Source organism: Schistocerca piceifrons, chromosome 8, assembly GCF_021461385.2.
Source record: "Schistocerca piceifrons isolate TAMUIC-IGC-003096 chromosome 8, iqSchPice1.1, whole genome shotgun sequence".
In the NCBI taxonomy this organism is placed as follows: Eukaryota; Metazoa; Arthropoda; class Insecta; order Orthoptera; family Acrididae; genus Schistocerca; species Schistocerca piceifrons.
In genome coordinates this window covers 502,613,762-502,685,850 of record NC_060145.1, presented here as the reverse complement: position 1 = coordinate 502,685,850, position 72,089 = coordinate 502,613,762, and positions in this window count along the sequence as shown.

Below are 72,089 nucleotides of genomic sequence, written 5' to 3'. Positions count from 1 at the left end.
GACTACACCTACTCCCACGGTGGTGAAGGGTCCTTCTACTGCTCCCTCTGTACCCTCTTTGATAATGTTGACTTGCTATACACTAGGAATGTCAGTCCCCAACTGCCAACCAGAAGAGCATTGGCCTCCTCCTCTTCCACACCACTTACCAGGAACGGGTCCCCCGCACACTGTAGTTCAGCAGAGTCCTGGGAATGCAATTGGAATGCCATCCAGTGGCCAAAGCCACCACAGGTTGTAGGTCATAGGATGTTACGTTCCTCCTCTGCCTCAGAATCTTGAGCAGACAAGCCCAAATCTAAATTATCTACACGGAAAATGTGTCATCCAAAAGAGATAGTGTCTGATGACTCCTACGCTGCCAAACTCCACGTGTTCTGCCTCTGTATCTGAGGTAGTCTTCCTGCTGGGCACTATGAACTAACAGCCAAATGCTCAATGACTTATAAGTGGATGCCCTATGTCGTGTATTTGCCATTTTCAACCGTATCTGGAGTGAGGACATCTTCCTATCACAGTGGTGAGAGAGTATGAGTGTCACTGTACTGAGACTGATAAACACCCCCTTGAAAAAGACAGCTATTGTGTAATTAGCCTCGCTTAATACCTATGCAAATTCCTGGAACATATGGTGAGCAGACAGCTGTGTTTGTACCTTGAGTCCTGGAGCCTTTTGGCTCTGTCCAAGGGTGGTTTTCACAAAGGTCATTCTACTGCTGAAACTTTGGACTGTCTGGAGTCTGCCACTCGGTTAGCTTCTTCTGGCGTTAACATCTTGCAGCTGTTGTCTGACTTGCGTAGGGCCTAACACACTACACAACATCACCACATACTGGATACGCTCCACGAGTGGAGTCTCTTGTGCCAATTCCCAATTTATGTCCAGAACTTCTTGTCTTGCCATACTTTCTAGGTTACAGTTGGTGATTCCCACAGTACTCCCCATATACAAGAAAAAGAGGTCCATAGGACTCTGTAATGAGTGTGCCCCATTTTGTAGCAACTATCAGTGGTCTACCTGGAGCTGTATGGTCTACATTGTAATCCTCCCTGTATGCTGACAACGCTGCATCTACTATGGCTCCTCAACTGTGGGTACCATAGGAAATGTGCAGTCCTGGACTCTCACCCATTGCTTCCAGTTTTACACTTGCAAGACATGTCATGCACTTCTATCACTATCACACTATCATATTGTCTATCCCTAACCATAACTCTACCTCAAGGATCAAACACTCAGTGTGGTGGTGACTTATCGCCTTTTACGACTGGTCTTAGATGATCAGCTGATGGGGCTATCCCATCTTTGCCAACTTAACCAAACTTTCTGGTCACACCAACAGGCTGTGTTCACACTGTGCACTGGGCCTGGTTGAAATGTACCATATGAGCCACACCTAGCTGGCTCAGGCAGCCATCCTGGGTGTTCACACTTTATGCTGGACCGTGAGAACAAAAAAGGAGAAAATCCACATCCTGAAAAAGGTCTTGGTGATGTATAAAACTATGGCACATCATTCAATGAACTTTTAATTACCATGAAGGATTTACTTTCTTGCAAAAAAGTGTACTTTTCATTTATTTTTTTTAAATTCTACAACTTTTATTGGCCACTTTCAAAAAAAAAAAAAAAAAGTTGCAATTAATCAGATTATTCTACACATGGTAGGGTAGCAGCTTCACTTCTTAATAAAACATTTACTTTTTCATAATTCATAACAGTCATTATGAAATGACATTGTCAACCACAAGCAGTTTATTTAGAAATAGTGTCATGAGGGTGTCTGATGATGGGTAGCTTACTCTTAGATACATTTTAGACCAAACAATATTGCAACATAAATATAGCCGGTAGTTCAAACAAATTTTCCAGATGGTACTGACACATATATGTCTCCATTTACAAACCGTGCAGGATATAATAAACGAATTGCTAGTGATAATTTCAGGCATAGTCAGCCCTTATGTTATTTTAATGAACCATGCTTAGAAAGATTCTAATGTCTACAAATATATCTCTCGACAACATGCAATTATAGTGGACAGTCATATGCTATGGTTTTACAATGAGCCACACCTTACATTATAAAAGACATACAATTATTTGTTGTCTTCATCTACAACTAGTAGAATATACATTTTGTATTTCGAAGTAGAAGAGAAGAACAAATTAATTTAAGATGAGACTGTGCTGTGGATGGACTGCAGTAAAAACTTGCAACATTCTGTTTCACTCCTTGCCAGTTAGAGATGAGAAACAGCAGATGCTGAGAAACTTAATTACATTTATAGATGTTTCTATGCCTAAGTTTGACTAATACACAAAATGTTCACTTTCCCAGAACTAGAAAAGTGTGAACTACATTTTTGACACATTCATATTGTTAACAATAATATGCTTTAGATCAACCCTATCTCCAAGCAAATGCCCTATCAAATCACTATGGATAGTGCCTTACAGATAGTACTTATTTTTGGAAATTAATGTGATGAAACCAATGCCATGGGGAACTGTATCTCAATGGGCATTTTTCTGGCTCATTTGATGACAAAATTAGAAAGTCCTATTTCCCTTTAAGCTGTTTCCATTCTGTTGTTTTCTAATTTAACTGTAAGAAAAGTGTGTGGATTCAGCCTAGCCTCAAACCCTGCAGGACAGATAAATAAATTACTATCGACTGGTGTGTCACTAGTCTGCTTCCAAGCAGATTTTATCAGTCAGTAATCCCATACGCCCCAATGGTGTGCATCCCACCATCATATCTCCTCATTCATACAGTTTTAAAGTAGACCCTATGGTTTTCCGCTGCCTGTTCCTAGACATTCTTCATGTATTTCCACACTCAGGTTTTGTATATATTAATGGCTTAATGGCAAACTGACAAACCAGTTTTGGCTGCACACATTCACAATACAGTGAACTACACTCCCTGACAGTTGGATGCAGTATATTCACTGCAGGGTTATTGGCCATTGCTCGATCTCTCGGCCACCTTCGTTCCCACAGTCACAAGCCGTTCTTAATTGGGAGTGGCTCCTCGACTAATCTACAGGCTGGTGACTAGTGCTATCTCTGACACCCATTAGATGTGACTATACAGAATGTCAGGCATGCTCAAGGGTCTCACGGTGGACCACATCCTACGTGGTTGCCCTAATTTGGCACCTTAAGATGAAGCATTACACTTGCTGAAACACTACCTACCTCTGGTGCTAGCAGATAACACCAAAGTGGCTGATTTGGTTTTGCTTTGTATCTGTGAAAGTGGTTTTTACTCCTCTCTGTGTCTTAGTGCACAATAGCCTTGTTGGTCTCTTGTGAATTTGGAGGTGTGTGTACTGCAGCCTGCTCCAACCCGAGGGTCCCACAGCTATCCTTTCTCAGTAGTCCACCCTGGCTCCTGCCCTTCCCACCCCTAAAATTCTTCTTATTCTGGGACATCTGTCAATGGTTGACTAGCTACACAGACAAGATAGATTCATCATCATTGTTCTCTTTCCTTGGATTTTGTTTTCTTGTGGCAATGGAGGATGTGGAAGCAGCTGTGAGATGCAGAGGATGTCCCCAGTCAGATACTGTGTCCCAGGGGTCTCCAGCAGCTTTCTGGGCAGATTAACTCTCCTACCTTCCTCTCTCTCACTTCTACTTGCTTCTATGTCTTTGCTTCCTTTGTTCTTGGGTACAGTCAAGTCTGTTGGGATTTTTCTTTTGTGTCCTTCCTCTCTGGGCTATTCCCAGTCTGATACACAAAAAAATGAGCGACCGACAACTGATGATCCCTTTAACCCCATCAATCAAAATCAATCCCTCCATCCATCCTCCTTCCTTTGAACAAAGCTGTACATACATTCAGTCAGACCTTGATGCAGTTTCAAAATTTACTTGGTTCTAAATAACTGCATTAGCTATGTAACGTCTGAAGTTAGTATTAATACTGTCTGCAAGATCATCAATATACAACACACTTCTCTGGGGTACACCCAAACTTACTTCTATATCTGTTGGTGACACTGCATCTGAGATAACATGCTGCATCCTCCCTACTAAGAAATTCTCAGTCCATATCAGTGTGACAATCCCTAAAACTGTGATTAAGATGAAAGCACATTCAAATTACTCACTAGGTACACATGGCACTTTAAGGCACAGGGATAAGAATCACAGTTGTGAAACATTCTCTACAGCATGTGCTGAGTGGTACTGTCACCTACATCTCCTCTTCACTCTTCTCCACTTCAATGAGCTTCCTACTATGTGAACTCCTGGCCCCCTCACATTTCCATATCTATTTGATGTTCGCCAAGTTCTTTTTTATTTCTTTATTACAATTATTGATTTCCATTTGACAATTGTATCCTGCCATTTCTGTGACAACTCTTGGTCCTACTCTATATATTCATGAGATGGTCTTCTGTGTTGGAATTCTTACAGGGAATGTTTTGCACAGTTTATACCAATGACACCTCATTAGTCAGACGTATTAGACTTCTCAGTTTATTATTAATTAATGCAGAAAGCTTCTCTCATACTACTGTCTTGTGGAATAGATACTACAAAGCCCCTATTGTTGCATTTCATCCATAACACTAAGTGACGTATTCCTGAAAGAAGCTTGCAGAAAGCTCCACTTACACTGCCCACTTTATTTACAGAGACTAGAAAGCCACGATCTTCGCATTCGAACCACGCAACTATGTGAAATATTGCTGAAGGAAGCTGCGAAAGTTTGTCTCATACCATTATCTCTGTTGGAATAGTTACTACAAAGCCGCTACCATTGCATTTGATCTACAACCACATTTGAAATATTTCTGAATCAAGCTTGCAGAGAGCTCCTCTCACACTGCTCTCTGTTGTCACAGTGACTAGAAAGCCAAAATCATCACATTCGATTCATTACCCTATGTGAAATGTTTCTGAAAGAAGCTGCAGAAACCTTCCCTCACACTGCTCTCTGTATTTACAACGACTAGAAATCCAAAATCATCACATTTGATACATTACTTTGTGTAAAATATTTCTGAAAGAAGCTGCAGAAAGTTTTTCTCATACTGCTCTTTGTATTTGCAGTGACTGGAAAGCCAAAATCGTTGCATTCAATCCATTAGCCAACGTGAAGTTTTTCTGAAAGAGGCTGCAGAAAGATTCTCCCACACTGCTCTCTGTTTTTATTGTGAAAATAAAGCCAGAACCTTTGCATTTGATCCATTACACTTTCCGAAATATTTCTGAAAGAAGCTGCAGAAAGCTTCATTCACACTGCTCTCTGTATTTACGGTGACTAGAAATCCAAAGTCATCACTCTCAGTCCATTACCCTATGTGAAATACCTCTAAAAGAAGCTGCAGAAAGTTTCTCTCACACTGCTTTCTGTACTAACAGTAGCTAGTTCCATAGTAATCGCATTTGATCCATTACTATATGTGAAAAACTTCTGAAAGAAGCTGCAGAAAAGTAGACTCACACTTCTCTCTGTATCTAAGGTGACAAGAAATCCAAAGTAATCGTGTTTTATCCATTATTATATGTGAAAATTTTCTGAAATAAGCTGCAATGAGATTCTCTCACACTGCTCTCTGTTGTTATTGTAACAATAAATACTAAATCATTGCATTTGATCCATTAGCCTTTGTGAAATATTTATAAAAGAAGCTGCAGATAGCTTCTCTCACACTGCTATCTGTATTTGCAGTGACTAGAAAGCCAAACTCATTGCATTCGATCCATTAGCCAATGTGAAATGTTTCTGAAAGAAGCAGCAGAGAGCTTTACTCAAAATGCTCTCTGTATTTACAGTGATTAGAAAGCGAAAATAATTGCATTCGATCCTTTAGCCGATGTGAAATGTTTCTAAAAGAAGCTGCAGAAAGCTTCACTCAAAATACTCGCTGTATTTACGGTGAGTAGAAATCCAAAGTCATCGTTTTCAATCCATTGCCCTACATGAAATACTTCTGACAGAAGCTGCAGAAAGTTTCTCTCACACTGCTCTCTGTATTAACAGTGACTAGAATTCCAAAGTAATCGCATTTTATCCATTACTATATGTGAAATACTTCTGAAAGAAGCTGGAGTAACATTCTTTCACACTGCTCTCTGTTGTTATTGTGACAATAAAGACAAAATCTTTGCATTCAATCCATTACCCCTTGAGAAATATTTCTGAAAGAAACTGCAGAAAGGTTCTCTCACACTGCTCTCTGTATTTACAGTGACAAGTAAACAAACTTCATTGCATTAGATGCATTTGCCAATGTGAAATGTTTATGTAAGACGCTGCAGAAAGCTTCACTCACACTGGTCTCTGAATTTAAGGTGATTAGAAATCCAAAGTCATCGCTTTTGTTTCATTACCCTATGTGAAATATCTCTGAAAGAAGCTGCAGAAGGCTTGTCTCGCACTGCTCTCTGTATTTACAGCGACTAGATATCCATAGTCAATGCTTTCACTCAATTACCCTATGTGAAATACTTCTGAAAGAACCTCCTGAAAACTTCTCTCACACTGCTCTCTATTCTTATTGTGACAACAAAGCCATGGTCAACCCATTCAATCCATAATCCCACGTGAAATACTGCGGAAAAGAGCTGCAAAAAGCTTCTCTCACACAGCTCACTTTTGTTATTGTGACAACAAAGCCAATATCATTGCATTCGATCTATTACCCATTGTAAAATATTTCTGAAAGAAGCTGCAGAAAGCTTGTCTCACACTGCTCTCTGTTGTTATTGTAACAATAAATACAAAATGATTGCATTCGATCCATTACCCTTTGTGAAATATTTCTGAAAGAATTTGCAGAAAGTTTCTCTCACACTCCTATCTGTATTTACAGTGACTAGTAAGCAAGTCATTGCATTCGATCCATTAGACAATGTGAAATGTATCTGTAAAAAGCTGCAAAAAGATTCTCTCCACTGCTCTGTGTATTAACAGCGACTAGAATTCCAAAGTAATCGCATTTTATCCATTACTATATGTGAAAAATTTCTGAAAGAATCTGCAATAAGATTCTCTCTCACTGCTCTCTGTTGTTATTGTGACAACAAAGACAAAATCTGTGGTGTCACCGCCAGACACCACACTTGCTAGGTGGTAGCCTTTAAATCGGCCGCGGTCCATTAGTATACGTCGGACCCGCGTGTCGCCACTGTCAGTGATTGCAGACCGAGCGCCACCACACGGCAGGTCTAGAGAGACGTCCTAGCACTCGCCCCAGTTGTACAGCCGACTTTGATAGCGATGCTACACTGACAAATACGCTCTCATTTGCCGAGACGATAGTTAGCATAGCCTTCAGCTACGTCATTTGCTACGACCTAGCAAGGCGCCATTAACACTTTATATTGAGATTGTTATTTATCTTGGGATGCTTGTACAGTCAGACCGATGTTCTACAATTATGGAATAAAGTTAAGTATTACAGCAACTGCGTCCGTTTTTCTAAGTTCTCATTTCCTTGTAATGTTCCAGACCTCACGCCAGCTTGCGTGAGTTTAACGCGTGCATTTCGGCCTCCTTTAGCAACACGGTGTTGGCTCTTGAGCCAACACATCACATGGCGACGAGCTAAATCGCGTTTGTACCAATTGATCTTGCCCAAATTACTTGTGTCATGGCTTCGCCACAATCTCCAGATGTACTGTCCGAATTTTATCGCTTGCAGAATCAGCAGACGCAGGCCTTATTGGATGCCCTTGGACAGCTCGTCCAGGGTCAACGTCCGATGCAAAATGATGCGGCAGCCGCCGCTCCACCGCTCTCGCAGCCACAACACGCAGTTGCACCACCTTTTCGTCCTTTTGATGCGGCACTGGAAAGCTGGACGGAGTGGTCACGCCAATTTGGATTCCATCTCGCCGCCTACAGAATTCAAGGTAACGAGCGGCAGCCTTTCTTATTAGCATGCGTCGGCGTATCCACGTACCGAGTGATAGTGAAATTGTTTCCCCGACGCGACGTAGCAACTCTGTCCTACGAAGAAATTTTGTCTGCATTAGATGCATATTTCAAAGAATCAGTCAATGTAGTTGCAAAAAGGTATACTTTCTTTCGTACAAAACGTACTGCAGGTCAGACTAATCAGCAGTGGGTTGCAACTTTGCAAGGCCTTACTAGGGACTGTGCTTTTGAGCGTGAATGTGGACTCCCTTATTCAGATACTATGGTGCGTGATGCAATTGCACAGATCGTTTCTGATGTTCGTATCATGGAACAGATTTTGAAACTAGTCAATCCCTCCCTTCGACAAGTGATGGACATATTGGATAGGCAGGACACACTTGACTTTGCTCAGGAATCATTTGACACTTCTCCAGCTGTGTGTCACATTAACCGGCCCGCCGGGCGAGCTGCACGGAACAGTAAACATCCCTCGCGCTCGTCCGCGCAGCTTCCGCCTAGCTCTCCGCTACGTTTGCCGTGCAAGCAAGCAAATGCAGAGCTAAAGACATAGTCAATCAGGTCCTATCAGTGAACCAGACTGTGCCTTCAGACAGTGTTTCTCGTCTATGTGACGAATTTTCAGACATTTTTGCACCGGGCCTAGGTTGCGCTAAGAACTATAAAGCACATTTGGAACTGAAAGTCAACGCGCAACCGAAATTTTTCAGAGCGCGCAATGTTCCCCACGCATTGCGTGATGAGGTCGCACTAACGTTACACGATTTGGAATCACAAGGTGTAATTGAACGTGTGCAGGCTTCTCTCTGGGCATCACCCTTAGTAATTTTGCCGAAACCTTCCGGAAAATTGAGACTTTGTGAAGACTTCAAGGCCACGGTGAATCCACAACTAGTGATTGCAACTATTCCTTTACCCTGCCCGGAAGATCTTTTTGACAAACTGTGCCCGGGTAAATATTTTTCGAAGTTGGACCTAGCAGATGCGTACTTGCAAATACCGATGGACGAAGAATCCCAGCGCGTTTTGGTGGTTAACACGCATCTTGGTTTGTACCGATTCAAAAGACTGCCATTCGGGTGTGCATCCGCCCCTGCATTGTTTCAGCAATATCTGCAAACTGTTTGTGCCTCGGCCCCTCCTGCAGCGAACTATCTGGACGATATTGTGATCTCTGGAAAGACAGAAGATGAACATTTAGCCAATCTCAGAACATTATTTCAGGTCTTGCGACAAAATGGTCTTCGCTTGCGGAAGGACAAATGTGTGTTTTTTGCTCGTGACTTACCCTATCTGAGACATGTAATCAATGCCCAAGGCATACATCCCAGTCCTGAGCACCTCCGTGCCATACAAGACTTGCCTTCGCCGCATAATTTGAAGCAGCTACAGAGTGTGCTGGGAAAAATCAATTATTATCATAAATATGTGCGCCACGCCTCTTCCATTTCAGCTCCACTTCATCGCTTACGCCGTAAAGGTGTTCCGTTCGTCTGGACGACGGAATGCGAACGCGCCTTTCGCCAGTTGAAATCGACGTTGCTTTCCACTACTTGCCTTACGCCATTCGTTCCCCAGAAACCGCTTTTGTTGATGGTAGATGCATCGGATTTGGGGATCGGTGCTGTGCTTGCGCACAAAGATGGATCGCACGATCGCCCTATTGCCTTTACGTCTAAATTGCTCTCGTCTGCGCAAAGAAATTATTCACAGATCGAGAAAGAAGCTTTGGCTCTCGTCTTTGGTGTTACTAAGTTCCATGATTTCTTGTATGATCGTCAGTTTACCATCATCACGGACCACAAACCCTTGACCTCGCTTTTTAATCCGAACAAGCCTGTACCTCCACGTACAGCGCAGAAATTCATTCGCTGGTCTGTTTTCCTCTCGCAGTACCGCTACGAGATCTTGTATCGGTCCACTACTAAGCACGGAAACGCCGATGCGTTGTCCCGTTTGCCTGTTGCTGAGGATAGAGCATTCGATTCTTCCGAACTTGCTTGCATGTTCATTGATGTGGAAACCGATGACGTGGTCGAATCGTTTCCGATTGATTTTCGACGTGTAGCTACAGCCACAGCTGCTGACCCTGTCCTTGCTACCGTTTTGCGTTTTGTTACTACTCAATGGCCCTTGTCAAAATGACGGATCGAAGATCCGTTGGTTCGCCGATTTTTTGGTCACAAGGAGAGACTTTTTGTACGACGTGGTGTTTTGCTGTTGCGTTCTGATAATGATCAGTCCCGGGTCGTGGTCCCACGTTCGTTACAGTCCTCTGTCTCACGGCTTCTCCACCAAGGACATTGGGGTATAGTGCGAACGAAACAACTTGCTCCTCAGCACTGTACTTGGTTCGGAATCGATGCTGCGATTACGAATATGTGCTCTTCTTGCATGGCGTGTGCCAAACAACAATCCGCACCACCGCGGAAATTCTTTGCATGGCCGAAAGCCACTTCCCCTTGGCAACGCTTGCACATCGATTTTGATGGTCCATTCTGGAATGCTCGATGGTTGGTTGTGGTAGATTCATTCACTAATTTTCCTTTTGTTGTCCGGATGTCTTCCACGACGTCATCTGCCACCATCCAAGCGTTATCCGCTATCTTTTTCATTGAAGGTCTTCCACAGACTATTGTTTCCGACAATGGCCCACAATTCATGTCCGCAGAATTTCAGTCATTCTGCCAGGCCAATGGTATTCAACATCTGACATCCGCGCCGTTTTCGCCTCAGTCAAACGGTGCCGCTGAACGATTGATCCAGACTTTCAAGTCACAGATGTTGAAGTTGAAAGAGTCGCATTCTCGGGAGGACGCGTTATTGCTCTTCTTGTCTTCGTATCGCTCTCAGCCCCGAGATGGTCGCTCGCCGGCTGATTTGCTTCACGGTCGTCCTCATCGAACCTTGATGTCTTTGCTACATCCGCCGCATCAGGTTACTGTGCAGCGGCAGCCACCTGCTTTAGCTCCAGGCGACGTTGTATATTATCGCAACTATCGCGGTTTACGGCGTTGGCTCGCAGAGCGCATTCTTCGCTGCCTCGGCCACGCTATGTATCTGGTTTTGGGGGCCTCTGGTGAGGTGCGTCGGCATCTCAATCAGCTGCGCCTCTGTCGTCGCACGGGTTCTGCCGCTCCCCGTCTGCTTTCAGCGACGGTGCCGTCATGTCAGCGCCCTGGGGACCCATCTACTGGCTCGCCTCATCCCCAGGTGTTACCGACGATGCCTTCCATTTTGCCCCATGGCGACGCGCCGCCGCCGCCGCCCGCCCTCCCACCGGCGCCGCCCGGAGTGGACGCGTCGCTGCAGCTGCCGGGCAGTCGTGTGAAGTTAGTACCCCTTTTTCGAGAAATATACATTTTTGTCACAGTTCTTGTTAGATGTGCCATAGTTCTAGAGTTCTTTCCACAAAATTTCAATAGTTCTGCAAAATGTAACGAAGAAAACAACAATACTCGAAAAAATTTTCGTATCGAAAATATTCTGACAATTTCCGCAAAATATAAATAAGTACAAGAGTTCTGAGCACAGTTCTGAACAGAGCTCCAAGAGTTCTTTCGAAATTCCAAGTAACATTTTTTTGTGCAGCTAATAGTTTACGAGATAATTGCAATTTAAGAGAAAATCTTTTCACTTACTGTGAAGTTGGCACCCGTTTTTTCAGAAATGTATACTTTTTTCAGATTTCTTGATAGATATGCCATAGTTCTAGAGTTCTTTGTACAAAATTTCAATAGTTCTGCAGAATTTAGCGACGAAAACAATATTCGAAAAAATTCTCGTATCGAAAATATCCTTCGTCAATTTTCGCAAATTGTAAATAAGTACAACAGTTCTGAGCACAGTTCTGAACAGAACTCCAAGAGTTCTATCGAAAACCCAAGTAACATTTTTTTGTGCAGCTAATAGCTTACGAGATAATTGCAATTTAAGGAGAAAATCTTTTCACTTACTGTGAAGTTGGCACCCTTTTTTTCAGAAATATATATTTTTTTCAGAGTTCTTGATAGATAAGTCATAGTTATAGAGTTCTCTGTACAAAATTTCAATAGTTATGCAGAATTTAGCGATGAAAACAACATTGTATAACATAGATGATTCAGGAAGCCTTTCCTTCTGATACAATTCTTACTGTTGCCACAATAAATCACTTGTGCATAGATTCCAACGGTACTGATCATTACAAAAATACAACCATTGACCCGCGGCGCACATTTCTTGCAGCGTTGTACGAAGCATTGGGCTTATCCACTGTGAAAATACCACGCTTAACGCTATTTTAAAATTTACGGTGGATGGCTCCCGTTTATCTACAACGTCAGCATCTATCGAATTATCTTCATGCAAACGTGATGCCTGGATCACACACGTCCCCTTTTTAGGTACGGAGGAAACTAGAGTTCAGTCTTGTGGAAGCCAAAAAAGGAAATGTGGCCATCCCTTCTTTTACTGACAGCAAACTCTAGAGAAATCTCCACGCTTGTTTTTCATCATCATGCCAACAAAAGAAAAATTCTCCCTTCATAGCTCTATTATCATTCCAGTACTAGTAAACCAGTTATCCGCTTTCACATTTCGACCTGACTGATGTATAGGTTTACACAGTCACAGAACAACATCAAAATCTTTATTGCTCAGTTGGTAAATCCTTCTGGTTGCAACACAGCGTATATTTCCAAATTGTACAGGTAAAATACTTAAGAATCCACACTTAAGAATCCATACTCGTTTGTTTTGATTGATACATTCGCGAAAACTGTACCTTCCACAGAATCCTTCCAGCTTCTTGTCTACTGTAACATTTTCTCCAAGGGTGTAAGATTTGTGGTAGTTGCGTACAAACACAGCAAATATTTCCCGAATAGCTGTTAGCTTGTCTAATTGTCTCCTTTCATCACGAATAGCGCGACTGTAAAATCTAAGGCTCTCCAGAATAAATTTGAAACGTTTTATGTTCATTTGCGAGGTGAAATTTTTCAATGCCATCACCATCAGTTCCACACAGATCTTCCAGGCTTTATCTGTTACTTTTGTTAACAACAATTAAAAACAAGAGACTCATGAAGGCTTTCAATTCAATATCATCTATTGATTTTACCCCTCTCTCACGTTGAAATGAGGCTTTGATGCTCTCAAAATTCTGATTGGAATACAAAACTACAATAGACAAATATCGTTATCTATGAGGTAATTACAGCATCACAAACGCTGCTTTGGCTGCACCTATTGGTACAGGTAAATTTCGAATAATATTATGCTCTTCGAACAATATGCTTTGGATTTCTTCAACACTGTCTAGTACTTCCCACTTACAATAATAAAATTTCTATAAAATAACGCAACCAGGCGCAGTGTATTGATCTGAAATTTGACATCCAGACAGCGTACACTGACTATTAAACAGTTCAAATAGAATTTAAGTGCAGTTTACATTCTGGATTAGCTTTGTACTACTTGCTACGGTGATAAACAAATAAATTAATCGCTGAAATGAAATATGAAAGGGCACAGTGGATAAAAACGAGCAATCGGCTCATATCTCATCAAGAGAGCATTAGCGTCGATACTGAATCATACAACAATGAAAGGCACACATGAAGTGTATACTTTTAGAATCAGGAAGAATCAGATGAATTTTATTACGTAAAACAGTAATTGTTTTGGGCTCTCATGACATCCAGGACCCACTAACAGCTAAAAATATGCCCAGGACCCTCATGGATGACAGTTATGTGGCAACATCACCAGCCGCTAGGATACATAAAAACATGTGCTGTGTGTAAGGAATAAATTTGAAATTGCTGTCGTTAATATTGTTGCAAACATTTGTTCTAGTTAGAAAGGAAGTGTGGAAATTTGATGAGTTACACTACAGCGAGAGTTAAAAGTCTTTACAATGTATAGAAATGTAAGTATATTTACTGAATACATCGTACAAACGAACTAAGTAGTATGTTTAAATCCTAATTCAATACATGACTGATAGAGGTGTTATAATGTTGAGGGGATACAGTATTAAAGTTAATAAGAAGTTCGAAATTTGTAAATAAGAACCTCGTTTATTTGGTCCTCAGTAATCCGGATTTCCGGTTTATCCGGATTCATATTTTGTGTCCCTTGGTATTTTTCTCTTTTTTTCTTATAACACGAAGATGTGTAGTCGGTGAGGTACATAGGCTGCTTATCACTAGGCCGGTAATTTAGTCTAGTACTGAGTGATAAGGAACTCGGAGTGCGTGAATGACATTGTTTCTCAAGTATTGTACATTAATATAACGGTGTATTGATGCCCATCAAGTAAGTTGCATAGTAACCACGCCAACAGCACTCCACCACAGCTCATTGTACCTCTGGTGCGATTCTCGACAGGTGTGACACCATCTGGTTAGTGGCGCGTGTGAATGTATCTGCTCTCTCAGCCATCTGTTTGTTTTGCACTGACGAGCCTTCTCTCCTTGAATCATCTAAGCGTGCACATCCCACGCTTCCACCTACAGTTACTACAGTCAGTCTTAAGAAGGTGTACTGGCATTTGTATAGTGCTGAACATTTAGACTTTTTGTATTTAGTAGAATATACATCCGGGTTTTAGATTTTCGGTTTTCCAAAATAAAAGTGAGAATTTACGATCGTACTCATAGCTGTACTTCCAGCAGTACTTTAACTCCTGCGTTCCCAATTTCGTAGAAGTTGTCCTACGAAAATTGCAGAAGAAGCACTCCTGGACGAAAGGATATTGTGACGATATTCTTTCGTCACAGCCTGGGGTTAGAGACCCGGTCCGGCACACAGTTTTTATCTGCCAGTAAGTTTCACATCGGCGCACACCCACTGCAGAGTGAACACACAATCTATTTCATAATCTACTGGCACCATAAAAATGTTATGAGGGTTTTTAAAACAACTCTTTCGGTGCTATCCAGGACTGTCAGCAAAAGGGTTGTGCCAATTTATTATAATGTAGACCAAGTGGGTCTCTCGAAAATGCTATTATCTCATCAACCGTTATCCCCACAAAAAATGTTATTACAGTTGTCGGTAGAACTCTTAGGGTCGTATTAAGAAATGCCATCAGATCTTTTGTACGAATTTATTACTTTTACATGACAAAAGTGAGTCCCACATTAATTATCTCATATAATGTCATCGTCACAAATAATGTTATTATAGTTTTTGGTAGAACTCTGTGGGTGATATTCAGAACTGTCATCAGAACTATTCTATGAATTTTGCTATATTAGATAAAGTGAGTATCAGATTAAAACAATTATTGTATAAACTATTATCGCCACAAAAATGTTCTTATCATTTTCAATGCAACTCTTCCGGTGCTATCCAGAACTGCCAACAGAACTGTTATACAAATTTATTTTTTCCAAACTGACAAATAATTTTTTACCATACCAAAATTTTGCCGAGTTAATGTTTTCTTCCCGAAATTCTGTAGAACTATTCGTGTTTTGAGCAGGGAAATCTAGAACAATTGCATATAAATCAAGAACTGTGAAAAAAATTTATATTTATCGTAAAAGGGGTTCAAACTTCACGGGAAATGCCCATAAGCATTCCTTAATAAAGGCAGTTACTACGTAAACAATTACCTGCACAGAATATGTTACTAGTATTTTCGATAGAACTCTTACAATGCTATCCAGAGCTATCAGAGCATACGAACAGACATAATTTTTTTTTTAGTAAGAGTTCCCCACAATTAATCAATTACCACACAAACTATTATAACCACAAAAAATATTATTATGATTATCGATAGAAGTCTTGAGGTGTTAACCAGAACTGTTCATCAAAACTGTTGAACGAATTTACTTTTTCTGTGGAGAAAGTGGGTCTAACATCAAAGCAGTTACCGTATAAACTACCATCGCAAGAAAAAGATATTATTAGGATTTTCGATAGAGCTCTTGTTCTGTTCAGAACTGTTGTACGAATTTACTTTTTGCGAAAATTGACAAAGAATGTATTCGATAAGAAAATTTTTTCGAGTATTGTTGTTTTTCTCGCTAAATTCTACAGGACTATTCCAATTTTGTACAAATAACTGTAGAACTATGACATTTCTATCAAGAACTCTGAAAAAATATATCTTTCTGAAGAAAAGGATTCCAGCTTCACAGTAAGTGAAGAGATTCCCTCCTTAAATTGCAATTATCTCGTAACGTGTTAGCTGCACAAAAAATTGTAATTAGGATACTCGATAGAACTATTGTGGTTCTGTCCAGACCTGTCATCAGAACTGTTGTACGAATATATTTATATTTTCCGTAAAGAAAGTGTGTCCCATATTAAATCAATTTATCTCAAACCATTATCGCCATAGAAAAATGTTGTTGGGATTTTCGATAGAGCTCTTGGGGTTCTGTTCGGAACTGTCCTCAGAACTGTTTTACAAGTTTAATTTTTGCGAAAATTGACAAAAAATGTTTTCGTTCCAAAAATTTTTTCGAATATTGTTTTCGTCGCTAAATTCTGCAGAACTATTGAAATTTTGTACAAAGAACTCTAGAACTATGGCATATCTGTCAAGAAATCTGAAAAAAGTATACATTTGTGAAAAAAAAGATGCCAACTTCACAGTAAGTGAAACGATATTCTCCTTAAATTGCAATTATCTCGTAAACTATTAGCTGCACAAAAAAATGTTACTTGTGTTTTCGATAGAACTCTTGGAGCTCTGTTCAGAACTGTGCTCAGAACTCTTTTACTTATTTACATTTTGCGGAAATTGCCAAAGAACATTTTCAATACGAAAATTTTTCCGAGTATTGTTGTTTTCGTCGCTAAATTCTGCTGAACTATTGAAATTTTGTACAAAGAACTCTAGAACTATGACTTATCTATCAAGAGCTCTGAAAAATATATATATTTCTGAAAAAAGGGTGCCAGCTTCACAGTAGGAGCTCTTATGGAATTCTTAATTAAGTTGCAATTACCTCTTAAACTATTACCTGCACAAAAAAATTTCAGGAGGATTTTCGATAGAACTCTTCACGTGGTGTCCAGAACTGTCATCAGAACTGTTGTACGAATATATTTATATTATCCGTAAAGAAAGTGTGTCCCATATTAAATCAATTTATCTCAAACCATTATCGCCATAGAAAAATGTTGTTGGGATTTTCGATAGAGCTCTTGGGGTTCCGTTCAGAACTGTCCTCAGAACTCTTGTACAAGTTTAATTTTTGCGAAAATTGACAAAAAATGTTTTCGATACTAAAAAGTTTTCGAATATAGTTGTTTTCTTCGCTAAATGCTGCAGAACTATTGAAATTTTGTACAAAGAACTCTAGAACTATGCCATATCTATCAAGAACTCTGAAAAAATATATATTTCTGAAAAAAAGGGTGCCAACTTCACAGTAAGTGAAAAGATTTTCTCATTAAAATGCAATTATCTCGTAAACTATTAGCTGCACAAAAAAATGTTACTTGGATTTTCGGAAGAACTCTTGGAGCTCTGTTCAGAACGGTGCTCAGAACTCTTGTACCTATTTACATTTTGCGGAAACTGCCAAAGAACATTTTCGATACGAAAATTTTTTCGAGTATTTTTGTTTTCGTCGCTAAATTCTGCAGAACTATTGAAATTTTGTACAAAGAACTCTAGAACTATGCTACATCTATCAAGAACTGAGAAAAAAATGTATATTTCTCGAAAAAGGGGTGCTAACTTCACACGACTCAGCCGGGCGCCTCCCTGGGTCACGCGCCGCCGATCGCTTCCCGTGACCAGCTGTCCTCCGACATGGAACTCTTGCCCGCTCCGGAACAGATGGCGTCTTCGCCCGTCGGGTACCCCGACGCGATGGAGGTCGACCCTTCGGCCCCTCCTGTCTCTCTACGGGCGCATACACCGCATGTTGGCGTGCACCCTGGACTAGGTTTTCAGGCGTTTCCTAGCTCCCCTCGGACCGAATGACCGGGTGCGGGTGGCACAGTCTCGCCTGTTGTTAGGCTCCCCTCCACGTCGCATACGTCAACATGGGGTCCTCCCCACGGCGGGCGGAAGCCTTATAACACAACCGTTCGCCGATTTGCGGGGGAGGAATGTGGTGTCACCGCCAGACACCACACTTGCTAGGTGGTAGCCTTTAAATCGGCCGCGGTCCATTAGTATACGTCGGACCCGCGTGTCGCCAGTGATTGCAGACCGAGCGCCACCACACTTCAGGTCTAGAGAGACGTCCTAGCACTCGCCCCAGTTGTACAGCCGACTTTGCTAGTGATGCTACACTGACAAATACGCTCTCATTTGCCGAGACGATAGTTAGCATAGCCTTCAGCTACGTCATTTGCTACGACCTAGCAAGGCGCCATTAACTCTTTATATTGAGATTGTTATTTATCTTGGGATGCTTGTACAGTCAGACCGATGTTCTACAATTATGGATTAAAGTTAAGTATTACAGTAACTGCGTCCGTTTTTCTAAGTTCTCATTTCCTTGTAATGTTCCAGACCTCACGCCAGCCTGCGTGAGTTTAACGCGTGAATTTCGGCCTCCTTTAGCAACACGGTGTTGGCTCTTGAGCCAACACATCAAAATCGTTGTATTCGCTCCATTACCCCTTGTGAAACATTTCTGAAAAAAGCTGCAAGGAAGCTTCTCTCACTCTGCTCTCTGTTGTTATTTTACAAATAAAGCCAGAATAATAGCATTCAACCCATTACCCTTTATGAAATGGTTTCTGAAAGATGATGCAGAAAGTTTGTCTCACACTGCTCTCCATACTTAAAGTGACTAGAAATCCAAAGTCAATGCATTCCATCCATTACCTTACGTAAAATATTTCTGAAAGTAGCTGCAGAGGGCTTCTCTCACACTGCACTCTGTTGTTATTGTAACATTAAATACAAAATCATTCCATTTGATCCATTACCCTTTGTGAATATTTCTGAAAGAAGCTGCAGAAAACTTCTCCCACACTGCCCTCTTTTGTTATTGCAACAGTAAATACGAAATTATTGCATTCGATCCATTAGCCAATGTTAGGTGTTTCTGAAAGAAGCTGCAGAGAACTTCACTCACACTGCTCTCTGTATTTACAGTGACTAGAAGTCCAAAGACATCGCTCGATCCATTACTATATGTGAAATATTTCTGAAAGAGACTGCAGAGAGCTTCTCTCACACTGCTCTCTAATCTTATTCTGACAACAAAGCCTCGATCAACCCATTCAATCCACAATAATATGTGAATTACTGCTGAAAAGAGCTGCAGAAAGGTTCTCTCACAATGCTCTCGCAACACATATAAAAATCCTGCTAACAGTCCTAGTACCACCACCTCGCTTCCACTAGCCCGCTTCCATAACCCTTATATTCCGAGCACTCTCTCACCCAAATGGCAAGTAATTTACATAAATTCTCGGTCCCTGTATGCTGTGCATATCTAATGCAAATGTCATGAGGTTGACAAAGCAGATTTTAGTGGCGATCTGCTACAAATGACCACTCTTGACAATGTACACCCAATTGAGTGCTCTTAAAAACTTTGCTTTGTGCCAGTGTTATATTCTGTCATCAGATCTGCTATAGGCTGCCACCTGTTTTTCTCTACACAGTGGAAAAGTATCTGATCAAATTTTATGAATATGCAAGGACATGCGGCACTTCACCACCAACTCGAGGCCTCACAGTCCTTCGACCACTCTCCATAGACACGACAGCAGCACACATACGACACATGAGCTTCACTGTTTGTGAGAATTTGTCCCACAGGCCAGCCACAATAAACCACTCTCTTTCAAAGTCACTTTCTCCAGACAATATCCTTATTTGTGACCCCTAACACCACCAGAATGATCCCCCATTCATCTCTGCCCTCCTGGTATACTTCATCCACCATATTATGCGCCAGAAATACAACCAGGAAACATTCCGTCTCATCCTGGACAGTGATCATTACGTTGTGGCTTATCTGTGCACAGATAGAGGTGGACCGACAACTCTTGTGGAACTAAAGTTTAATGAAATAGTACATATTACAGAAAAGAGATTGCTGCAGCTACTCACCATCTATGCTAGCTGCTCCTACATGAGTCTGATCTGTTCAGTCGTCTCCTTGGGGTGCTTAGCTCTGATGGTCTCAGCCTCCTGCTGCAGGAAGTCCAGCTACGCCCAAATAGTGGCCAGATCACACTTTGTGCCCGACAGCGAATGCTGTAATGAGACACGTGTCACGTGGTAATCGCGAGGCATGTACTGAATGAAAAAGTCACAGTTTAAACTGCTCTTATTGTATCCTCAATGTACTGAAAATTCAAATACCATAATTAGTAATTAACTTGGAAATAGCAGCCAATCTAAAGTGATTCACCTGAATACTGCCCCCTGTGAAAGTCATTTATCTCAATGTATTTCCCTATTTGCAACCCATATTTTCACTAGGGTGATCCCCCATATGCATCTGCTCCCCACTTACATACCCTTGTGAGTGTGTCGTGTGCCTGTAACGCCATCAGGTGTCATCCAACATCACGGTGGTCAGTGGTCGTGATGTTTTGGCTTAACAGTGTATACCAGGTCTATACAAGGGAGATGTAATTGACGGCAACATTATAAAAGACAGATGAAGATAACGTGGGAGATATACTGTGAGAAGCATTTGACTGACCACTGAGGACCTACACTTAAACAAGGACGAAGGGTAGACAACATTCTGTCAAAACTACTGATAGCCTTTGGAGAGCCAGCAATTACAAAATTATTCCATCTGCTGTGCTAGATGTATGAAACAGGTGAAATACCCACAATTTCACCAGGAATGTAATAATTTCAATTCCAAACAAATCAGGTAGTGAGAGGTGTGAATATTCCAAAACTGTCGGTTTAAGAAGTTGTGGTTTGCAGAATATGAACACAAATTCTCTACAGATGGAACAAAAAACCAGCAGAAACTGACTCCAGGAAAGATAACTTTGCATTCTGGAGAAATGAAGGGACACACGAGACAATACCGACCCTACGACTTATCTTAGAAGATGCATTAAGGAATGGTGAACCTATGTTTCTTCAATTTGTAGACTTAGAGAAAGCTTTTGACAATGTTGACTGGAATACACTCCAATTCTGAAGCAGGGGTAAAATACAGGGAGAAAAAGGCTATTTACAATTTTTACAGAGCTTAATGGCAGCTGTAACAGTTGAGCGGCATGAAGGGGAAGCAGTGGTTAGGAAGTGAGTGACAAAGGTTTATAGCCTATCCCCAATGTTTTTCAATCTGTATATTGAGCAACCAGTAAAGAGAACAAAAGAAAATTTCAGAATAGGAATTAAAACCTTTGAGGTTTGCTGATGACATTGTAATTCTGTCAGAGACAGCAAAGGACCTGTAAGAGCAGCTGAACGGAATGGGTGGTGTATTGAAAGGAGGATACAAGGTGAACATCAACAAAAGCAAAACAAAGATAATGGAGTGTAGTCTAATGAAATCAGGTGATGCTGAGGGAATTAGATTAATGAATGAAACAAATAATTAATAGACAATTTTTGCTATTTGGGCAGCAAAATCGCTAATGATGAATGAAAGAGAGATGATATAAAATGTAGGGAGACAATGGAAAGGAAAGGGTTTCTGAAGAAGAGAAATTTTGTAACATTGAATATAAACTTAGGTTTTAGAGTAATTGCAACTTATGCAAGGCACCTTTGTAGCTTTGTTTTCAGTGAGTTGTGTTTCAGCACCTTTTTTGTTATCTTCAGATAGTACAGAAAGTGCTGGAACGGGTTTGTGTGAAAACAAAGCAACACACATGATCGGAAAAAGGGGAAATTTCTCTGCAATTTTCTTAGACACGGAAATTAAGAGAACTGCAATATTCACAAGATGTTTACAGATTTACGTGTTACAAAGATCTTTCTGGAAATATTTGTATGGATTGTAGCCATATATGAAGTGAAACACCGATATCTAACAGCGTAGACAGGATGAGAATAGAAGCTTCTGAAATGTGGTGCTGCAGATGAATGCTGGAGATTAGATGGGTAAATGGACTTGGAGAGAAAAAAATTTCCTGCACAAGGTGACTAAAAGAAATGATTGGTTACAGGATGCATTCTGAGATATTAAGAGATCATTAGTTTAGCACTGGAGGGAAGTGTGGGGTGACAGCACCACTCCCGTATCAAGTATTAAGATCAACATATGCCTTTTGGTAATTTTATTTTCAAAATTCTCATGAAGACGTTCATACATTAAGCAAAGTCTTATGAGTTAATAGGCATATTTGAAAGGAATGATCACTTTCGAATTAAAGTGCTATTTTTCCTCTTTTCAGTAAACATAACTATCTTAATGGATATTCATAAACTGAAGCTTAACTTCATACAGAATTGTAGTGCCAATTATAGACATATTGCTCTGAATTTTCAGGACCTGTTGATACACTTTTGATCATATGATTTTTCTAATTTCTACTGACGCCAGTACTAATGAGCCAGAGTCTCTAATTAAAAATTACATAATTTTCAATAACTACATTTAATATGAAAGATGGATCCCGTAATCATAAGCCCTTGATTTCAATTCCAATTCATAAATTAAAAATGAACTTTTGTGTATCTGCTGCTCCTGAGAAGTAACATACTGGTACAAAAAAAATATAATGACAGTATTTTTCCCGAGGGCATGCAGCTTTACTGTATGGTTAAATGATGATAGCGTCATCTTGGGTAAAATATTCCGGAGGTAAAATAGTCCCCCATTCGCATCTCCAAGAGGGGACTACTCAAGAGGACATCATTATCAGGAGACAGAAAACTGGCATTCTACGGATCGGAGCGTGGAATGTCAGATCCCTTAATCAGACAGGTAGGTTAGAAAATTTAAAAAGTGAAATGGATAGGTTGAAGTTAGATATAGTGGGAATTAGTGAAGTTCAGTGGCAGGAGGAACAAGACTTTTGGTCAGGTGAATGCAGGGTTATAAATACAAAATCAAATAGGGATAATGCAGGAGTAGGTTTAATAATGAATAAAAAAATAGGAGTGCGGGTAGGCTACTACAAACAGCATAGTGAACGCATTATTGTGGCCAAGATAGATATGAAGCCCATGCCTACCACAGCAGTACAAGTTTATATGCCAACTAGCTCTGCAGATGATGAAGAAATTATTGAAATGTATGATGAGATAAAAGAAATTATTCAGGTAGTGAAGTGAGACGAAAATTTAATAGTAGGAAAAGGGAGAGAGGGAAGCATAGTGGATGAATATGGATTGGGGGAGAGAAATGAAAGAGGAATCCGTCTGGTAGAATTTTGCACAGAGCATAACTCAATCATAGCTAACACTTGGTTCAAGAATCATAAAAGAAGGTTGTATACATGGAAGAATCCTGGAGATACTAGAAGGTATCAGATAGATTATATAATGGTAAGGCAGAGATTTAGGAACCAGGTTTTAAGTTATAGGACATTTCCAAGGGCAGATGTGGACACTGACCACAATCTATTGGTTACGAACTGTAGATTAAAACTGAAGAAACTGCAAAAAGCTGGGAATTTAAGGAGCTGGGACCTGGATAAACTGAAAGAACCAGTGGTTGTACAGAGTTACAGGGAGAGCATTAGGGAACAATTGACAGGATGGGGGAAAAAAATACAGTAGAAGAAGAATGGGTAGCTCTGAGGGATAAAGTTCTGAAGCCAGCAGCGGATAAAGTAGGTAAAAAGATGAGGGCTAGTAGAAATCCTTGGGTAACACAAGAAATATTGAATTTAATTGATGAAAGGAGAAAATATAGAAACGTAGGAAATGAAGCAGACAAAAAGGAATACAAACATCTCAAAAATGAGATCGACAGGAAGTGCAAAATGGCTAATCAGGGATGGTTAGAGGACAAATGTAAGAATGTAGAGGCTTATCTCACTAGGGGCAAGATAGATACTGCCTACAGGAAAATTAAAGAGACCTTTGGAGAAAAGAGAGCCACTTGCATGAATATCAAGAGCTCAGATGGAAACCCAGTTCTTAGCAAAGAAGAGAAAGCAGAAAGGTGGAAGGAGTATATAGAGGGTCTGTACAAGGGCCATGTACTTGAGGACAATATTATGGAAATGGAAGAGGATGTAGATGAAGATGAAATTGGAGATACGATATTGCGTGAAGAGTTTGACGGAGCACTGAAAGACCCGAGTGGAAACAAGGCCCCGGGAGTAGACAACATTCCATTACAACTACTGATGGCCTTGGGAGAGCCAGTCCTGGCCAAATTCTACCATATGGTGAGCAAGATGTATGAGACAGGTGAAATACCCTCAGACTTCAAGAAGAATATAATAATTCCAATCCCAAAGCAAGCAGGTGTTGACAGATGTGAAAATTACCGAATTATCAGTTTAATAGTCACAGCTGCAAAATACTAACGCGAGTTCTTTATAGAGGAATGGAAAAACTGGTAGAACCCGACCTCGGGGAAGATCAGTTTGGATTCCATAGAAATGTTGGAACACGTGAGGCTATACTGACCCTACGACTTATCTTAGAAAATAGATTAAGGAAAGGCAAACCTACGTCTCTAGCATTTGTAGACTTAGAGAAAGCTTTTGACAATGTTGACTGGAATACTCTCTTTCAAATTCTGAAGGTGGTAGGGGTAAAATACAGGGAGCGAAAGGCTATTTACAATTTGTATAGAAACCAGATGGCAGTTATAAGAATCGAGGGGCATGAAAGGGAAGCAGCGGTTGGGAAGGGAGTGAGACAGGGTTGTAGCCTGTCCCTGATGTTATTCAATCTGTATATTGAGCAAGCAGTAAGGGAAACAAAAGAAAAATTCAGAGTAGGTATTAAAATCCATGGAGAAGAAATAAAAAACTTTGAGGTTTGCCGAAGACATTGGAAGGACTTGGAAGAGCAGTTGAACGGAGTGGTCATTGTCTTGAGAAGAAGATATAAGATGAACATCAACAAAATCAAAATGAGGATAATGGAATGTGGTCAAATTAAGTTGGGTGATGCTGAGGGAATTAGATTAGGAAATGAGACACTTAAAACTAGTAAAGGAGTTTTGCTATTTGGGGAGCAAAATAACATGATGGTCGAAGTAGAGAGGATATAAAATGTAGACTGGCAATGGCAAGGAAAGCGTTTCTGAAGAAGAGAAATTTGTTAACATCGAGTATAGATTTAAGTGTCAGGAAGTCGTTTCTGAAAGTATTTGTATAGAGTGTAGCCATGTATGGAAGTGAAACATGGACGGTAAATAGTTTGGACAAGATGAGAATAGAAGCTTTTGAAATGTGGTGCTACAGATGAATGCTGAAGATTAGATGGGTAGATCACGTAACTAATGAGGAGGTATTGAATAGGATTGGGGAGAAGAGGAGTTTGTGGCGCAAGTTGACAAGAAGAAGGGACCGGTTGGTCGGACATGTTCTGAGGCATCAAGGGATCACAAATTTAGCATTGGAGGGCAGTGTGGAGGGTAAAAATCGTAGAGGGCAACCAAGAAATGAATACACTAAACAGATTCAGAAGGATGTAGGTTTCAGTAAGTACTGGGAGATGAAGAAGCTTGTACAGGATAATCATGGAGAGCTGCATCAAGGCAGTCTCAGGACTGAAGACCACAACAACAACAACAACAACATTCATATCCAACAAAAAATTAGCCTTCTGGCCCACAGGTTTTGTAAACAATAGTAAATTAACACAGTTCATTAGCACCATAGAACAAATCTGTTTACAGCCAACTGTCACTCCATTCTATTCATTCTGCTGTTAGTTCAGTCTAGCTAGTCTGCATTCCAGACCATCCTTGGGAACTATTTGTGTTGCCTCTCCATTCATTTAATTCAGACTGAGAGAACTTATTTTACAATTATGAGCAATACGTATCATTCAGTTCTGTTGAATAACATTTGTGTTTACAACAACCATTCTTAGCCGTGTTTTACTGCATGTGAAACAACTTTTGATCACTTCATCTGTACTGTGCACACATTTACTTTCTGAAGAGATAAGAAGTATTGTGATCCACAGATGTCCATACGAAGTACCTATCTGCAAACATCATTAGAAACTGTAGGAGATCCGGTCATTGCCGATAGGATCTTAAATATATGACTAAAGATTGGTGAGCTCACAATTTTGAACTTATAAAAGAAGCTTCTGGGTATCCATTTTAAGGTCAGAACCATCAGCAGCAATTTCAGGTGCCGATTCTCTGAAACTGTACAGGTACTGAATGCCTTGTATCAACTATTGATGTGATGTAACACCTTCAGCATATTTTTAATTGTCTTGTGGAATAAAGTTCCCTTTCTATCATTACAGGATTTAACCTTACTTGAACCATCATGCTGATGACAAACATCTCAATAGTTCAGTGGGATCTGAACCTGAAACATGAAATAATAGTGGACTACAAATATGACAAAGGAAACCCCTCTTCAGGGCCGTTCGAAAGATCCTGCACGAAAATACTATTGGAATAGTGTTGCTGACAATGTTTTGTTTTAGTGAATTGAAGTGCTAGTAAACAGCCATTATTGCTCAGTTTATATTAAAACTGGAAAGAATTAAAGTTTTGGAAATCTGTAGAATTTGATCACAGATGAAAGAAAATAGAAATAATCTTATACATATGTTCTTAATTATTAGCATTATGTACAGAGAGACATAACAGAAATGAGATGGAGACCCACAGTGTTTTAAATGCTTCAAAGCCAGAAGCTACTTCAAGGAAGTGCCCCAACTGTGGAGCTTTTCTTTGAAATGATAATCTCATTCTTTAATAGCTAATGTTGGTACCTTGCAGATTGGTTGCATATTAATAATCATAAAAGACCTTCATCAGAGCAAAGAAAACAAACACAAAAGCACACACAGTCTCTGGCACCCAAGACCAGACTGCAACCAGCAGCACGACAAGAGAAGCAAACTGGCGGTGGGGGCTAAGGAGGAGGCTGGGACAGAGAGAGATAGCAGGGTAGGATAACAGTTGTGGGTGGATACAGGGACAAGGTGGGGAGAGGTTAGGGCAGCTAGGTGGAGTCAGGAGATTAGACCAACGGCGGCAGGAGGGCGGGAGGGCCATCAGAAAAGGAGATAAGTATGAAAACTATGGGTGCATTAGTGGAATAGGGTGCCGGAATGGGAAAAAAGAATGGGATAAGTTGGTGGAAGACAGTGACTAATGAAGGTTGAGGCCAGGAGGGTTACAGAAATATAGGCTACACTGCGGAGAGTTCCCACTGGCACAGGCTGTGAAGCAGTCATTGAAATGAAGAATGTCATGCTGGGCAGCATGATCAGCAACTGATTGGTCGAACTGTTTATTCATCACTGTTTTTTGGTTGTCATTCATGTGAACATACAGCTTGTCAGTTGTCATGCCCACATAAAATGCAGCTCAGTGGTTGCAGCTTAGCTTGTAGTTCACATGACTGGTTTCACAGGTAGCATTGTCTTTGATGGGACAGGTGATGCTTGTGACTGGACTGGAGTAGGCAGTGGAGAGAGGACGTATGGGACAAGTCTCGCATCTATGTCTATTACAGGGGTACGAGCCACGAGGTAAAGGACAGCGAGCAGGGGTTGTGTAGGGATGGGCAATGATATTGTGTAGGTCCAGTGGGCAGTGGAATACTACTGTGGAAGGGGTGTAAAGGATAGTTATTAAAACATTCCTCACTTCAGGGCACAACGATATATAGTTGAAACTGTGTCTGAGAAAGTGATTCGGTTGCTCCACTCCCAATTGTGCTACCGAGTCATGAGGGGAATGCTGTTCTGTGGTTAGGCAGTGGGACTTTGCGAGGTGGTGGGTGACTGGAGAGATGAGGCATGGGGGATCTGTTGTTGTACAAAGCTGGAAAGGTAATTGCAGTCCGTGAAGGCCTCAGAGGCGACCCTCAATGTATTTCGAGAGGAACTGCTCGTCGCTACTGATGCAACATCTATGGATGGCTAGGCTGTATGGAAGGGTCTTCTTGGTATAGAATAGTTGCAGCTGTCAAAGTGTTCTAGAAACTTGAACTGAGACACAGACATTTTTATAAAAAAGATTGAGGCACTACTGAGCATCTTATGTGATGAAGAAAAGTCAACAATTGTATCTGGCAACTTTATAATGCCAATATGTTGGTAGACAGTCCAATTAAAATTCAAATACTTAATTTTCTATGTAGTTTCAACCTTTATTCTAATACATACATCAAAAAAAGTTTCACATAACCTCGGTCCCTACAGTCCCAGAACCTGTACAGAAAATTGTAATAGCAATTGACACAAACACCATTTCTGGCCTTTTTATTGCTCATGAAAACAACACACTGTATGTTGTACATCTATACAGTGATAGCTTTAGAGCTGGTGGTCCAGATTTCTATACACACTGGTACCTAATACCCAACAGCACGTCCTCTTCCACTGATGCATGCCTGTATTCATCACGGCCTACTATCGACAAGTTCATCAAGGCACTGTCGGTCCAGATAGTCCCAGTCTTCAACAGCAATTTGGCATAGATCCCTGAGAGTGGTTGGTGGGTCATGACATCCGTAAACAGCCCTTTTCAATTTATCCCAGGCATGTTTGATGGGATCATGTCTGGAGAACATGCTGGCCCCTGTAGTCGAGCAATGTACTCGAGAAAGTCATTTGTGGGGGCACAAATTCTCATCCACAAAGACAAATGCCTCACCAATATGCTGCCGATACGGTTGCACTATTTGTCGGAGGATGGCATTCACGTATCGTATAGCCATTATGGTGCCTTTCGTGACCAACAGCAGCGTACGTTGGCCCCACGTAATGAAACTGCACTCGCTGGACAGTGTGTCGAAGGTGTTCGGCCTCACTGGGTTGCCTCCAAACATGTCTCCGAGAACTATCTGGTTGAGGGCATATGTGACACTCATTGGTGAAGAGAATGTAATGCCAATCCTGAGTGGTAGCTTCAGTATGTTGTTGGGCCCACCTGTAATGCACTGCATGGTGTCATGGTTGCAAAGATGGGCCTCACCATGGATGTCAGGAGTGAAGTTGCACGTCATGCAGCCTGGTGCAAACAGTTTGAGTCATAACACGCCGTCCTGTGGCTGCACAGAAAGCACTATTCAACATGGTGGCATTGCTGACAGGGTTCCTCTGAGCTATAATCCATAGGTAGCAATCATCCACTGTGGTAGTAGCCCTCGGGTGGCATGAGAGAGGCGTGTCATTGACAGTTTCTGTCTCTCTGTATCTCCTCTATGTCCAAACAACATCACTACTTTCATTCACTCTGAGATGCCTGGACACATCCCTTGTTGAGAGCCCTTCCTGGAAAAAAGTAACAATACGTACATGATCAACCCGTGGTATTGACCATCTAGGCAGGGATGAACTACAAACAACAGGAACCGTGTACCTCCTTCATGGTGGAATAACTGGAACTGATCGGCTGTCGGACCCCCTCCGTCTAACAGGTGCTGCTCGTGCGGGTTCGTTTACATCTTTGGGTGGGTATAGTGACATCATTAACAATCAAAGGGACTGTGTCTGTGATACAATATCCACAGTCAATGTCTATCTTCAGGTGTTCTGGGAACTGGGGACGATGCAAAGCTTTTTCTGGCATGTGTATAAGTATCCCAGCTAGGCTAACAAATTCTTCAAAAAGTTTCATAGACAATACATCTTCAAATCTAGAAACCTCAGAAATAGAAGTATTGAACATTGACCTAGGCTTATCTGACCACAATGCACTCATTATGGTTCTCACACTTCCAGCAAATATGAAAATAGTACAACATATGTGCAAACGAATTTTCTCCCCTGAAAATGGCAACCAGTTTACTGCCACACTGATTAAACAAACCTGGGCATAAATATTGTCACAAACAAATACAAATGCAATGTACTCTTATTTTGTGATAGATTTGGGAATGTGCTTTCTAATTATTCATCAAAATCAACTCACTTACGCGTGCTTACACACACACACACACACACACACACACACACACACACACACTCATTGACCACATTTCGTGTAAAAAATTCTTCCAAGACTTTCAAAAGACAACACTGAAATAAAAATTTCGACTAACACAAATTTTTAATATATATATATATATATATATATATATATATATATATATATATATAGAGGGAAAAAATAATATATATATATATATATATATATATATATATATATATCTAAAAACAAAGATGATGTGACTTACCAAATGAAAGTGCTGGCAGGTCGACAGACACACAAACATACACACAAAGCTTTCGCAACAAACTGTTGCCTCATCAGGAAAGAGGGAAGGAGAGGGAAAGACGAAAGGATGTGGGTTTTAAGGGAGAGGGTAAGGAGTCATTCCAATCCCGGGAGCGGAAAGACCTACCTTAGGGGGAAAAAGGACGGGTATACACTCGCATACACACACATATTCATCAACACATATACAGACACAAGCAGACATATTTAAAGACATATTTGGTAAGTCACATCATCTTTGTGAAAGTGCTGGCAGGTGGACAGACACACAAACAAACACAAACATACACACAAAATTCAAGCTTTCGCAACAAACTGTTGCCTCATCAGGAAAGAGGGAAGGAGAGGGAAAGACAAAAGGATGTGGGTTTTAAGGGAGAGGGTAAGGAGTCATTCCAATCCCGGGAGCGGAAAGACTTACCTTAGGGGGAAAAAAGGACGGGTATACACTCGCACACACACACATATCCATCCACACATATACAGACACAAGCAGACATATTTAAAGACAAAGAGTTTGGGCAGAGATGTCAGTTGAGGCAGAAGTGCAGAGGCAAAGATATTGTTGAATGACAGGTGAGGTATGAGTGGTGGCAACTTGTAATTAGCGGAGATTGAGGCCTGGTGGATAACGGGAAGAGAGGATATGTTGAAGAGCAACTTCCCATCTCTGGAGTTTGGATAGGTTGGTGTTAGTGGGAAGTATCCAGATAACCTGGATGGTGTAACACTGTGCCAAGATGTGCTGGCCGTGCACCAAGGCATGTTTAGCCACAGGGTGATCCTCATTACCAACAAACACTGTCTGCCTGTGTCCATTCATGTAAATGGACAGTTTGTTGCTGGTCATTCCCACATAGAATGCGTCACAGTGTAGGCAGGTCAGTTGGTAGGTCACGTGGGTGCTTTCACACGTGGCTCTGCCTTTAATCGTATACACCTTCCGGGTTACAGGACTGGAGTAGGTGGTGGTGGGAGGGTGCATGGGACAGGTTTTACACCGGGGGCGGTTACAAGGGTAGGAGCCAGAGGGTAGGGAAGGTGGTTTGGGGATTTCATAGGGATGAACTAAGAGGTTACGAAGGTTAGGTGGATGGCGGAAAGACACTCTTGGTGGAGTGGGGAGGATTTCATGAAGGATGGATCTCATTTCAGGGCAGTATTTGAGGAAGTCGTATCCCTGCTGGAGAGCCACATTCAGAATCTGATCCAGTCCCGGAAAGTATCCTGTCACAAGTGGGGCACTTTTGTGGTTCTTCTGTGAGAGGTTCTGGGTTTGAGAGGATGAGGAAGTGGCTCTGGTTATTTGCTTTTGTACCAGGTCGGGAGGGTAGTTGCCGGATGCAAAAGCTGTTGTCAGGTTGTTGGTGTAATGCTTCAGGGATTCCGGACTGGAGCAGATTCATTTGCCACGAAGACCTAGGCTGTAGGGAAGGGACCGTTTGATGTGGAATGGGTGGCAGCTGTCGTAATGGAGGTACTGTTGCTTGTTGGTGGGTTTGATGTGGACAGACGTGTGAAGCTGGCCATTGGACAGATGGAGGTCAACGTCAAGGAAAGTGGCATGGGATTTGTAGTATGACCAGGTGAATTTGATGGAACCAATGGAGTTGAGGTTGGAGAGGAAATTCTGGAGTTCTTCTTCTCTGTGAGACCAGATCATGAAGATGTCATCAATAAATCAGTACCAAACTTTGGGTTGGCAGGCCTGGGTAACCAAGAAGGCTTCCTCTAAGCAACCCATGAATAGGTCGGAGAACGAGGGGGCCATCCTGGTACCCATGGCTGTTCCCTTTAATTGTTGGTATGTCTGGCCTTCGAAAGTGAAGAAGTTGTGTTTCAGGATGAAGCTGGCTAAGGTAATGAGGAAAGAGGTTTCAGGTAGGGTGGCAGGTGTAATGTTTTTGCGACCTCATCACGCGATGCGTGGGGAACATTACGCGCTCTGAAAAATTTCGGTTGCGCGTTTACTTTCAGTTCCAAATGTGCTTTGCACGCGTGGGTTCGAATCCCATCCTCGTCGCCTATGTTGTGATTGGCAGGAGAGCCAACACCGTGTTATTAGAGGAGGCCTAAATGCACGCGTTTTAGTTCGCGCAGGCTGGCGTGAGGTCTGGAAGAGGACAAGGAAATTAGAATTTAGAAAAACGGACGTTGTTGTTGTTGTTGTTGTGGTCTTCAGTCCTGAGACTGGTTTGATGCAGGTCTCCATGCTACTCTATCCTGTGCAAGCTTCTTCATCTCCCAGTACCTACTGCAACCTACATCCTTCTGAATCTTCTTAGTGTATTCATCTCTTGGTCTCCCCGTACGATTTTTACCCTCCACGCAGCCCTCCAATACTAAATTGGTGATCCCTTGATGCCTCAGAACATGTCCTACCAACCGATCCCTTCTTCTGGTCAAGTTGTGCCACAAACTCCTCCTCTCCCCAATCCAATTCAGTACCTCCTCATTAGTTATGTGATCTACCCATCTAATCTTCAGCATTCTTCTGTAGCACCACATTTCGAAAGCTTCTATTTTCTTCTTGTCCAAACTATTTACCGTCCATGTTTCACTTCTATACATGGCTACACACCATACAAATACTTTCAGAAAAGACTTCCTGACACTTAAATCTATACTCGATGTTAACAAATTTCTCTTCTTCAGAAACGCTTTCCTTGCCATTGCCAGTCTACATTTTATATCCTCTCTACTTCGACCATCATCAGTTATTTTGCTCCCCAAATAGCAAAACTCCTTTACTACTTTAAGTGTCTCATTTCCTAATCTAATACCCTCAACATCACCCGACTTAATTCGACTACATTCCATTATCCTCGTTTTGCTTTTGTTGATGTTCATCTTATATCCTCCCTTCAAGACACCATCCATTCCGTTCAACTGCTCTTCCAAGTCCTTTGCTGTCTCTGACAGAATTACAATGTCATCGGCGAACCTTAAAGTTTTTATTTCTTTTCCATGGATTTTAATACCTACTCCGAATTTCTCTTTTGTTTCCATTACTGCTTGCTCAATATACAGATTGAATAACATCGGGGAGAGGCTACAGCCCTGTCTTACTCCCTTCCTAACCACTGCTTCCCTTTCATGTCCCTCGACTCTTGTAACTGCCATCTGGTTTCTGTACAAATTGTAAATAGCCTTTCGCTCCCTGTATTTTACCCCTGCCACCTTTAGAATTTGAAAGAGAGTATTCCAGTCAACATTGTCAAAAGCTTTCTCTAAGTCTACAAATGCTAGAAACGTAGGTTTGCCTTTCCTTAATCTTTCTTATAAGATAAGTCGTAGGGTCGGTATTGCCACACGTGTTCCAGTATTTCTACGGAATCCAAACTGATCTTCCCCGAGGTCGGCATCAACTAGTTTTTCCATTCGTCTGTAAAGAATTCGTGTTAGTATTTTGCAGCTGTGGTTTATTAAACTGATTGTTCGGTAATTCTCACATCTGTCAACACCTACTTTCTTTGGGATTGGAATTATTATATTCTTCTTGAAGTCTGAGGGTATTTCGCCTGTTTCATACATCTTGCTCACCAGATGGTAGAGTTTTGTCAGGACTGGCTCTCCCAAGGCCGTCAGTAGTTCCAATGGAATGTTGTCTACTCCGGGGGCCTTGTTTCGACTCAGGTCTTTCAGTGCTCTGTCAAACTCTTCACGCAGTATCGTATCTCCCATTTCATCTTCATCTACATCCTCTTCCATTTCCATAATATTGTCCTCAAGTACATCGCCCTTGTATAGACCCTCTATATACTCCTTCCACCTTTCTGCTTTGTCTTCTTTGCCCAGAACTGGGTTTCCATCTGAGCTCTTGATGTTCATACAAGTGGTTCTCTTCTCTCCAAAGGTCTCTTTAATTTTCCTGTAGGCAGTATCTATCTTACCCCTAGTGAGATAAGCCTCTACAACCTTACATTTGTCCTCTAGCCATCCCTGCTTAGCCATTTTGCACTTCCTGTCGATCTCATTTTTGAGACGTTAGTATTCCTTTTTGCCTGCTTCATTTACTGCATTTTTATATTTTCTCCTTTCATCAATTAAATTCAATATTTCTTCTGTTACCCAAGGATTTCTACTAGCCCTCGTCTTTTTACCTACTTGATCCTCTGCTTCCTTCACTACCTCATCCCTCAAAGCTACCCATTCTTCTTCTACTGTATTTCTTTCCCCCATTCCTGTCAATTGTTCCCTTATGCTCTCCCTGAAACACTGTACAACCTCTGGTTCTTTCAGTTTATCCAGGTCCCATCTCCTTAAATTCCCACCTTTTTGCAGTTTCTTCAGTTTTAATCTACAGGTCATAACCAATAGATTGTGGTCAGAGTCCACATCTGCCCCTGGAAATGTCTTACAATTTAAAACCTGGTTCCTAAATCTCTGTCTTACCATTATATAATCTATCTGATACCTTTTAGTATCTCCAGGGTTCTTCCATGTATACAACCTTCTTTCATGATTCTTAAACCAAGTGTTAGCTATGATTAAGTTGTGCTCTGTGCAAAATTCTACCAGGCGGCTTCCTCTTTCATTTCTTATCCCCAATCCATATTCACCTACTACGTTTCCTTCTCTCCCTTTTCCTACACTCTAATTCCAGTCACCCATGACTATTATATTTTCGTCTCCCTTCACTATCTGAATAATTTCTTTTATTTCATCATACATTTCTTCAATTTCTTCGTCATCTGCAGAGCTAGTTGGCATCTAAACTTGTACTACTGTCGTAGGTGTGGGCTTCGTATCTATCTTGGCCACACTAATGCGTTCACTAAGCTGTTTGTAGTAGCTTACCCGCGTTCCTATTTTCCTATTCACTATTAAACCTACTCCTGCATTACTCCTATTTGACTTTTTGTTCATAACCCTGTATTCACCTGACCAGAAGTCTTGTTCCTCCTGCAACCGAACTTCACTAATTCCCACAATATCCAACTTTAACCTATCCATTTCCATTTTCAAATTTTCTAACCTACCTGCCCGATTAAGGGACCTGACATTCCACGCTCCGATCCGTAGAACGCCAGTTTTCTTTCTCCTGATAACGACATCCTCTTGAGTAGTCCCCGCCCGGAGATCCGAATAGGGGACTATTTTACCTCCGGAATATTTTACCCAAGAGGACGCCATCATCATTTAATCATACAATAAAGCTGCATGCCCTCAGGAAAAATTACGGCCGTAGTTTCCCCTTGCTTTCAGCCGTTCGCAGTTCCAGCACAGCAAGGCCGTTTTGGTTATTGTTACAAGACCAGATCAGTCAATCATCCAGACTGTTGCCCTTGCAACTACTGAAAAGGCTGCTGCCCCTCTTCAGGAACCACACGTTTGTCTGGCCTCTCAACAGATACCCCTCCGTTGTGGTTGTACCTACGGTACGGCTATCTGTATTGCTGAGGCACGCAAGCCTCCCCACCAACGGCAAGGTCCATGGTTCATGAACGGACGTAGCTGGTGGAATACTTAACATTAATCCATTAATGATGAACGTCGCTCTTGACGGTACATGATTCACAATATCAATAGTAACTGAATATGGCGCCTTGCTAGGTCGTAGCAAATGACGTAGCTGAAGGCTATTCTAAACTATCGTCTCGGCAAATGAGAGCGTATTTTGTCTGTGAACCATCGCTAGCAAAGTCGGTTGTACAACTGGGGCGAGTGCTAGGAAGTCTCTCTAGACCTGCCGTGTGGCGGCGCTCTGTCTGCAATCACTGATAGTGGCGATAGGCAGGTCCGACGTATAATACCGGACCACGGCCGATTTAAAGGCTACCACCTAGCAAGTGTGGTGTCTGGCGGTGACACCACACCAAGCGACTGGAAAAAAAGCGCAGGTGACTCCTGCATACAAGAAGTGTAAAGGAACGTATGCTCAAAATATAACTAATATCCTTGACATCGTTTTCCCGCAGAATTCTGCAGTATATCCTGACTTGGAATGTAAAAAATTTCCTAGAGACCGAATAGTTCAGCTTTAGAAAGCATCGCTCGTGCGAAACGATACCTGCTTTTTTTGTCACATGATATAATGAGAACCATGGATGAAGGGCAGCAGGCCGATTCCATGTTTCTCGACGTCTGGAAAGGAACTGAAACGGTGGCCCATTGCAGATTGTTAACGAAGGCACGAGCGCATGGAATAAGTTGGCAGACGTGTGAGTGACTCGTAGACTTCTTAAGTAATCGAAAAATGGTTCAAATGGTCTGAGCACTATGGAACTTAACTTCTGAGGTCATCAGTCCCCTAGAACTTAGGTTAGTTCGGTTTAAGTAGTTCTACGGACATCACACACATCCATTCCCGAGGCAGGATTCGAACCTGCGACTTTAGCGGTCGCGCGGTTCCAGACGGTAGCGCCTTAAGTAATCGAACCCAGTATGTTGTTCCGACGGCGAGTGTTCATCAGAGGCAAGGGTATCGTCAGGGGCGCCCCCGGGAAGTGTGATGGTGGCGCGGCTGTCCTCTGTGTACACAAATGATTTGGTGGACAGGGTGGACGGCAATCTTCGATTGTTTGCTGATGATTCCGCGGTGTACGGCAAGGTGTCGAGATTGAGTGACAGTAGGAAGATATAAGACGACTTTGAAAACATTACTAGTATGTGTGATGAATGGCAGCTGGGTCTTAGTGTAAAAAAAAAAAAAAAAATCCGATGAGAAGCTAAAATATTCGGATACAGCATTCGTAGTGTCCTGCTTGACGCAATCACGTAGTTTAAATGTCTGGGCGTAACGTTAGGAAACGATATGAAATGGAATAAGCATGTGAGAATTCTGGTAGGGAAGGAGGATGGTTGACTTCGGTACATTTGGGAGAATTTTAGGAAAGTGCACTTCATCGGTAAAGGAGACAATGTATAGCACGGATTGAAAGAAGACATCGAAGCAATTCAGAGACGAGCAAGCACATATGTTACCGGTAGCTACGATCAGTCTGCAAGTGTTACGGATATTCTTAGAGAGCTCAGGTGGAAATCACTGTAGGGAAGAAGACATTCATTTCGAAGAACACTCTTGAGAAAGTTCAGAGAACAGGCATTTGGAGCTCACTGAAGAATGATCCTGTTGCCGCCAGCATACGTTTGTGGTAACGACCAGGAGAAATTAGGGCTCATACAAAGATATTGAGATAGTCGTTTCTCCTTGGCTCTACCTGCGAGTGGAGCAGGGGGGCGGGGGGGGGGGGGGGAGGGGGGGAAATACCACTTGTGGCACAGCGTACGCTCCGCTACGCACCGCAGTGTGTCTTGCGGATAATGTACGTAGTTGTAGATGTAGAAGACGATAGTTGAATTATTGCTTTCATGTACATGAATGTAGTAAAATCTTTTTTCGTTTGATTTACTGTGGAATGGTGCTCTATTTCATTTATCTTGTCTTATGACGACATGCATGGACGTTTGTGGAGTGATAGGTGGCCCTAGTTGGGTGTAGATAAGGACCATTAACAGGAGTTTGTGACGGTGGTGATGACTGTAGAATGGTGGTGGGTGTGGTTGCAGCTCCCAGCTGTGGCAACTGTGCGGGCGATGGGGTGAGTCACGGATGTGGGGCTGGTGATGGCGTCGGTGACGGAGTCAGCAACGTTGCTGGCGACGGAGTGGGTGACTGTGATGGTGATGGTGGCAGTGGCGAAGGAGCTGCCTAATCACACCTCTTTGTGAGTGGTAAAACAGTGAAGAGTACGGGGAACGGTGGGAGATTATCGGTGAAGAACTACTAAGAGAGTGCAGGTGAAAGAGCTGAGGTGGTGGCGTAGCGTAGTGGGTCGTAGCATTAAAATGGGGAATATACTTCATACTCGAACAATTTGGGAGAACATTTTCAGGTTTGCATGATCAAAGCGAGTCGGAGGATATACTACATCCGAAAACATTGCTAGCGTGAGCAAAAGGGTGAGGGATGTTGATCAAAAGAAAGAACGCTCTCCGATTTCGTGTGAATAAAACTGGAGGACCTTCTTACAAACAGAATACATTAAAGTGAGCTCTATAGCATTCTTCGAGCTGAGTAAGTTCTGTTGAGGTTAAGTTTTACCGACTTTTTGGCAGTATCTGCAGTATTCGTGTTGCTTGGAATGCAAAGAAAGATATATGTAGCCCAACAAAGTGCTGAAGAGAGAAACTGCAAACCTTTATATAGGTTTAACAATAAGAACTGTCCTCCAGAAAATCACGAAAGAAGAGGGGAAGACCTTTCAAACGAAGTGAAAATTTAAAAAAATTTTGTTGCTATTTAGTAGACCCAAGTTTTCAGACTGAGGAACGAGAAATCTTAGGTGTTGGCCTACACCAAACAACCGCATCACAGGCGTTTCCAAATGTTCACCATCGTGACTCCTCAGACCGTAAGTCTTATACTTTGTTATGTAAGAAATAAGTAGGTGGATAACAAACATTAATAACTTGTTTATTACCCAACCTAGCGATCTGTTTTTCGCGACCGCTTCCGTACTTGATAAGCGAGCACAATGTTGCGCGCCGTATTTAACCAAAATAATCTCGTGTCACAGAACTCTGGCAGAGGTCCAGTTTGGAGTATATAAAAGATCATGTAGTCTCAAGATTTCGTTCGCATAATGTGTTCACCAAACTTCAGTGATAGAAAAGTTTTCCACATGTCGAATATTCGGTAACACCGCAAGAAAATGCATTTTCGTAAACTGTCCGTAATCGTCTTAATAATTTGCTGGCGCACATAAAATATGTAAAAAAGTTAGTGCGCTTCTTCCTGTTTGAGCGAGCTGAAATTTAACGTTGCGAGCTGAAATTTAACGTTGCGCTTGTTTCCCGTGCCAGACAGGACATACTACACACACCGAGGCCTCGATAAGGAACAGAGGTAATGAGAAGGAAAACTCTCGTCAGAGAATATAGCTTCAAATATTTTACTCATATGAGCTTTCTCGGAGAACGTTCTTTTGCTCTGAGAATCCTCTCCAGAGAATGTCCACTTGTTTATTCATACGGACCAGTGTGTCTGTTGGGTGTCAACACAAAGTCCGAAAATCGGAGATGCATGGGAGGGGCACAGAGCTCCGACGGCAGTGGTGGAGCTTTGGTAACGCCCTTCTGGTTCAGGCAGCGTGCCATTTCGTGCGTCTTCTGCAGTTCACGTATCACCATTTACAGTAGGCCATCTCTGAATTTCGCCAGTGCACTTAATTACTGGATTCGCACGATATCTTCCATCAGTACATGCCGAAACCGTGGATGGCGCGCTGGCCCCTGTCCTTCTTGTACTCAAACTGACGACGAATGTCTTCCGTGGTAGTGGTCAGGGTCAGCCGCGCATTTACACAGAGCTTGTAGAAACTCCAGGTCCCTGTGGCGAGTGTTCATTGCGTCTTCTGTTGATTTGGCACTTGTGTGTGCAAACGCATGTGCTCTTAAACTGAATATGGTAGTCAGTATTGTATCATTACTGCTGTCTAGTACACTGATAGATTGTCCAGAAGGTTCGAGGTCGCTGTTTTAGTGGAGACTGTACGTTCGCCTTCTTCCTGCATTAAATCCGTTCTTTGGTTGCCTTATGGAATGTACAGATCTATTACATTAAAACCATCTCTTTCCCGAAAATCTTCCCCAACCGAATCTCTGTATAATGATTATTTAGACGATTGTCAGTATGGACCTTTTTCCTCCATCTGAGGCATGCAAATTACGAATTTCAACACAGCACTGATTGAGTCCTAGCTCGTTAGTGGAGTACTTGTGGTACTGTACATCCAAGGAGAACAGTGCGCTCACATACGTTACGTGGAAATGGTTTGCGAGCCTTAACACCGTGGCACAACATATGTTGAGACTGAATCGTGGATTTACTTTCAAAATCTTTTCTTAAAGAATTTACTTTATTTACTAGCGATTCATCAAGAACATTAACACATTTAATCACACTAGGTGAGCGTGGAAGTAGTTGCCAGTTAAATTATTTCAATAAATGGAAATTTATTCCTAAAAGCCCTTTTTTTTCTTTGAAACAGATTTAAAATTATAATCAGAAAGCATCCTGTAAATATAACCTTACAATTTATTCAGAGGCAGAAATAAAAAAAAAATTTTTTGACAATATGAGCTTTCGGGCTGAGAACCTTGTCGCTCCCTTTTAACACGGCCGTAGTCACGACCGCTCACAACAACCTCTGAAAGACTACACTGGTGCAAATCTGCAACACACCAGATTACTTTAAACTAAAAATTTTAACAACTCACACAAACATATAAACTATACACCCCGTAGGAGGGATGGAAACGGTACAAAATACTCACATTAAAATTATTTGCCACCGAAAGTGCAACTTGTTTTTAAAAGAACTCTTACGGTGGAAGGGTGGCAACTTTATATACTGAAATGACTATTTAAATAGATACCCATGAAATGCAGTCTTACGTAAAATATACAAACATGCTCTACATTACACATACACCGCCTCTCAAGATGATAGGCAAGATAAAAACATATTTCAGGAATTCGGCCTTTTCACCTTAACCAATAAATTCGTTAACACCGAATTCGACAAACATGACAGAGGCAGCTATTAACGTACGGCAGACCGACAGACACAAAGCAAACACTAACTGCCCAACAAATGCGGACGGGAGAGAGACGAGCAAGCAGGGGACGAGAGACTTATCAAGTAACAAGTAGAATTTAACAAGTAAATGAAACAACATATCACGAATCCCTTAACTTCTAATAACTGCGATTTCTAGCGAAGACCTGGCGCAGCACCCCCAAAACGCTCTCCCGAACCGTCCGCTGCCAGCAGCTTCAACGGACGCAGGAAGGCGCGCCGATCTCGCGTCTGACGGCGTCGCAGCTCGCGCCGGCCAGACCGAAGTCGTGGGTTGACTCCTGTTGCTCTCGTGTCGACCGCAAAGTCACTACCCCTCGCTGTACGGTGCGGCCCACTGGACTGACGTGGCGACCTCACATGCGCCGACACTCAAGACGGACCAGTCATCTTGTGTCCCATTGCGGGACCGACCAACCGATCGATCCAACCGCCAATGACCATTGCCTGAACAAACACGAGCAGACTGGCGGTCTAACACATACTGGCACTCCGGACGACAGACAGACACTGACTACCCCACACTGATCCGGCTGACCAACTGACCAGACCCGCCGAGACTGACAGACTGACCCCCTGCCGAGTTTCTTTTTTCTTTATTGTAATTTTAGTACCTACACAGGCGGGCCGGCAGCAGCACATTACGCTGCTCTTCAGCCTTAAGTGGAACAATAACATGACACAGAGGTGATACAGACAATACAAAAACGGCGGGCAAAAAAATGGAGATACAAAAAAACAATAAACATGAAGCCGTTCACGTTGGACGATAAAAACACTAACACTTGTGGACACGGCGCACAAAACACGCAGAACGGCGATGGCAAATGTGAACAGTGGAGTCGTAACTGCACGAAACACAAAACGAACCACACACACGAGATACTGATGTCGATGGTCTCCGGCGCGCGAATGTTCACTATGCGTGTGTGAGTCCGGGGACCTGCCAAGAGAGGAGGAGGAGGAAGGGGAGTGGGAGAGCAAGAGGGGAGAGCAGAGATGCCACGGGCAGGGGAGAAAGGGGGGAGGGAGGAAGGGGGAGGGGAAACCCGGGGGAAGAGGGGTGGAGGGAGGGGACGTGGGAAAAGGAAAGAGAAGGGAAGGGCAGAGAAGGGAGGAAGGGTGCCCAAAGGAAAGGACACCGGAAGTGGGGCGTGGGGCAGGGTCAAACTTGATAGGAGGGGTAGATGGAGGGGAGGAGGACATCATCAGGGAGGGGGAGCTGGCAGAAGCCACCTTGGGAGAGGGTAAGGAGGGTGGAGAGATGGAGACCGGGTGGGACGTGCGAATACAGGCGCGGCAGCGGGCGGGGGTGGGAGAGGATCGGGGAGACGAGCGGGTGAGGAGGATCGAGTTTGCGGGAGGTGTACAGGATCCGTATCCTTTCAAGGAAAAGGAGGAGGTGGGGGAAGGGGATGAGATTGTACAGGATCCGCATGGGGGAGGGGAGACAGATGTGATAGGCGAGGCAGAGAGCATGACGTTCAAGGATTTGGAGGGATTTATAAAAGGTAGGGGGGGGGGGCGGAGATCCAAGCCGGATGGGCATAACAAAGGATAGGGCGGATGAGAGATTTATAGGTGTGGAGGATGGTGGAGGGGTCTAGACCCCACGTACGGCCAGAGAGGAGCTTGAGGAGACTGAGGCGGGAGCGTGCCTTGGCTCGGATTGTCCGGAGGTGGGGAGTCCAGGAGAGGCGACGGTCGAGGGTGACGCCAAGGTACTTAAGGGTGGGAGTGAGGGCAATAGGACGGCCATAGATGGTGAGATAGAAATCAAGGAGGCGGAAGGAAGGGGTGGTTTTGCCTACAATGATCACCTGTGTTTTGGAGGGATTGACCTTGAGCAACCACTGGTTGCACCAAACGTTGAACCGGTCAAGATGGGATTGGAGAAGGTGTTGGGAGCGCTGCAGGGTGGGGCAAGGGCAAGGAAGGCGGTGTCATCGGCAAACTGGAGAAGGTGGACGGGGGCCGACGGCGGCGGCATGGCCGCCGTGTACAAAAGGTACAGAAGGGGGGAGAGGACGGAGCCTTGGGGCACACTGGCAAAGGGGGAAAAAGGTGGAGGAATCTGTGTTATGGATGGTGACATAGGAAGGACGGCGGGAGAGAAAGGAGCCGATCAGACGGACGTAGTTAATGGGAAGAGCGAAGGTCTGGAGCTTGAAGAGGAGACCGGAATGCCATACGCGGTCATATGCACGTTCGAGGTCCAGGGAGAGGAAGATAGCGGAGCGACGGGAATTAAGCTGTTCGGAAAGGAGATGAGTGAGGTGTAGGAGAAGGTCGTCGGAAGAGAAGGATGGCCGAAAGCCACACTGGGTAACGGGAAGGAGGCGGTGCTGGCGGAGATGCTGGTGGATGCGTCGGGTGAGGATAGATTCCAGGACCTTGCTGAAGACCGAGGTAAGGCTGATGGGACGGTAGGAGGAGATGGCGGACGGCGGTTTGCCAGGTTTAAGGAACATGAGGATACGGGAGGTTTTCCACAGGTCGGGGTAGTAACCGGTGGACAGGACTACATTGTAGAGCCTGGCCAGGGTGGAGAGGAAAGAGACAGGAGCTTCACGAAGGTGACGGTAGGTGACACAATCATGACCAGGAGCGGTGTTGCGTTTTGTGCGGAGTGTAGCAATGACATCCTGTGCAGTGATAGGGGCATTGAGTTCCGTGTGTGCAATGTTGTCCAAGTACTGGAAAACAGGAGCGAGGGGAGGGACGGAGGTGTCAGTTCGATTGCGGACATCTGGGAAGAGGGAGTAATCGAACTGGGGATCATCAGGGATGGAAAATACATCGGAGAGGTAGGAGGCAAAGTGATTGGCCTTACTAAGGGTGTCAGGGAAAGGGTGATCATCATGGAGAAGAGGATAATAGGGGGAGGGTTTAGTTCTGGTAAGGCGACGGAAGGCCAACCAGAACTTGGATGAGTTGATTGGTAGGGTAGCATTTAAACGGGTACATGTCTGTCGCCAGTCCCGGCGTTTCCTAGCCGCGAGCAAATTACGAATGTGTCGCTGGAGTTGCCGGTGGCGTCGTAGTGTGTCCGGGTCACGCGTGCGGAGGAAGGCACGGTAGAGACGACGGGATTCACAGAGGAGGAGAACGGCCTGTGGGGGTAAGGTAGGACGGTGGGGGTGGATGGCGACATTAGGGACGTGGGCCTCCACAGCCTCAGACAAGGTCTGCTGGAGAAAGGAGGTGGCATGTGTGACATCGTCAGGGTGGTGGTAGGTGAAGGCGTGGCTATCGACCTGGATGGAAAGGGTATCCCGGTAGGCATTCCAGTCGGCACGGGAATAGTCATGGACATACTTAGGGGGAGGGTCAGTACGAGGGTCGGGGCGAGGGCGACGACCGCCTGAAATGGTGAGGAGGACAGGGAGATGGTCGCTACCAATAGGCTCCAGGACATCCACCGTTATGCGGCCAAGGAGGTTGGGGGAGGAGAGGATAACATCAGGAGTGGAGTTGGATTCGGGACGGGTGTGCTGGGGGATGGGGATGAGGTCGCCTTGAAGGGAGGAGAGGAACCGATGCCACCGCCGTAACTGGGCGGCGGAACGACTAAGGACGTTGAGGTCGGCGGCGATCACGTAGGAGGAGAAGGTACGGTCAATGTGGGAGAGGAAGTCGAAGGGAATAGGGGTGTTAGGGTGGACATAGATGGTGGCGCAGGTAACGGTAAGGCCGGGGAAGAAGAGACTAAGGATCAGTTGTTCGGTGGGGTCGGGAAGGAGAGGTTGGAGCCGAATGGGGATCTGGCGGTGGTGACCAATGTCAACTCCGCCACGCGCAATTGGGAGGGGGTTATCGGAGCGGTGGAGGAGATAGGGTGAGGTGTGGATGGAGTGGTGGGGTTGGAGGAAGGTTTCATTGAGGAGGAAGGCATCCACGCGGTAGGTGGCAAGGGTGTGCAGGAAGAGGGTCTTGTTGGCAGAGAGGGAGCGGATATTGTTGAAAAGGATACGTTGCTGTCGCGCCATGACAGGGATTTAGACGAGGGTGTCAAGACGGGAGAAGGTGAAATGGGCCTGGTTGTTGGAGTAGGTGGCATACATCTTGAGTTGGAATATGGAACGGGCGGCAAGGGAGATCTGCTGGAGGGTGTGGGGGCGCTGAAAGGGATGAACATTTTGAAGGACGATGGTGATGAACCTGATGATGTCCTCAGCGGTGGGGGGGGGGGGGGGGACGAAGGGAAATTCCAGGAGGGGTGGGGGCGTCCAGAGGACGGACAGGGACGGTGTGTTCAGGAGTGGTCAGAGGGGGTCGGGCTTTACACTTTTGGGAGTAGGTGGGATGGGGGAGATTGCAGGTATTGCAGGAGGGAGGGGATTGAAGGTTAGGGCTTTGCCTGAGGAAGTGCGCTTGCCTACAATGCGGGCAGGTGGGGGCCTCGCGGCACTCAGCTGTGGGGTGCGCGTTATAGCACAGACACCTCTGGCAGTGCAGGGATTGAGGAGGTGAACGGGAGGTGTCAACCTTATAATGCTGGATAAAAAGGAGGGCACCCTCCTTCAGGAGATGGTCTATGGAGGGGGCGTGCTCAGAAAAAACCCGCATAAGGCGGGTGGGGCCGGTAGCATTATAGATCTGGCGAACCGCACGCACCTCCAGATGGGGATGGGCCTGAAGCTCCGCCAACACCTCCTCCTCCGTGATCACTGGACTGAGCCGAGTGATCACGGCGGTGAGGGTCGGCGAGCGACGTGGAGGTTGGGGTTGGCGGGAGGAAGGTGGCGAGGGAGCAGGGGTGAGAGAGGCATGAGGGCCAAAGCAGGTGACAGGGATGCGGGAAAGGAGGTCTGTGTGGAGGGTAGGGCTGGGGGAGGAGATGAGTACCGAATCATGGCAAGGAGTGAGGAGGGAGATGGGGGCACCAGGACAATTCTGGCGAAGGAAGAGGGTGAGGTTCCGGGCTTCAAGGAGGGAGGGATCCGGACGGGAGAGGAGGCAGCAGCAGGAGGAGGGGGTAGAGGAGGAGGAGGAGGGGGCAGGGATGGGCGGGGAGACATCCATGGCATCAGGGGTGGGGGAAGGGGGACGAGGCGGAGCCTTTTTTGGAGCAAACGAGGCAGGGGTGCCACTGGGCCGCTTGACGGTGGCGGAGGAGGTGTGGGGGATGGGAACAGCTGGAATGAGGCGGGGAGTGGCAGGTCCCGGGGCTGGAGTCGGCGCCGGAGAAGGTGACGGTGAAGGCGAAGGCGACGGCGACGATGACGATGACGGTGGCGGTGGCGGTGGCAGCGGTGATGGCGAAGGCGACGGGGAGAGCTGGGCATGGACAGTGGCCCGACGGGCCACCACCCTAGCCGGAGTTGCAGGGACAGGCTGGGGGAGTGGGGGGAAAGGATCAGATCGAGAGGAGCGGGAGGAAGAAGCTGGAGAGGGGGTGACAAAGAGCGAGGGCGAAGGGAGAGTGAGAAGAGGTGGGATGGTAGGAGGGGGGTGGGACTGGGCACACCACGTTAAAGTGGTGGAGGCGGCGGAAGGGGAAGTGTAAACTATGGCGGTGGTGGTAGTGGTGGCGGTGGTGGCGGGGGCGGACATGACGACAGGGAGAAACAATAACGCACAGAACGAAAGGGAAAGGACACAAACCGGGGCAGACGAAGACAAAGACGGAGGAAGACGAGGACGGCCGAAGACCAGGGTCGGACGGCGACGGCGGCGGCTGCGGCGGCGGCGAGCACCGGCTGGCGGCGGCGGCGGCGGCGGCGGCGAGGAACAGACGGACGGACGGACAGCAGGCAGCAGCGGTAGCGGCGGAGACGGACAGCGAGCAGGCAGGCGGACGGACGGACGGACGGACGAACGAACGAACAGCTACAGCAGTAAGCGGCGGGCAGACGGGCAGACAGACAGACAGACAGACGGACACAATCTTCGAAAGCGGAGATTCCAACCTGAGAGTAGCCCAGGCTTTGCAATCTGGCGCCTTCGAATGAGGGGATCCAACCCTCTGATGCCCCTGCCGAGCTCATAGCGACCCTTAAATGCACGTGAGCAGGCTACCTTTTCCCTTTCCCACCAGAGGGAGACACCAAAGCTGCGATTGCCACAGCTGCGCCACCGCCAGAAACGGAGGGCGACTGCTTCACACTACGCGCTGTGGCGCGCTCTTCAGATCAGCAATTTTTTTCCACGGCTCAGAGACGGATTGCTTTCTGATGAAACTGGGGACCCAGATAGGACACGGAACTCATTATCATACTGCTTCATCCTTTAGTTGATAACGCTGTTCTCACGTAACAGTAATAATCGAGGACCATGGTACAAGGAGTATGTGGCAGTATGTAAACTTTCCATCGTTGAAGGGCCATAGGGAATGCAGTTGCTAGGCGCTTCAGTCCGGAACCGCGCTGCTGCTGCGGTCGCAGGTTCGAAACCTGCCTCGGGCATGGATGTGTGTGATGTCCTCAGGTTAGTTAGGTTTAAGTAGGTCTAAGTTCTTGGGGCAGTCAGACAGATTAGGAAAAAAAATATGTTATGCCAGATTTTGAGGGTTCCATTCTCATCATGAGATGTACAGAACACTGACCTTACAAGGGAACCTCCCCTTCGCACCCCCCTCAGATTTAGTTATAAGTTGGCACAGTGGATAGGCCTTGAAAAACTGAACACAGATCAATCGAGAAAACAGTAAGAAGTTGTGTGGAACTATGAAAAAAATTAGTAAAATATACAAACTGAGTAGTCCATGCTAAGATAGGCAACATCAAGGACAGTGGGACTCAACGAACGCCGTAGTCCCGTGGTTTAGCGTGAGTAGCTGCGGTCCAAGAGGTCCTTGGTTCAAGTCTTCCGTCGACTGATAATTTTACTTTCTTTATTTTTGCAAAGTTATGATCTGTCCGTTCGTTCATTGACGTCTCTGTTCACTGTAATAAGTTTAGTGTCTGTGTTTTGCGACCGCACCGCAAAACCGTGCGATTAGTAGACGAAAGGACGAGCCTCTCCAATGGGAACCGAAAACATTTGATCGCAAGGTCATAGGTCAACCGATTCCTCCACAGGAAAATACGTCTGATATATTCTATACGACACTGGTGACAGCATGTGCGTCACATGACAGGAATGTTTTCGACCCACCTAACTTGTACACTTGGCGAATGGGTAAAGAGAATCTTCTACCTTTCCCGATTTAGGTTTTCTTGTGGATGTGATAATCACTCCCAAAAAAGTGATGAAAACATAAGAGTTTGACACAAACTGAAAATAAAAAATTAAAATTTTCAATGGGTGAAAGACTTAAACCGAGGACCTCTCGGTCCGCAGCTGCTCACGCTAACCACGGGACCACGGCGCTCCTGAGCTCTAATTGGCCTTGATGTTGCTTATCTAGCATGTGGACTACTCAGTTTGTATATTTTGCTTATTTTTTCATAGTTCCACACAACTTCTTCCTGTTTTCTCGACTGATCTGTGTTCAGTTTTTCAAGGCCTATCCACTGTGCCAACTTATAACTAAATCTGAGGGGGGTGCGATGGGGAGGTTCCCTTGTTAGAACCACATTTTACTCCCAACAATTGCTGTATGATAACTTCCACTCAACGAGAGACCTAAGCCAACCACTCACGAAGCGAGACCCAGCTAATGGCTCACAACCAAGTAAACAAACATTTGTATGGTGCGTTTTTTTGTGTAGTACTTCTGCAAATCAAGCTGCGAATATATCAAACACAGCAGTGTGAAACTCTAGACTGCGACTTACGGGTGTAAGCAGGAACATCATAAAAACGCCACAACTGATAAAACACGTATTCTGAACTAAACACATATTTTTGGTAGTTGGAAAGACGGATTTGAAATACCTTGAGTCATCATATCGCTCTGGCCTTAACCGGTGGATTAGCTGAAAGGGACTGAATAAGTGATTGAAGATTGTAGGCCAGCTGGAAGCAGATCTCTCACATAAAGACGAGGTCTGTCGACAAACGTGAATGTACCGTCAGAGTTACATCGCGGCTGTCACATCAGTTACTGCAGACATGAAACTCCCTGGCAGACTAGAGACGTGTGTCGGATCCCCGACGTTTCCGGGGGTGTGCGCTCTCCACTGCGGAGTGAGAATTCGTCCAGGAAGCAATCCCCGAGGCCGCTGCTCACTGCGGTGTCCTTGCACTGCAGCTCCCGTGACAGACGGGCTGCTGTTAGGGCGGGTCTCGTTTGATGCCTGTCTAGCTGGATGTGTATGGACGTCACATTCACCATTGACTGTAAAAATTATTTATTTTACAATTGGAGTTTCGGCTCAAATAGCTTTAAGCACTGTGGGACTTATCTGAGCTCATCAGTCCCCTAGAACTTACAACTACTTAAACCTAACTAACCTGAGGACATCACACACATCCATGCCCGAGGCAGGATTCCAACCTGCGGCCGCAGAAGCAGCGCGGTTCCGGACTGAAGCGCCTAGGAAAGCTCGGCTACAGCGGCCGGCTGCAGTTTCGGCCTCTGGGCCATTTGCATGTGGTATTGTGGAAGATTTCGCTTCAGCTCACGTCAGATTTTAAAATTCTCCCATATGTGAACAGGTCCCCATCTAAAATAAGCGTTTTCAATGTAGAAATACAGTAACATCAAACAAAGGCGAAGCTCTGTATATAGTTTAGACAAGTTCTGGATCAGTGTGAACTGCAACGATGAGAAATTAATAAAACTGAGTACAATACACACTGATTAAGTATACAGTTAAGTCAACAGAAATCTGGACAACTTACCTTAATCTGTCACAAATTTGAACAAGTCATTCATCTCCTTAACACGAAAATCACATTATCATTTTCTTGGAATGCATGGGAAATTCTTGTTTTATAGAAAAAATGTATTCTGCTGCAAGCACTGCAGCTCTCTAGTTTGATGTGTCTAATTTACATCTAAAACCATTTCGTGCGATACAGCAGCACAGAAAGAGTGAATTTTCTGCAAGAAATACACTCCTGGAAATTGAAATAAGAACACCGTGAATTCATTGTCCCAGGAAGGGGAAACTTTATTGACACATTCCTGGGGTCAGATACATCAGATGATCACACTCACAGAACCACAGGCACATAGACACAGGCAACAGAGCATGCACAATGTCGGCACTAGTACAGTGTATATCCACCTTTCGCAGCAATGCAGGCTGCTATTCTCCCATGGAGACGATCGTAGAGATGCTGGATGTAGTCCTGTGGAACGGCTTGCCATGCCATTTCCACCTGGCGCCTCAGTTGGAAAAGCGTTCGTGCTGGACGTGCAGACCGCGTGAGACGACGCTTCATCCAGTCCCAAACATGCTCAATGGGGGACAGATCCGGAGATCTTGCTGGCCAGGGTAGTTGACTTACACCTTCTAGAGCACGTTGGGTGGCACGGGATACATGCGGACGTGCATTGTCCTGTTGGAACAGCAAGTTCCCTTGCCGGTCTAGGAATGGTAGAACGATGGGTTCGATGACGGTTTGGATGTACCGTGCACTATTCAGTGTCCCCTCGACGATCACCAGTGGTGTACGGCCAGTGTAGGAGATCGCTCCCCACACCATGATGCCGGGTGTTGGCCCTGTGTGCCTCGGTCGTATGCAGTCCCGATTGTGGCGCTCACCTGCACGGCGCCAAACACGCATACGACCGTCATTGGCACCAAGGCAGAAGCGACTCTCATCGCTGAAGACGACACGTCTCCATTCGTCCCTCCATTCACGCCTGTCGCGACACCACTGGAGGCGGGCTGCACGATGTTGGGGCGTGAGCGGAAGACGGCCTAACGGTGTGCGGGACCGTAGCCCAGCTTCATGGAGACGGTTGCGAATGGTCCTCGCCGATACCCCAGGAGCAACAGTGTCCCTAATTTGCTGGGAAGTGGTGGTGCGGTCCCCTACGGCACTGCGTAGGATCCTACGGTCTTGGCGTGCATCCGTGCGTCACTGCGGTCCGGTCCCAGGTCGACGGGCACGTGCACCTTCCGCCGACCACCGGCGACAACATCGATGTACTGTGGAGACCTCACGCCCCACGTGTTGAGCAATTCGGCGGTACGTCCACCCGGCCTCCCGCATGCCCACTATACGCCCTCGCTCAAAGTCCGTCAACTGCACATACGGTTCACGTCCACGCTGTCGCGGCATGCTACCAGTGTTAAAGACTGCGATGGAGCTCCGTATGCCACGGCAAACTGGCTGACACTGACGGCGGCGGTGCACAAATGCTGCGCAGTTAGCGCCATTCGACGGCCAACACCGCGGTTCCTGGTGTGTCCGCTGTGCCGTGCGTGTGATCATTGCTTGTACAGCCCTCTCGCAGTGTCCGGAGCAAGTATGGTGGGTCTGACACACCGGTGTCAATGTGTTCTTTTTTCCATTTCCAGGAGTGTAGTTAAAATTAGTATCTCACTAAAGTGCTCTGAAATCTGGATGAGCTAGAATACAACACTACTGGCCATTAAAATTGCTACACGAAGAAGAAATGCAGATAATAAACGGGTATTCATTGGACAAATATATTATACTAGACCTGACATGTGATAACATTTTAACGCAATTTCGGTGCATAGATCCTGAGAAATCAGTACCCAGAACAACCACCTCTGGCCGTAATAACGGCCTTGATACGCCTGGGCATTGAGTCAAACAGAGCTTGGATGGCTTGTACAGGTACAGCTGCCCATGCCCACAGTTCATCAAGAGTAGTGACTGGCGTATTGTGACGGGCCAGTTGCTCGGCCAACATTGACCAGACTTTTTCAATTGGTGAGAGATCTGGGGAATGTGCTGGCCAGGGCAGCAGTCGAACATTTTCTGTATCCAGAAAGGCTGTCAGGACCTGCAACATGCGCCCGTGCATTATCCTGCTGAAATGTAGGGTTTCGCAGGGATCGAATGAAGGGTAGAGCCACGGGTCGAAACACATCTGAATTGTAACGTCCACTGTTCAAAGTGCCGTCAATGCGAACAAGACGTGACCGAGACGTGTAACCAATGGCTCCCCATACCATTCCGCCGGGTGATGCGCCAGTATGGCGATGACTAATACACGCTTCCAATGTGCGGTCACCACGATGTCGCCAAACACGGATGCGACCATCGTGATGCTGTAAACAGATGCTGGATTCATCCGAAAAAATGACGTTTTGCCATTAGTGCACCGAGGTTCGTCGTTGAGTACACCATCGCAGGCGCTGCTGTCTGTGATGCAGCGTCAAGGGTAACCGCAACCACGGTCTCCGAGCTGATAGTCCGTGCTGCTGCAAACGTCGACAAACTGCTCGTGCAGATAGTTGTTGTCTTGCAAACGTCCCCATTGGTTGACTCAGGGATCGAGACGTGGCTGCACGATCCGTTACAGCCATGCGGATAAGATGCCTGTCATCTCGACTGCTAGTGATACGAGGCCGTTGGGATCCAGCACGGCGTTTCGTATTACCCTCCTGAACCCCCCGATTCGATTTCTACTAACGGTCATTGGATCTCGACCAACGCGAGCAGCAATGTCGCGATACGATAAACCGCAATCTCGACAGGCTACAATCCGACCTTTATCTGAGTCGAAAACGTGATGGTGCCCATTTCTCCTCCTTACACGAGGCATCACAACAACGTTTGACCAGGCAACGCCGGTGAACTGCTGTTTGTGTATGAGAAATCGTTTGGAAACTTTCCTCATGTCAGCACTTTGTAGACTTCGCCACCAGCGCCAACCTTGTGTGAATGCTCTGAAAAGCTAATCAGTTGCATATCACGGCATCTTCTTCCTGTCGGTTAAATTTCGCGTCTCTAGCACGTAATCTTCGTGGTGTAAACAATTTTAATGGTGTGTAGTGTAAAAAGCCAATGGGTTTGCGATTGTTTGCTGTGTTTCTATGCTTCCTTTAAACTCTGCAAATGTTCCAAGTTTGCGTCCCAGTGTGGCATTCAGTTTTCATCTGACAGGCAATTTCTAATGCACTGCTGAGTGTAAATCCATTGTGGATACTTTTAAATTCTCGCGTACACTGTTCGCGGTTGCTTATTAGCTTTCAACCTCGCTACTCGTGTGTTACAGGCGGCCGCTGTTGAGTCCACGCCTACTGCTCTACCAGCCGTGGAACGTCTTCTTCCACGACGACTTCAGTGCGCTGTGCGAGGAGCGGCAGCCAGAATCGTCGCACATGTTCAGAGTCGCTGACGCACTGTACACCTTCTACCGTGTCTACTGGTTTACTGCAGCCGATCCCCTAGACACACTCTTCGATCTTTATTTCGAGTCTATGGGTAAGTTTAACACTCGGACCTATCCACTTCATGCTTATACAGTGACGACTGTCCAGTTGTTACAGGAATGAGGTTCAAATATGCTTCTGAACATCTAGTTTTACATCCTACATTATTTCGTATGTCACGCAAGATAATCAGCGGTGCTCTTTCCGAAGTCAGTTTTGCGACTGGCTGGCCACTGTCCATCTGGATCTCTTACAAGCTAAATACTTCATTTCAATGTACTATCGATTCCTTCATTATGCTGGGAGTAAAAAAGGGTATGCACACAAAATTCTGGTGTGTTTAAAGAAGCTTAAAGAAATAAATTTTTACGTAGCACAAGTGTCGCAGGTGGTCCCTCTCCCCGCTAGTGGTCCACAAAGGTTTCAACGCCAGTGGTGTTCGGAGACTGTGTTCAAACTGAAGCGTGACGAATGATGTTTTAGAGATGAAACTCAAGTGGCAGCCGGGTGCTAACAACAAGCGGGTGTACCGGCTGCAGTCTCAGCCTGACTGCAGACACTGCAGGTGAGCTGGTTGCCAGTGTCCGGTACACCGAGCAACTCGTCTCCCTCCCGCAGGGGGCGAGCAACGTCCCGAAAAGGGTATTCATCGCACTCCATGTTGAACACCGCCTATGAACATCAGTGGAGGTAAACCTTCGTACACGTGTGTCACATAAAGTGTTCCTTTGTACCTTCTCTAAGCAATCTAAAGTTCTGTACATGTAGTTTTTTTTTACCCATATAAGACTTGTTTAAAAACGACGATTGGTTTTTGTAGCGTACGGGCTAGAGACAAACTAATATTTTGTCAATGCTGTAACTGGTGTAGTGTTCTAAATGTCTCATATACGATCCCGGTATAATATTATTCGTGCCTACTAATTTTCTTTTACGAATAATATTTCGATTTGTGACTGAACAGTTCATTGTTCAAGGTAAATTGTTAATATTGTTCTTACATGGCTACACTCGACACAAATACTTTAAGAAACGACTTCATGACACTTAATTCTATACTCGATGTTAACAAATTTCTCTTCTTCAGAAATGCTTTCCTTGCCATTGCCAGTCTACATTTTATATTCTCTCTACTTCGACCATCATCGGTTATTTTGTTCCCCAAATAGCAAAACTCCTTTACTACTTTAAGTATCTCATTTCCTAATCTAATTCCCTCAGCATCACCCGACTTAATTCGACTACATTCCATTATCATCGTTTTCCTTTTGTTGAGGTTCATCTTATATCCTCCTTTCAACACACTGTCCATTCCGTTCAACTGCTCTTCTAAGTCCTTTGCTGTGTCTGACAGAATTACAATGTCATCTGCGAACCTCAAAGTTTTTATTACCTCTCCATGGATTTCAATACCTACTCCCAATTTTTCTTTTGTTTCCTTTACTGCTTGCTCAATATAAGGATTGAATAACATCGGGGAGAGGCTACAACCCTGTCTCACACCCTTCACAACCACTGCTTCCCTTTCATGTCCCTCGACTCTTATAACTGCCATCTGGTTTCTGTACAACTTGTAAATAGCCTTCCGCTCCCTGTATTTTACCCGTACCACTATTAGAATTTGAAAGAGAGTGTTCCAGTCAACATCGTCAAAAGCTTTCTCTAAGACTAAAAATGCAAGAAAGGTAGGTTTGCCTTTTCTTAATCTTTCTTCTAAGATAAATCATAGGGTCAGTATTGTCTCACGTGTTCCATTATTTATACGGAATCCAAACTAATCTTCCCCGAGGTCGGCTTCTATCAGTTTTTCCATTCGTCTGTAAAGAATTGGCGTTAGTATTTTGCAGCTGTGAGAGTTCGGTAATTTTCACATCTGTCGACACCTGCTTTCTTTGGGATTGGAATTATTATATTGATCTTGAAGTCTGAGGGTATTTCGCCTGTCAGGACTGGCTCTCCCACTGCTGTCAGTAGTTCTGATGGAATGTTGTCTATTCCCGGGGTCTTGTTTCGACTCAGGTCTTTCAGTGCTCTGTCAAACTCTTCACGCAGTACCATATCTCCCATTTCATCTTCATCTAGATGCTCTTCCATTTCCATAATATTGTCCTCAAGTACATCGCCCTTGTAGACCCTCTATATACTCCTTCCACCTTTCTGGTTTTCCTTCTTTGCTTAGAACTGGGTTTCCATCTGAGCTCTTGATATTCGTAGAAGTGGTTCTCTTTCCTCCAAAGGTCTCTTTAATTGCCCTGTAGGCAGTATCTATCTACCCCTAGCAAGATAAGCCGCCACATCCTTACATATATCATCTAGCCATCGCTGCTTAGCCATTTTGCACTTCCTGTCGATCTCTTTTTTGAGACGTTTGTATTCCTTTTTGCCTGCTTCATTTACTGCATTTTTATATTTTCTCCTTTCATCAAATAAATTCAATATTTCTTCTCTTACCCAAGGATTTCTACTAGCCCTCGTCTTTTTACCTACTTGATCCCCTGCTGCCTTCGCTACTTCATCCCTCGAAGCTAACCATTCTTCACCTACTGTATTTCTTTCCCCTATTCCTGTCAATTATTAGCTTATGCTTTCCCTGAAACACTGTGCAACCTCTGGTTTAGTCAGTTTATCCAGATCCCATCTCCTTAAATTCCCACCTTTTTGCAGTTTCTCCAGTTTTAATCTAGAGTTCATAACCAATAGATTGTGGTCAGAGTCCACATCTGCCCCTGGAAATGTCTTACAATTTAAAACCTGGTTCCTAAACCTCTGTCTTACCATTATATGATCTATCTGATATCTTCTAGGATCTCTGTAATAGGACTGAGAAAACTCATTATATGTAATCGCGGCGAAGAATCGCCTTAAAAAGTTCCTCTTAATGCGCCGCACATCAGGGAGATAGACTGTATGCTACAGCAGAGTAATTACTGCAGACACTTAGAAGCATGAAACTGCCACATACAAACAAGTGGACGTGTCGGGGAATAAGAGACTCTTACTTTATCTGTTTGTACTGCTCTCTGTAGGGTATAATTATGGGCGAATTTGTAATCGACGCGGAGAATAAATGTGTGAGCTGAAGTTAATGTTTGAATGCCTTAAAATACTGGCGAGTAGCGACAAGATATTACAGGGTGAGCAGCTAGAAGACCTTACAGAGTTGTGAGGACAATTAGCTGACGTTAAGCCCGGCGTTAGGGGAAAGCCTTCGTCACAATTCAGAGAGACCGCACAGACCGTGGCAGTTTGGTCGAGATAACGAACGAGGGGGGGGGGGGGGGAGGAGCGGTTGCGAATGATGTCGTCCGGACACGTGGTTATGCCGCGGATGGCTTGCGACAGCCGGCAGGCTGCTACAACGCCCCTGTCCAAACGAGTTGCCCTCGCCACTTTAAAACCGTGCCGCTTTACTGCTTAATTCTTCACGCATCACCGTCCAGCAGGACTAGAACCTAATTGGCGACAAGTCCCTGAGGCAAATGTGGATACCTTTTGTCAGATCCGAATGACCAGCCCCACTAACACTATGACGTCAAAAATTAGGACTCATTTCAACTGCTGAGAATGGCAGCGGCCACGATCTACGTGCTGGCACACAGAAAGCTGCTATTGCCTTTAATCCCCAGAAGTTTTCCGTACTCCGTGGGCGGCAAGTGGCGCAGGGAATGACATTCTCTGCATCAGGGCGCCTCTTTGAGAATTAAAAGCCGTTCACAGTTTCAGCAGATTATAATGGATTTCGCTGTTCGGAAGAAATTACTATGTAGTCACCTGATGGTCGTATCAAAACTCAGATTCAGGAATACTGTTCTGCGGTATTCAAGGAACCTGGCTCCATCTGTCTCCTTACTCTCTGTTTCTCCTGTGAGGAGAATACAGCTGAGCACCCCTACCTCGAGCACGGCTAACAGCGAGCGACGCCGTGGCTGCCGGCAGTGCCAGTACGAAGAGCCGCAGCCGCCCACGGTGTGGGGTCAGCAGAGTAAACAAGCGACCGCCAGCATCAGCGTCTGGCTGCCTGAAAGCGCTGTGTCTGGGTATAAGCTGAAGATCTGCTCTCATGTACCAATCACCTGCTAGAGCACAGCCACCCTCCCGTAGAACATTCCAAACTGTCCATTGAGATCCCTGAAAATGTGCTATCCAGACACAAAATCTAACAAAAGTTCAAAAATGGTTCAAATGACTCTGAGCACTACGGGACTTAACTTCTTAGGTCATCCGTCCCATAGAACTTAGAACTACTTAAACCTAACTAACCTAAGGACATCACACACATCCAAGCCCGAGGCAGGATTCGAACCTGAGACCGTGGCGGTCACGCGGCTCCAGACTGTAGCGCCTAGAACCGCTCGGCCACCCCGGCCGGTTCTAACAAAAGACTCAGCCTTCATAAACCTGCTAACCTACGAAAAAAGGAAGATATATCTCGTAGCACCAAGTGCACACACTCCACACCCATTTCCTCTCTGAATCTCTCTCCAATGACTTACTCTTTTGTTTAGTACCACCCATCCACTAAATTGCTTACGCGTAAGTCCTTAGAGCCCAGTTCGAAAACGTACTAGCAAGACTAAACATCCAGTAGCTAATTCTTAGAAATGATTCCATCGTTACAATTTGCACAAACCATGATTTCGAAACGATCCACCTACAAAACATTGGAATCAATGCTTCGCTCAATTCCCCTCAGTCCCACTCAACCTCAGTCTCTTTTACTCCGCTGCTTTTCACCGCTGTCAACCAGGCTGGTGAACGTGACACACAGTGGAAGGTGTCACGCAGAAATTAAATTCCCATCTCAGCATCCACATACCCCAAACCTTTCGTATCAGCAATAATTCTCGCATTTTTACCTAACCCTCGCCCACAACAGACCGTCACATCAGTAACAGAGCCTTTATTTGCTATCGCTCCTATTGTGCAGAACCAAATGAACTGCAACCACAAGCCTACTGATTTCAAAAATGCTTCTTATGTGACGGCTGCCTGACCCAGAATGGGAGAACCAACCGACCGATCCCAATTACAAACAAAACAACCCACCAGTAGAACGAAAAACCAGTCAAAGTTGCAAATTTTTACTTTTTATTCATTCTATGACTAGTTTTCTGCCAAGGTCCATTTTCAAATCGTCATAACATTTCCGAAGGTGTCAAAAATGTGCTATGAACATTTACAGTGGACACAGATAACTCACCGAATGAACAAAAAGTAAAAATTGGCAACTTGGACCGATTTCTCGTTCTACTGATTAACAGAAGTCGTTGACTCAACTTACTCCAGCATACTGGTAGCTCCCAAATGTGCAATCCTTGCACAACTGTATCATCTACACGGACCTAACTCTCATGACCTGATAAATGCAATGTAAAGGCATTATTCACTACACTAAACTTACCATCCTCATCCCAACAATTCAATGCATTGTATCCCCACCATCCTCGGAACCATAGTTTTCCACACTATCCAGTCAAATTTACCGTCATCATACCAAAAGTTTCTTGTGTCACATCCAAAACATCAAAGACAGCCAGTTTAGAAAACCCAATCCTACATTGTCTTTGGCTACCCCAAAACATTAGCTTAAAACCTATACCTAACCTTGGTTCACCACGTAACACATCAGGAGAAAGCAGCAGCATAACATTCCATCCACATTTCTGTTTTCTCAGCTCCAGCAAGATCTACATCATTCACATGTTATCTCAATATTGGAACTATGCCCTAATGAAAATTGTTACAATCACATAACACAGTCCCAGTGTCACCCTACATTCTACAAAGCACAGATAATTCCTACAACGTACCACTAGTAATGGTTGCCATTGGCTACATGTGAGATATCCTGATTGCAGCACCTCCTCCTACAGGCCAAAAAACCCTGGGACTGTGACACACACTTCCCATAAACTGAACAATGCATTGGAAAGCGTTCCTTCTCCTTTTTATCCACTCGTCCTAACACCCACACGTTGGCAAACAACCTCAACAAGTCGAACTCCGTGCCTCATATCTTAACGGTATCCTCACTGACCCTCGCTGCACCTACGGAGTGCTCGACAATTCGGTACATGCAGTGTCCACAAATACGACCACTGTGTCTCTTGCTCACAGTTTACAGTACCTGTCCATAACGCCACAAAAATATAGCATTAACAACGCAAGACTGTAAGACGGCGCATTCGAGAAAATGCAGGTGAGAGGCTGTTCGTGACTCCATTACCTCAAAGAAGCTTTTATATCCTACTGGCTCTAGTCAAGTTGTACGTATGCAAGTTCCTATCCCTGGTATTCATCATTTGGGTTTGCAGCTCCTTCTGTTTTCCGTGTTTGCAGTTAAAATTGTAGGATGTCAGGTCCGCCAGTTATGCAAAACACCGTTTTTTCTACGTACCCAAACATGTTTCAGCACCACTGTGCCATCACCAGTGGGTTTCCGTTTTATTTACTCTGTAATGTGAACATTCTTTCTGTTAAATGATTACAAAATTAATTGGATATTTAGCTCAAACAGTAGTTCGATTCTTTTGTTGATACCGTTACACTTGGTGTGCATGATTTCTCATCAACCTCGTTTGGTTGCAGATGGCAAGCTACTGGTAATAAATAATACATAAGTGGTCCTGAGAAATCATGCACACCAAGTGTAAACGTATTAACAAAAGAAACGAACTGTTGTTTGAAGGAAATATCCAATTAATTTTGTAATCATTTAACAGAAAGAATGTTCACATTACAGAGAAAATAAAACGGAAACCCAATGGTGATGGCACAGTTGTCCTGAACATGTTTGGGTACTTAGAGAAAACGGTGTATTCCATGACTGCCGGACCTCGCGCCCTACAATCCTATTCCTGGGTTCACCTATGATTTAAGAGTAGGTGGTTCAAATAGTTCTGAGCACTATGCGACTTAACTTCTGAGGTCATCAGTCGCCTAGAACTTAGAACTAATTAAACCTAACCAACCTAAGGACATCATACACATCCATGCCCGGGATTTTTGAATACTAATGAAAACGTCCTGGCACGAGGGTTCGAACCTCGCTTTACTTTATTGTAGTATAATAATCAACAACAATGATGGAAGCGTGGACAGAGTTTCAGGGCACTCTTTTGCCCTTGTAGTGGGAAACTCCTCCTAGAAGCCTGAAGTGTAGCCAATGCTTAAAGACATGAGGGTGCAGAAGGTAATGGAAACTGCTGCTGTGCATCCACAGGACATGTAGTCTGTAATTGAAAAGTGTTGTGATGATGCCTCCATTGACAAAAGATTCCAGACTAGTCCCCTCTTCGGATCTGTGGGAGGAAACCGCCAAGGGGACGGTGTCCCAATCAATTACGTCTCCCGTACAGCTCCTTGTCTGACACACCACGCTTCTTTTGTCACTGTAAATCTTGCTCAACAGCATATCTTCATCCGTCTCTATCTCCTCTACAAAGCTCTTAAATCCACCACCCAAATGTGTCAGCTCCATGACGCCGACTACATCGTCTTCTTTACCCCAACCAGCCTTACAAGCTTCCTAACGCTCCCTCTGAATCTGTCTCAGTAACTTCACCTCTTGCTGCTACCTCAAAATCAGTTATGTTAAAAACTCAGACAATTATTGTAATAAATACTACCAATCATTTGTCTCCCAGACCTCCACCATACTGATATACACGTAATACTTTTGTCAGACACCTAGCTCAAACCAAGTATTCCGACAACTTCCGTAAAACTAGACGCGCATTTCTTTCTCAGACACGACGGATGCAACAGACGAGGGGGTGGAGTAGGGGCGTACATACGCTGTGCTGTGCTGTTCATAGAGAGTGCCTGGCAGAGGGTTCATCGAACCACCTTCACAATTCTCTATTATTCCAGTCTCGTATAGCGCGGAAAGAATGAAAACCTGTATCTTTCCGTATGAGCTCTTATTTCCCTTATTCTATTGTGGTGATCGTTCTTCCCTATGTAGGTCGGTGTCAACAAAATATTTTCGGATTCGGAGGAGAAAGTTGGTGATTGGAATTTCGTCACAAGATTCCGTCGCAATGAAAAACGCCTTTATTTTAATGATGTCCAGCCCAAATCCTGTATCATTTCTGTGACACTATCTCAGGACTGAAGACCACAACAACAAACAATCTCCCACATTTTGCGATTATACAAAACGTGCTGCCTTTATTTGAACTTTTTCGATGTACTCCGTCAGTCCTATCTGGTAAGGATCCTTAGATTTCAGCAAAGCATTTGATACTGTCGACTTCGACATCTTACTTCCTAAACTTCGCGATCTAAATTTTTCACCAACTGCAGTGCAGTGGTTTCGGTCATACATGACATCTCGTCAGGAACGCGTCCTGTCCGGGAATATAAAATCAAAATGGCGTCAGGTAGTGTCAGGCGTTCCCCAAGACTCAGTATTAGCTCCTATACTCTTCTCTCTGTATGTCAATGTTGTGTCATCAGTTCTGATCTATTGCAAATATCACATGTATCCTGATGACCTTCAGTTGTATCTAAGTGCAAAACCAGTCAATCTTAAGAAAGATATTGAGAGTTTCAATACTGACCTGCATGCACTATCAAAATGGGCACAGAACGTAGGACTAAAACTCAACCCATCTAAAACCCAAGCGGTACTTGTTGGTCACTCTAAGCTCATGAGCCCAAAACATCGCGAATCAGTACCATCTCTTATCGTAAATGGAGCAAATGTCAAGTTCTCTCCCTCAGCAAAGAGTTTGGGAGCAATAATAGATGAAAATCTAAATTGGAGAGAGCACGTAATTGCAGTGTGCAACAAAGCATCAGCATCCCAGCATGCCCGACAAAAATATAAAAAAACTCCTCCCTTTCGATCTGAAAAAGAAACAAGTACAAACTCTTATAATCCCAGTCATTGACTACTGCGATATTATCCTCCAAGAAATCCCTCAGGAAAATTCTCGACGTCCGGAACTGGTCATGAATGCCTGCGTCCAATATACCTGTGACGTTCGACTTTTTGGTCACATCTCACGAGCATACGCACAACTGTCATTGTTGCGTGCAGACGAACTCAGACATTTCCATACACTCTGTCTCGTCTGCTGTCTCATAAATGTACACTGTCCCTTATACCTCTCCTTGTCCTTAACGCTCATGTCTGAACAACATGACAGAAACACACGTTCCCATCATACAAAATCCTCTCTGTTACATTACATCGCTCAGTCACCTTCTCCAAGTCCTTCACGGTCGCAGGAACCCGACTCTGAAATAACCTCACTGCTTATATTAGAGAACTTAAGAACATGTCCGGCTGCAAAAAAACAGTTAATGACGTATGTGCTTAAGTAACAGTAATGCCTTCCTCTGTATATGAATGCACTTCACCCCATTACTTCCTTCTTTCCAACTAGATCTTCCTCAGTTCCCAATTTTTCTCATGTTTACCATTACTATTTGATTCTTTCTTTTACTGTTATTATTACTACTTTTATCATAATTTTTATGTATAGCAGCTGTTGTAAAAATTCCGCCAGTATTTACTTTATTATGTCTTAGTTATTTTATTCGTATTGTCAGTAGATTAATCTATGTTTCTTATTCAAACTACTGTCATGATGTAACTATGATGTGTACAATGCTGCATAAGTGCTACACTGGTTCGATGTAAGAGCGGGCCTGATGGCCCTAATCTGATCAGGTTAAATAAATAATTACCACACATAAAGACGCCTGTGTGGTGGCATTCGCTTCGGAGGTAAGCTGTTTCGAATCCAGGTGACGGTAGAAATTTCCACTGGTAGTATTTCCCCAGTAGTGGAAGGGGAGATGGAAGTGTAAAGTTTCTCATCACCAGCCTTGCGTCAGCGTTCTACATTAACTTAGCTCTCCGCAGTACATCAGGGCATGTGGGCCTGAGACGCTGTTGATGGTGACATGTGTAGTGTCGACGATAATCGCCCGCAGAAAATCTTCAGTCTACCACCACAGAGACACTGTGCGTCTAAGCAGCATCACGGGGCGCCAGTGAGAAAGATGCAGTAAGCCATTCGTCCCGCTGTTTCGAGCTGCCACACAAGACGAGATTTTCCAGTTCTGCCGGTGTCTGGCATGAGTTGTGTCAGTCTGAGTTCCGTTATGCCCGTGAGGGCATCAACGGTTCCATGACGAGTGCAGAGAAGCAAGGAGGTTGCACTTCTTCCTTCAGAGGGCAAAAATTTGTCATGGCCAGAAATTTGTCATAGCCATTTCCAAGGGTTGTTGAGGTGGTCATGGTGGGATTTCGTGTTCGCCATTTCAATGTGTTGAAATGTGGCAGAACGACACCGAGGCCACATTGTTCAATAAGGAATCCACACACCGGAACAACAAAACATGCTCAAGCTCCACGCACGATCCATTACTGCCTTGTCATCGAGCTGAGGTACTGAACACTTCTATTGTACAGTCAAATCAAAGTTCCCATTCATGTACGGTTCAAAAGAGTGTGGTCCAAACAGCTATTGCGATCACACCCAGGCCCACCGAAGATGAGGGGGGTTCCTTTCCAACTCTTGCTGATAGTGGGTATTTTCCTTGGACAAGAAAACAATATTTCTCCTGTGCACACTGTAATATATCACACATTCATTAGGAAGCAACACTTTGAGCGAGGCGTGGCAGAAGTTGTCACAACGAAGTACTGTAGGTTACAACTCATTGCTTCATATCATTGAAAAAGAAAAAACTGTGTACGAAAGGCTTTAGGCTGATGCTTGTTACGAATTATCTGACAGTGTGGTTATACATTGTTGACCGAGATGCTTGATGTCCAACTCTTCTTTTCCAAGTGGATTTCATTGGGGACCGTTCAGCTGATTAAGGGACGGTGGCACACGTTTCCTCTTTCGTTTTATTGCTTCCAATACGTGGTCTGTGTCTGAGACAGCCAGAAGAAACACGACAGTTACCTCAATCAGGCAAGGCTGCTTTACGAGGTGGATCATGGCAAATGGTCTCGTCCTGCCTCTCATCGATTTTGCTATCTGCGGATGTCAATGCACCCATACACCCGCCTCCAATTGCTCTTTTACAAAAAACTGTTGCACCATGGATTCGCAAATCAAAGACTACAGTACTGAAACAAATAATGCAATATTGATAACATGGTTTTTCACCAGCTTCAAAGCAGGAATATCAATAAAACCTATTTCTTTCCTCATTTTTACTATGTCAAGAGCGATACAGGGACTTCTTAAACACGCTGTAGATGAAATGGACTTTTATAGTGACACTGATATCTGCTTTTCTCGATACTCTTAATTTGTGTTGACATGTCGCCATACATAATTCTGGGTAATTGCCACTGAACCTGGACAATGTCTTTGAAGAACGCCCAATCTTATCAGCCAGAGGAGACTTCTGCAGTGTATGGGCACCACCCATTTTCTACATCTACGTCTACGACTATATGTGTACTCTGCAATTCACACTTAAGTACCTGGCAGAGGGTTCATCAAACCATTTTCATACTGTTTCCCTACTATTCCACTCTCGAATAGCACGTGGGAAAAAGGAACACCTCAATCTTTCCGTTAGAGCTCTGATTTCTCTTACATTATTAAGATGATCACTTCTCCCTACGTAGGTGGGTGTCAACAAAGTGTTTTCGCATTCGAAAGAGAAAGTTGGTGATTGAAATTTCGTAAATAGATCTCGCCAACAAAGAAAACCGCCTTTGTTTCAGTGACTGCCAACCCAAGTCGCGTATCATATCAGTGACACTCTCACCCCTGTTGCGCGGTAATACGAAACGAGCTGCCCTTCTTTGCACTTTTTCGATGTCCTCCGTCGATCCTACCTGGTAAGGATCCCATACCGTGCAGCAGTATTCCAGCAGATGACGGACAAGTGTGATGTAGGCTGTCTCTTTAGTGGGTTTGGCGCATCTTTTATGTGTTCTGCCTACAAAGAGAAGTCTTTGTTTCACCTTCCCCGCAATATTATCTGTGTGGTCTTTCCAATTTAAGTTCCTCGTAATTGTAATTCCTAGGTATTTAGTCGAATTGACAGTCCTTAGATTTGTGCGATTTATCGTATACCCTAAATTTATCGGATTTCTTTTAGTACTCATGTCGATGACCTCACAGTTCTCTTTGTTTAGTGCCATTTACCACTTTTTGCACCGTACAGAAATTCTCTCTAGATCATTTTGTAATTGAAATTGATCATCTGATGATTTTATTAGACGGTACGTTACAGCGTCATCTCCAAAGAATGTAAGGGGGCTGCTCAGATTGTCACCTAGATCATTTATTTGAATCAGGAACAGCAGAGGGCCTATGACACTACCATGCCGAACGCCAGATATCACTTCTGTTCTAATCGACGATTTACCGTCTGTCACTACGAATTGTGACCTCTCTGAGAGGAAATCACGAATCCAGCACACAACTGAGACGATACTCCATATGCACGCAATTTGATTAATAATCACTTGTTCTGGAAATCTAGGAATGTGGAACGATCTGAGATCCCTTGTCGACAGCACTCATTACTTGATGGGAATAAAAAGCTAGCTGTGTTGCACAAGAACTATATTTTCTGAATCTGTGTTGGTTATGTATCAATAAGTCATTTTCTTCAAGGTGATTCATGGTGTTCGAGTAAAGTATATGCTCCAAAATCCTACTGCAAATTGAGGTCAGTGATATGGGTCTGTAATTGAGTGGGTTACTCCTATTTTTTGAATATTGGTGTGACCTGTGCTACTTTCCAGTCTTTAGGAACAGACCGTTCGTCGAGTGGCGGTTGTATGTGATTGTTAAGAAAGGCGTTAGTGTGTCTGCATACTCTGAAAGGATCCTGGTTCGTATACCATCTGGACCGAAAGACTTGCCTTTCTTAAGTGATGTGAGTTGTTTCGCAACACCTAAGATATCTACTTCTATGTCACTGAAGCTAACAGCTGTTCTGGTTTCGAATTCTGGAATATTTACTTCGTCTTCTCTCGTGAAGGAATTACGGAAAACTGTATTTAGTAACTCCGCTTTAGTGGCACCACCATTGGTAGGATTTCCATCGCTATCGAGCAGTGACGGCATTGACTGTTTTTTGCCACTGGTGTGCTTGACATACGACCAGTATCTCTTTGGGTTTTCTACCATATTTTGAGACAATGTTTCATTGTGGAAACTATTAAAAGCGTCTCGCATTTACGTCCGCACTAAATTTCGGGCTTCCGTGAAACTTAGCATGCTAAATTCAGATGAACGCAAAATCCCCAAGACTGTCTTTTTTCGTTGCTCCTGCAACAGTGATCTGAGTTGTTTTGTGTGCCATGGTGGATCAATCCCGTCTCTTATTAACATATGCGGTACGAATCTACCTATTGCTGTCAATACTGTATCTTTGAATTTCAGCCATATCTGGTCTACACCAACATAAATAGCTTGGACGGAATGGAGGCTCTCTCTTAGGAAATCAACAAGCGAATTTTTATCTGCTGTTTTAAATAGATATTCTGCAGTGACGTGTGGGTGCTATTCTGTCATTCTGCGCAATGGATTAATCTGAGATGTACCCTTTACCCTGTGGCTCCTGCAAGATGCAATTTCCACCCCCACACTACTACGGAAGTCAGACAGATGCTCCTAACATTCTAAAGAGAAATGCCGGAAAAACTTTTAGCAATAAATATCTTCTGGAGTTGCCCGTTGTAAGGAAAAAGACACAAAAATTCACAAAATTTGTTACGTAACTAGTGGGATACTTGGGTACTGGAGTAGTGCTAGTTATTGTAACACAAGCATGAAACTAACGAAAATTATTATTTATTTTGCAAAAATTCTGAGGAATCACAATGGCACTTTTAGTTATGAACTGAACAAGTTATTTCTGGGTTCTTTTCGGTATGAGAAGTTACCTCTTAAGGATAAGATTCGCTAATGAAATTTCTATACAAGGTTTAAGATAGTTATTGACCTGGCAGAATGGCTGAGAGCCGCACCTACTCAACTTGAATAATGATCCGTTAGAATGTTGCTAGGTACGGTTGAGGTTGTCTCATGTGAAATGCAGTGAAGTGTACTGTTGTGGAGGAAATATGGGGCTCGCAAGAGCTGTAGCACACAATACCGTAAGCTGCGATGACTGCTGTCTGCACCGCTCGCTGCTGACAAATAAGATAACTCTCGTTCTAGCTGGATTGACCTTCGCCAATCAAACTCTCCCTATGCCTTGATGAAGTCAAGGATTCCTATTCGCCCCTAGTCTACCTATTGGCGTAGTACACCGGTCAGATAACCAGTCCACCACGATGCCACTCAAAAATTCGCTCACAGGCGTTTAACTATATATTGAGTCCTTGTGATTAAGCTTTGTTCACTGTGTTGGCCACCAAATTTATTGTGCGGTGTGAACGGACAGAGTTAGAGTTGCAGTCCAATTCCCTCTTGACAGAGGTGCTCTCCCAGTGAAGTACTGAGGAGAGACTTGTTCCTCACTCTTTGAGTACACGTACGAGCGCGCACGCTCTCGTTACGTGTTCTCGCTCCAAGAGCGACAATGGAACGGCCCCTCTCCACGCTAGACGTGAAGGGGTGTATCTTTTGGTCTCTTCCATTACTCCTTCAGCTCAAGGCGTCAGAAATATCATCTGCCAATCAGCATTGCTCTTCTAAAACGGGAGAATGTCGTTTCGTTTAAGGTGACTAATCCAGAAATCTGTAGCATCGGCGTTTGGCGTTTACTGTCTCCCTGTGAAAAATATCTGAAACTGTGTGCTATGTTTGTAAAGAATGCGTAGGCTGGGCGCTCCCACACAATGTAGCGGATTTTGCTTTTAAGCTGAACACGGGTTCGTTCTTCCTTTCACTCAGGCAAACGCTGTCCGCTCCACGGGCGGCCGAGGTTGACTCGTCCTCTGAAGGGACCGGCCTCCCGGCGTGCGGTCTGCCTCTCTCGAATTAAAATCTCCTGAGACTGTTGTGTCTGGAATGTACGTGTGTATGAAAGCCTCGAGTATTTCAACCACGGTGCGCTTACTTGTTATTTGCATATCGTTTACACGAATTCATACAACATTGACTTTATCTTATAGAGTTTGGGTTCGAATGAAGCGTCTTGATGTGCATAATATGACTGAGCGCGGAATATGTAAGCAATGGAGGTCAGGAGACCAGGACGTCTTACAATATACTTTGCGTTTATTGTTAGTGATACGGTTTTGAGCCTCGCTACATTGACCTTGTGTTCACTAATCCCTGTATCCATCATTACTCTGTCTTTTAGAAGAGGACGAGAAGTGGCAGCTGGAGGACAGAAGCCACACCACGGTCTCCGTGGACACCGACTGTGTGCAGCTGCTGGCGAACGCCCTGGACCACCCCACGTGTCCGCTGGAAGACCTGCCGCCGGAGACCGTGGAGCAGCGTGAGCGGTGCCGCGCGGAGCTGTGGGACGACGTGGTGCAGAGGTCGCCCCACGTGCCCGTCACCAGCTACCTGGCCTACACGCAGAGGGTGAACATCAACCTCTGTCTGCTGGCCTGGATGGCAGTTGGCTCGTACGGCATCTGTCAGGACGTGCCATATAGCACAATACGGTCGGTGCACGATGCTCGCTGCTATTTCGATAGTCCTGACGATCAATCGTGTCTGGAATCGAACGCCACAGATGCCATCTGCTCTGTTTCCAGAGCTATTCTGATGCTGAGGTGTCGCGATTTTTCCACCTTTTCCAATAATTGCAGCATCAGTTATGAAAGACCTCTATCACGCCCATTGACAATGGAGTCTGAGTCCCTATTGCATCAAAAGGTAACAGAAGAAACACTGAACCACAAAAACAGTTTAAACGACGCCACCTTGACATACAAGAATTTCAAAATCGACAGCTTAAAGCCTTTGGAAATCTCACTTGTATTGGTAAATATTGTTTTCCGCCTTTGGACTGCCGGAGTATACATGTACCTTCCCCAGTTACGCAACTTGCCTGGAAAGATATTCTTGTCCTTTCAGATCACTTGTATAGTCCAGATCATGTGTTCTGAGGTCTTGTATCGTATGACCGGTTTCCCTGGCTTATCTACAGCAGTGCTGATAGATAGCGGCCTCACACTTCTCAGCTATATCTGGCTAAACCTATTCTGCTACCACATGTATGCTTGTGTTCGTCATCTCACGCTTCCTAACGACCTGCTACCTTCTGAAGTAAGCAGGTTACTCTGTCGTCAAGTGCTGTATGCGTTAATACCGTGGAGTACAGTATGTGTGGCAGCTGCTGCTTTGGAAAAGACGAGCAAATATCACCTGATCCATAGTCGTGTAGTAGTCCTTGCGGGCATTGCACTATCAGTGTCTTTCAATACGGTTTGTCTCGGACTGATTGGGTACATGTACCTACGTACTCGGTTTTCCATGCGGCAACTCAAAATTTTTGTTAATAATAAATTTGCCTCAAAGAAACAATGTTTTTTCATGTCAGTTAAGGCTGTTATCCTAAGTGGAATAGGCATTATAATTAGAATCGGGTTCCACCAGGCTCAGGAGATAGCGCAGTTTGTGTACTACGTACACCTAGTTACGATGTTGCAAGGACCAGTGCTGTTCGTCTGCTTCGTCTGTAACGGAACGACGCTGCCATTACTGAAGGACAGGGTGCTGGTGTCGTTTAACCCAACTGGCATCCCTGCAGGGCGAGAACTCTGCTCAGCTGCAGAGAGGAATCTGGCCAGGAGGAACAACGAACAGTCTCCAGCTGCAGAATCCTCACTGTAGGCTGCTTCGGTATTTTTCCCAAATAACTGTCTTCACTACAGACTGCATTAAAGCCAGTAATCAGGTATAAAGATGTACTCTATCCGATATGACAACATTAAATGTGATATCGTACAGCCAGCGCTTTGCTAATGTCTTCTTCATTTATAGCTGTGTGGTTATTTTAGCCTCTGTCTGCGTATTCTAATGCAGTGAGATTACTTACGAAAATTGTTCCGAAACACTTTGTGTACCCAAATATATATATATATATATATATATATATATATATATATATATATATATATATATATATATATATATATATATGAATATTAATAAAACCAACAAACTGCCGGGACGAATCCCAATGGGAAGTGGAGGAAAAAGGTCGTATCAACATGTGTGCAGAAATGCACCGCTACCACAGTAGATGGCGCTGACGAATTAAATTTCCTCTGACCACGTGCCGTGTGTTCCTCGTATATAAGAGACTGCGTGATCGACGCAGCATACTGTAAGCAGCATACGGTGTGGTATTCGTGTCGGGATCAAGCGGGACACAGTCAAACAGATGGAAACAGTCGAGATGCAGCGCAGCTATACCTGAACAAGTGCCGTCACGGAGAAAAACCACACCACACAACATTTCAAACCCTTGTGTGATCACGAGTCCTTTCTGTCAGATGTATGTGCAGGGAGGTGGCGGACTGTGCACACACCAGATCCGGAGGACTGGGCTCCACAGAATATTCGGACGAACCCTTGCAAAAGTCCAGGAAGGTGGCCAATATTTGCACATTCCAGGCTCTCTCTGAATGACGGGCTGCTCCACTGGAGCTCGTAACAGGGTTTGTCTCAGTATCCTGTCGAACCCGGTCCTCCAAATCTGGTGTACGCAGACTCCGCCGCCTCCCTGCACGTTCGTCCGCCTGAAAGGACCCGTGGTCACACGATCGTTCAAAAATGGCTTGAAATGTTGTGTGGTGTGGTTGGCTTGTGTGAGGAAAGCTTGTTTTGGTATAGTCGTGCTGCGTCTCGACCGTTTGGTTGTACAAAATCACCACCTTGCCTTATTCACAACACGGGTAGCTGCTTACAACACGCTGCTCTCATTCGTCAGTGTCACCTACCGTGGCAGTGGTGCTTAATTAACATATGTTGCCTGGAAAAAGGAAGTTTTATACATATATGCGTGTGAAACTTGTACTTCTATACGATTTGTAATTTAAGTACCACGGAAAGAGACATTCAAATCTTTGTAAAATGAAAGGAGCAGCGAGATGGCTGAAGTTGTGTGTGGATGAATGTGTAAATGGGTTTGTTGAGCTTATTAGTGTTTCGATTGCATACAGTGGCTCAAGTAAAAAAAAAAAGCAATAAATAAATGTGTGAAATGTGAGTCGAAGTGAACGCAGACAAAGTATGAAAGGATACTATTATACGAGATTAGAGTAATTGCGTTTGTGAGACAATGTGGTGATTTGTTAAGGCAGACGTTCGTAAGGGTACTGTAGCACATGTTAAAAGTTAGTGTGTTCCACGTGTGCTGCTCTAAAACGAGGAACAACAAAGGACGCAGTGCGCCGAAATTATTGTGATTTGTAATCACAAGATGATGTAACATTTGTTCAAATAAAACCTGAGTGAGTAAAGTGAAGTAGTGTCTGTGTGAATGAAATATTCAGCCCAACTAGAAATCCCGTGGTAAATAATAGTACGTGGACGGATTTTCGGAAATTGTGACAGTACAGCGATCGTGACTGATTTAGCAGGCGTCCACAACGCTAACAGCGATTTTGGTGAAGGAAGAGACGCCGGACTGGACGCAGTGGAGCCGCAGACTACGGCGCGACCCGCCGCCCTGGCAGGTGGCAGGCGCGGGGCTGCCAGCCCGCCATGCTGCAGGCGCGGGCCGCAGGGCTCGCCACACTCACAGCCGAGGTCACTACATTACGTCCGACTGGCTGTACCAAAAATACAGTTCAAAGTCAGTAGGGAGAGAGAGACACTCAAAAAACATCACTCGCAGATTTCTAAGGTAACAAATTAAGATTATCGCTATCTGATTACCCCAGCCAAGTCAGTCACTTGTAACTTAAACACCACTCCCACTTCGCTAATATCATCAAAGTTTCCATGTGCTACAGCTCGCCTAAAACGCCCACACTCATTACTCTGCAACATTCGCAGAGAACGACAGGAATGTTCCTTAGTGGTAATGGATGGGCGCAAACGAGAGCGCCTTTTCAAATTGCAGAACTCTGAAACTTCCAGGCAGACACTCGAACTGGGGACCTTTGCCTTTCGCGGGCAAGTGCTCTACCATCTGAGATACCCGAGCACGACTCACACCCCGTCCTTGCAGCTTTACATCTCCCAGCACCTCGTCTCCTACCTTCCAAACTTCACAGAAGCTCTCCTGCGAATCTTGCAGAACTAGCACTCCGGGAAGAAA